Below are 66,824 nucleotides of genomic sequence, written 5' to 3' on the forward strand. Positions count from 1 at the left end.
ATTATCATTCCAACACTGAGATTCTTTGGAGATGTTCTCATTCTTGTCTTTGTTTTTAAAAATAGTCTCTGCTAGAATCTCAGCTCCTAAAAGAGGTGGATGATGATGAAGAAAGACGATGATGATAGGGGCACTTCGCTGGCTCAGTCAGAAGAAGATGCCACTCTTGATCTCAGTGTCCTGAGTTTGAACCCTGCACTGGGTGTAGAGATTACTTACATAAATAACACCTAGAAAGAAAAAGAGAAAGAAAGAAAGAAAGAAAGAAAGAAAGAAAGAAAGAAAGAAAGAAAGAAAGAAAGAGAAAGAAAGAAAGAAAGAAAGAAAGAAAGAAAGAAAGAAAGAAAGAAAGAAAGAAAGAAAAAGAAATTAAGAAAGAAAAAGAAAGAGAAAGGAGATAGATAAGGATGAGTTATCCAATAGAATTCATCAGGAAAAAGCTAACTGGAAGACCAGAATTTTGAACTGAATTCTTTGGTGGAGGAAGGAAAGAGAAACAGAACCAATTGAATCTGCACGTTTGGGGATGTAGTTAGTACTTAGCAAACCTAAGCCATTAATGACTGTGAAATATCCCAGTGAAGTGAGTTTTCCTGGTTCTTCCCTTAACCCTCCCCTCTACCCTCTACACCCACCCCATCAAGGAGCATTAGATCCTCTGTCTTCCTCATACAATCCAGTTAATGCCGTTTATGTAAAGAGCTAGGTTGGAAGGCCGAGAGAGGGAGAGAGAGAGAGAGAGAGAGAGAGGGCTGGAAGTCATGGTACTCCTGTCAGTGCCCTCAGAAAATTACATTTTTAAAGAACTCCAGGAAAGGCTACGCCCTATTTTCCCAGTAACCCAAACCGCGTGAGTTTCCAAGTAAGTTCTTTTTGTTGTCTACCCTATTTCTCTTCTCTTGAAATTTAAACTCTGAGCGCTGAAGATAAAGGGGAGAAGGAGGCAGAGGCCTGGCTCTCCCGATAGCGACTAAGCAACGGGTAGCTAAGGATCTCCACCTTGGCGTAAATGGGGAAACCCGCGCCCCCAAGAGGCCTTAACGCCCACAGCAAGTCGACCCCGCCGCCGGTATCACGTGATGGTGCGGCGCGGCGGGTAGACTACAACTCCCACTGTGCCGCGCGGCACGCCGGCGTTACAAAGCTCTCGCTCATTGGTCGCTGGAGATATTTGAAAGGGGGGGCTGGCGCGGAAAACGAAGGTTGAGTCTTGGGTTTTTGCAGAGCTCTTCTTCTGGCGAGTAAGTCCTGGACCTGGTGGGGAGGCGACCTCTGGGGCGATAAAGCCCAGAGGAACTCGTGAACGTGTGTACGTGCCAAGGTGAGGTGGGGTCCAGGCGCTGACTTGAGGGGAGGGGCGGCTCTGCGAAGGAAGGTTGGGAAACCTCCGGATGTCCTGGTGAGCTCCGAACTCAGTGGAGGCCTCCCGGTATGGAGCGTTGGGGTGGTGGAATGGGTAGTGAGGCTCCGGATCCCCCGAGAGGAAGGAGAAGCAGAAGCGTCCGTTTATAACGGGAGCCTGCTGTCCTGACATGGGCGTTTTTCCCGAATAGGGTTTCTTTCTTTCTGTCTTTCTTTCTGTCTTTCTTTCTCCTTCCCTTCCCTTCCCTTCCCTTTAGCTTCCCTTTACCTTCCCTTCCCTTCCCTTCCCTTTTCTTGTAATCTCGTAATCTCTACAAAGTGGAACTGGAAGTGACGACCCGGAGATCAAGAATCCCACAGCTCCACTGACTGAGCCAGCCAGGCGCCCCTCCCGATAGGATTTCTCATGGGATTCTTTGCAAACACCACCCCCCCCCCCCACCGCCCCTCACTTCTGCAGCCTTCAAGCCCTTCTCCTGCCCTCCATTATGAATCTTCTCCGCCTACTCTAATCCTTCTCCTTTTCCCTAGCCCTCCAACGCCATGAGGAGCTTCAAAGGAATCAACTTTGGGACCTTGCTAAGCAGCGTAAAGGAAGCTGAAGAGTTGCTGCCTGACTTGAAGGTAGGATTGTGTCTGGCTCTGGATACACCTGGCTTTCCAAGATGAGCTGGGGGTTTTTGTCTTATATGAAGAGATAGGCTAATAGGGGATCCTCTCCTGAGAAGCCCCCTTTCTAGTTATCTGTCCCTACTTTGGTGGTCCCAATCACATCTTCCTCTCCTCTTAGGAGTTCCTGTCCAAGCTTCCAGCTGGTTCATCCAGCTGCCGATCTGATGCCGAGAGGAGACAAGCTTGTGATGCCATCTTGAGGGCTTGCAACCAGCAGCTGACTGCCAAGCTGGCTTGCCCTAGGCACCTGGAGAGTCTGCTGGAACTGGCGGAGCTGGCTTACAATGGCTACTTGATGTCTACCCCCCAGCGCCCACCCCTGTACCTGGAACGAATTCTCTTCATCTTTTTGCGGAACATTGCCACACAGGGAATCCCGGAGGCCACGCTCCGATTCGCAAAACCCCTTCATGCCTGTTTGGTGCATTGCTCTCGCCAAGCTGCTCCCCAGGACTATGATGCTGTGGCACGAGGCAGCTTTTCTCTGCTTTGGAAGGCAGCAGAAACCCTGGAGGAGCGGCGAGCTGCATTATCAACTCGGCTGAAGGCCTTGAGCTTTCTTGTACTCTTGGAGGATGAAAGTACCCCTTGTGAGGTTCCCCACTTTGCTTCTCCAACAGCCTGTCGAGTGGTAGCTGCCCATCAGCTATTTGATGCCACTGGGCACAGTCTGAATGAAGCCGATGCTGATTTCCTAGATGACCTGCTCTCCAGGCATGTGATCAAAGTTTTGGTGGGTGAGGGAGGTGGTTCTCCTGGTCCTCTTTCTCCCCAGAGGGCCCTCTGTCTCTTGGAACTCACCCTGGAACGTTGCCGTCGCCTCTGCTGGAGTGGCCACCATGCCAAGGCCATGAGAGTAGTGGAGAAGACCCATGATTACCTAAGGAACACCAGTCTGGCCCCCAGCCTCCAGTTATGCCAACTTGGGGTTGAACTGCTACAGGCTGGGGAGGGAGGATCCCAGGCACTGGCCGAGCTTCTGATCAAGGCATCAGCTGTCCTGAACAACAGTGTGGAGGCACCATCACCCCCATTGCGGGCATTATGTGACAGCTGCCAGTTCTTCCTCTCAGGACTGGAGCGAGGCATCAAGAGACGCTATGGACTGGATGCTGTTCTGGGCCTCTTTGCTTTTCTTGGCGGGTACTGCTCTCTCATCCGGCAGCTGCAGGATGGTGTGAGTTAAGAACCTAGAGGTAGGGTGGGAATGTGGTTCTGCAGACTATCAGGCTAAGGTCTTTGGTAATATCTGGAAGCCCTGGCTCCCTCCTCAGTCAGCTGCTCTCTGGATTATGCCTAGTGCAGCCACCAGCAGCCTAGTCTACTCTGGGAGGGCCATGGCCCCTCCTAATGCCCTTCTTCCTACTCCCTGGGCTGAGTCAGCTCTCCAGGACTCTGGGCCAGTCTTCAGTTTGGAGCTCATCCTGTATCTCTGCCTCTCAACCCAACCTTCCCCTTCCTTCCTCAGGTCTGTGGGGATTCCTCCAAGCAGCGGCAGTCTCTGGTTCAGATGCACTTTCAGGGACTTCACCTCTACACTGTGGTGGTTTATGACTTTGCGCAAAGCTGTCAGGTACTGTCTGGGAATCAAAAGACCTGGACAGGTCCTGGGGTCTGGGGTTGCTGGACTGCCCTGGTAGAGCTTTGGAGTTGCTTTGGGTTTGGGGTGGGGTAGATGTCACCTTGGACCTATTCTGTCTCTTCTCACTCTCAAGACCTTCTTGTCCCTTTAGGTAGCTGATTTGGCTGACCTGGCCCAGCTGGTGGAAAGCTGCAAATCTACTGTGGTCTGGATGCTGGAGGCCTTACAGAGCCTGTCAGGCCAAGAGCTGAATAACTACCTGGGCATGACTGGTTAGTGCCCTGGGGCCCAGATGCAGGGGGGAAGGTCATCACTCACTAGGCAGACAAACAGCACTTGCTGGATGGTTCTGACCACCTTGGGGGCTCTTTATGGTTTAAGGAGGCAGTGAAAAAATGTTCTTAAGTGACCCTCATCACTTGTACTTATAAACATTTACAGGGGTGCCTGGGTTCTCAGTTGGTTAAGCATCCAGCTTTGGCTCAGGTCATGATCTCATGTTCATGGGTTCGAGCCCCATGTTGGGCTCTGTGCTGACAGCTCAGAACCTGGAGTCTGCTTCGTGGATTCTGTCTCCCTCTCTCTCTGCCTGCCGCCCCCCGCCCCCGTCGCTTGTACTCTGTCTCTCTGTCTCTCACAAAAATAAATAAAACATTAAAAAACATTTTTTTAAACATTTATAGTAGTAGAGAAATGATAAGGCTAACTTATGATAGCAGACACAAGTTTTTTGTCATTGACTTTGAAACATGATTTGGTGTTTTCTTTCATGAAAATGTTTGTACCTGATATGCAGCTTTATGACCTTTTTTTTTTTTTTTAATATTTTTTTATTATTTATTTTTGAGAGAGAGACAAGAGTGCAAGCAGGGGAGGGGCAGAGAGAGAGGGAGACACAGAATCCGAAGCAGGCTCCAGGCTCTGAGCTGTCAGCACAGAGACCAATGTGGGGCTTGAACTCAAAAACCACGAGATCATGACCTGAGCCAAAGTCGGATGCTTAACGAACTGAGCCACCCAGGCGCCCCTATGACCTTTCTAGAAGTTTTATTTTTTTTAATGTTTACTTTTAATGTTTATTTTTACTTTTGAGAGAGAGAGAGAGTCAGAGAAAGAGGGAGACACACAGAATCCGAAGCAGGCTCCAGGCTCTGAGCTGTCAGCACAGAGCCCGACATGGGGCTCGAACCCACGAACCATGAGATCATGACCTGAGCCGAAGTCAGACACTTAACCCACTGAGCCACCCAGGCACCCCAAGTTTTAAAGAATATTTATAACTTAAAATTTTTTTTTAGAAACCAGGTAAAAATGCTTCAACAATCAAATTGCGCAAAAAGGCATGTAGTCTAAAGTCTCTCTCTCCTAATCCTGGTCACAAAGTTCCCCTCTACTGAGACAACTAATACGATCAATTTTTTACGTATCATTCTGGAGATGTACTATGTATAAATAAATCTGCATATATACTTCTCCACACCCTTTCAGTTGAAACGTGCATACAGAAAAGTACAAAGTGAACATACTTTTTAAATTTTTTTTTTTTTTTAACGTTTATTTATTTTTGAGACAGAGAGAGACAGAGCATGAACGGGGTAGGGGCAGAGAGAGAGGGAGACACAGAATCGGAAGCAGGCTCCAGGCTCTGAGCCATCAGCCCAGAGCCCGACGCGGGGCTCGAACTCACAGACTGTGAGATCGTGACCTGAGCTGAAGTCGGACGCTCAACCGACTGAGCCACCCAGGCGCCCCTGAACATACTTTTTAACCAACGTCTAGGTCAAGTAAGAGCATGATTTAGACCTTGGGGAAACCCCTCCTTCTGCCCCCCTCCTAGTAACCCCCCTCCTCAAAGCAACCATTATCCTAACGGCATACTTTAGTTTTGTCTATTTTTGTATTTTATAATACGTTTTCCCTTCAGTTTATAAAAAGGATGGCCCCATTAAATTATACGAACCCAATGAGTTCAGTCACTGAAAAGTTTTGGAGAACTTTTTTTTTTTTTTTTTTTTTTCTTTTTTTTTTTTTATGTTTTTCTTTTATTTTTGAGACACACACACACAGTGAGAGCAGGGGATGGGGCAGAGAGAGAGAGAGAGAGACAGAATCTGAAGCAGGCTCCAGGCTCTGAGCTGTCAGCGCAGAGCCCGACATGGGGCTTGAACTCACAGACTGCAAGATCATGACTTGAGCCGAAGTCAGATGCCCAACCAACTGAGCCACCCAGGTGCCCCAGAACTTTTCATATTTATATATTCAGTAGTTGAACCTACCCATTGAGATGAAAATATCATCAGCAGTCACAAAAATTACTAGTTTGAAAATTCTTCCCGGAATATTGAAGCCTGACTTAATTTTTTCCAGCCATCTGTGTTGATAGCCAAAAAGCTGCATAAACTAGAGTTTAGGGCAAATTTTGTTCATTCAACAAATATCTATTGAGCACCTACCATGTGCCAAGCACTATTGTGAGGACTTGGGTGTATCAGTAAACGAAACAAAGATCCCTGCCCTCACGAAGCCACAGTCTGGTTAGGGGAGAATGATAATAAGCAACAGAATAATTGAATTATCAATATGTTAGAAAGTGATAAGAAATGTGGGGGCGGGGGGGAAGGAATATAGAGCAGGATAAGAAAGGGAATTAGGAGTTCAGGGTGGGTGAGGGGGCAAGTTACCACTTAAAATAGAGTCAGGATAGGCCTGCTTGGGAGGGTGACATGAGCAAAACTTGGAGGATGTGATGGAGTTGGCCATGTAGACACCTGCGAAAGGACATCCTTGGCAGAAGAAACAGTCAAGGCCAAAGCCCTAAGGCAGGAACTATCCTGGTGTGTTCAAGAAACAGCAAGGAGGCTCCTAGTGTGGCTTTCGTGGAATGAGAGAAGGAGGAGATAAGGGATAGGCCAGAGCGTTAACCCCAAAATGCTGCCCTTTGGAGGAAGATGAAGGCAAAAATTGGCATGTGAGGAAATGGGCCCTGTGTAGGAATGAAGACTCAGCTTGCACTTGTAAAACAAGTGCAAAGGAGCCGCTGGTGTGGGTGTGCCTTACAGGAATGGACGTCACGGGCTGAGTTGGAGCAGGTAGGGGAGAGCTGCCCCTATCTCATTCCCTAGCAGTAGGGCTTCCTGTCTGATCTGGAAGCTACTGAGCCGGCCACAGGTTGAGCTTCTCTCTACTGCCTCTCCAACAGGAGAGTGGCAGTGGGAACTATTTCCGCTGTCAACTATTCTCTCTCTCACTTGCAGCCTCTTACACCAGTAACTTGGCCTACAGCTTCTATAGTCACAAGCTGTATTCCGAGGCCTGTGCCATCTCTGAGCCCCTCTGTCAGCACCTGGGGTTGGTGAAGCCGGACACCTATCCTGAGGTGTCTCCTGAGAAGGTACGAGGGCAGGAAGGGAGGTTATGTTGGAGGCCTGAGTAGCATGAAAGGGCCTGGCCAGGACCCTGCCCTGCAGTAGCGTGTTAAGAGCCAAGTACCTGGGACGGTGTCTTCCACACCTCACTTGTACTATTACTATTTTTTTTTTTTTAATGGTCTCACTTTTTATATTTAGCCACGTTCAAGCTGGTGGTTCTCAACCTGGTTGCATGTTAGAATCCCCTGAATGTACTTAAAAAAACTCATTCTGATGCCTGGCCCAAGCCGATTGCATCAGAATCTCTGGTGCTAGAGCCCACGCATCTGGTTATTTTAAAAGTTCCCCGAGGAGGCCCTTTAAGTAACCAGAGTGAGAACCATCGCAAGGAGACCCATGAAATGAAGGGTTGGCTGGAGTGGCAGGTGAGATGGGTTGTAGAGGGCCTTGGTTTTCATCTTGAGTGAGGCAGATGAGCCTCTCAAAGGAAGGCATGACATCAGCTTGGCATTTTGAGTTTCTCTGGCATCACTATGGTGAATGAACAAGATACCAGGACAACAGTGGGCACCCCCACTGCTCTTGTAGCCTGGGCCGGAAAGGGTGGGTATCTGAACTGAAGTAGCGTCTTGCGGGATGGGAAGAAGGGAATGGGTGCAAGAAGCCCGGGATTAATTTGGCAAGTGACTGGCTGTGACAGGGTGGGGGGGGTGGGGTGCGGAAGGAAGGTCAAGGATGGCCTGGCATTTCGGACTGAGAAGACGCTGACTTGTGAGAGAGGGGTTACAGGAGGAGAAACGGGTTTCTAGGGCTGTGGACATAAATATGTGGGTGGGGTGGATTGAAGCCTCAGATTGAGAACCCCTGGGGTGTTTAGTGCTTTGGTGTCTTCCGCCTTGGGGCAGGCTTGGGGGCTGGCGGAACACCTGGTGGTGTATGTACCTGTGTGGCATGTACTCCCCCACTATTACGGACTCGGTGGTTCCTCTCTGCAGTTTGGTCTCTGCTTTCTATGGTCAGTTGCACAGGTGCTTCCGGCTGCATGGAGAGAGTTTGAAGAAACTGGGTAAACAGGCCCAGGGCTGCGAGATGGTGACTTTGTGGCTGACAGCCCTGCAGCCCTGTGGCCCCCAACACATGGCTGAGCCTGTCACCTTCTGGGTTCGGATCAAGATGGATGCAGCCAGAGCAGGAGACAAGGAGCTACAGCTGAGGTGAGTTGGCGGGGAGGGAGACAACCATGTTTGCTCCCTGGCTAGGGCTAGCTTTTGGTACTGGTGGTCTCGTGTATCCTTCTGTCTGAAAAAAGGCACTGATTCCTCTGTTTGTTGTTATTTATCAAATGCCTACTATATGACAGTCACTGTGCTAGGTATAGGGGAGCAGCGGGGACAGGCAATGCCCTTGCTTTAATGACTGGGAAGTCAGTGACCTCTCAGCAAGCCAAGGCTGGGACTCCTTGGCACGGGGCAGAAGCTCCATGCTTCACGGACTCCCTGACATGGCGTTGGGCCTGCCTTCTCTTAGGACTCTGCGAGACAGCCTGAGTGGCTGGGACCCAGAGACCCTGGTCTTCCTGCTGAGGGAGGAGCTGCAGGCCTATAAGGCTGTGCGAGCGGACACAGGGCAGGAACGGTTCAACGTCATCTGTGACCTGCTGGAGCTGAGCCCTGAGGAGACACCGGCTGGGGCCTGGGCTCGAGCCACCCACCTGGTGGAACTGGCTCAGGTGCTCTGCTACCATGACTTTGCCCAGCAGACCAACTGGTGAGGAAGAATAGCTGGGGAGGCCACTCTTGCTTCTCACCCTAGGTCATCTTACCCTTTTCAGAGGCCATTTCCCTCTCCCAAGTCCCTGAGCAGCCACTTCAGTTTGTGGCCATGGGCACTCATTCAAAGTGTGGGGCCGGCTATCCTGCAGAAGGTCCTTCCCAGGACACTATGGCAGGTACTCGTCATGGGCCCAGCTTAAGTCCATCCTCTCCCTTCAGCTCTGCCCTGGATGCTATCCAGGAAGCCCTACAGCTTCTGGAGTCTGTGAGGCCTGAGACCCAGGCCAAGGATCGGCTTCTGGATGATAAAGCACAGGCCCTCCTATGGTTCTACATTTGTACCCTGGAGACCAAAATGCAGGAAGTAAGTGTGGCTTCTGTGGGGCTTAGCAGAACTGGATTATTTCCCCCAGGCCCACAGTAAGCTGGTGCCAGCCCTGCTTTTTATCCTGATCCCCCCTCCCCCCCATCTAGGGTATTGAGCGGGATCGGAGAGCCCAGGCCCCTAATAACCTGGAGGAATTTGAAGTCAATGACCTGAACTATGAAGATAAACTCCAAGAAGATCGTTTCCTATACAGTAACATTGCCTTCAACCTGGCTGCAGATGCCGGTGAGGGTTGTGAATGTAGTGTGCTAGATGGGGTCTCCTCTGTGTCTTCCTAAGAGCAGAATGGGGACCCCAGGTAGGGGAAAGGAAGAAGGGCGGGAGGTGGGCACAGAGGGCAGAGGGCGTTACGAAGAAGGTTGCATTCTCCCCAGATGGCCCACACTGAGAGAATGGCCGGTCCCTTTCTTCTGACTTCTAGCTCAGTCCAAATGCCTGGACCAAGCACTGGCCCTTTGGAAGGAGGTGCTTACAAAGGCACAAGCCCCTGCTGTACGGTGTCTCCAGCAGACAGCAGCCTCACTGCAGACCCTAGCAGCCCTCTATCAGCTGGCGGCAAAGGTAATGGGGCAGGGCGTTAACACACGCCAGAAGCCCACTCTTTCCTCTTCTTTGGCTGGTGTATCTGCTAAGAAGCCATGTAGCCCGTTGTGGCCTCTATCACCAGGCTTCCTAAGTTGAAATACAAGCTTCGTCCTTTATTTTAACTCACCTTGGCAAGTGACGTAACTTCCTAAGCCCAGGTTTCCTTGTGTCTAAAATGAGGACAGTAATAGCACTACCTCATGGTGTCCTTAAGTGGCATATTCAAATGTCAGATATAGTTATTATTAATTCTTAGGTAATTTGAGCTGTGTATTTTCTGAAACATACATAGATGCCTATAGGTTTAATTTTACATTTTTACATGAAACATCAGGACATTTCACAGACTCCCTGAAGCTCTCCCCTGGACCCCACATTAGGAACCTCCGAAAAAGAACATGGTACATAAAAAAGATCTTTGTTACTGTGGCCATTAGGCCATATTTCTAGCATGAGAATCGAGGGAAGCTGCCTCAGCGCTAGATCTGAGTCTTGGCTCTCCCCCGTACCTGTGATGTGAATTTGGGCAAGCAACTTAACTTGCGTGAGTCTTAAGCCTCTTAGTCTATAGTCATCTGTAAAATTGGGGTTAGAGTCACTATGAAAGATTAAAAGAGCTGATGCACGTGAACTCCCTCTTTTTGACAATTTGATATTTTTATTATGACTTTTGAAGTTTCACTTCAAATTTTATTTTTCAGTAATCTCTACACCCAATGTGGGGCTCAAACTCACAACTTTGTATGCCCCCCTCACTGAACCAGCCAGGTGTCCCTTCAATTTTTTTTTTTTTTTTTAGATCTATGAATTCTTTTTTTTTTTTTTTTAAGTGTATTTTTATTTATTTTGAGAGAGAGAGAGAGAGAGAGCAAGCAGGGTAGGGGCAGAGAGAGAGGGAGACAGAATCCCAAGCGGGCTCCGTGCTATCAGCGCAGAGCCCCATGTGGGGCTTGAACCAACTGGGTGGTTCAGTCGGTTGAGCATCCCAACTTCCGCTCAGGTCACGATCTCACAGTTTAGGGCTTTGAGCCCCGCATCAGGCTCGTTGCTGTCAGCACAGGGCCCGCTTCAGATCCTCTGTCCCCTCTCTCTGTCCCTCTCCTGCTCAGGCTTTCTCTCTCTCAAAAGTAAGTAAACATTAAGAGGAATTGAAGTATGGTTGACACACAATATTATATTAGTTTTAGGCGTGCAACATAGTGATTTGGCAATAGCGTGCGTTACTCAGTGCTCACCATGGTGAGGGAAGTCACCATACATTATCATCACAATGTTATTGGCTGTACCCTCTGTGCTGTACTTTTTCAGCCCCGCGACTTACTTATTTTATAACTGGAAGTTTGTACCTCTTGATCCTCTTGCCTGTCTCGCCCATCCCCCTGCCCTGATGTAAACCTCTCAGCACAGTGCCTGGCCCATAGTAAGCTTTCGGTAACTCCCAGCTGTCGACGCTGACTGGTACCTAAGCTTTCACGCGGGAGGCTGGATGGTGGTAGGCTCCCTCGCTGCTCTTATCTCAGGCTTCTTGAGGATGGCAGGTGGTGGCCTTGTCTGTAGCCACACCTCATCCAGGCTCTGAAGTCAGACCAAGGTCTCAAAGGGCTGAGGAGCAGAGGGTAGAAAGGGAGGTTCAAGCAGGAGCTGGGTAAACTTCCTGCTCCTGGCTGACCAGCCCCTGCAGGCTCTGGAGGTCCTCCTGCTCGTACGGATTGTCTCCCAGAGACTGGAGGACCACGCGAAGGCAGCCGGCTCCTCCTGCCACGCCAGCCAGCTGCTCCTGATGCTCGGCTGTCCCAGCTATGCCCAGGTGAGTGCCCAGCCAGCCAAGCCCGGAGCTGCGGGGGGACCTGGCTTTAGTGACCCATCTTTTCTCTGAGAAGACAAGATACTGAAGGGGCATCTTCCCTGCCTTCTACTGCCACATCCTGCTGGAGGGTCGTAAAGTGTGGAGTGGTTGGGAGGCAGCTGTGGGAAGAGGAAGCGTCTTTCCTTCTCACTGCAAAACCATTGTTTCCTAAGTCTTATAGATCCTGCACCAGAAATACACCACTAATCCTGTATTTCCCCACCATTTGCCCTAGTCGCCCTTTCTCCACTCACTTAGGACTGCTCCAACACCACCTAGCTGGTCTCCCTGCCTCCAGCAGGGAGGCCCCTTTTGTCTTCTAACATGATCTTTTAAGGCACAGATCTGATCTCATCTTTTTTCCTGCTTAAAGGATTTCATTGGTTTCTTCATTACCTGTAGGACGATACTGTCTAGACACTTTACTTGGTATTGCACACCTTCTGTATCCTGGCTCACGTTTTTTCTTGCCACTCCCCACCATGGAACTTCTGTCCATCTACGCCAGTTACTTTAGAGCCTTGTATGTGCCTCCCTCCCTTTGGTTCTGTTAGCCCCTCCACCCTAAATATACCTCCTCCACCCACCTTTTTTCTACTTTCTTTTCAAGGCCTAGCTCAATTGTCCTCTCCCTCATGAAGTATTTTATACATCCTCTTCTTCAAGGGCAGAATCACCTACTTTCCCTGGGTCCCCATACTACTAATGGCATTGTGTCACGATTGCACAGGTGTGTCTGCACCCCCACTGCATTGCAAGCTATTGGATGGAAAGTCCTGCTTATTCCTTATTCAGCTATGTCTTTCTAACATAGCGGTTAACCGAAAGATATTAAATGAACATTTTAGCGAGTGATTAACTCTCATGTTGTAGATTATAATATATGAAATAATTGAATACTGAGTTGGAGGTGTTCTGCATTTTCCTTGCAAGTGTTTTAATCCACTTTAATTTGAAAAGTCTGGCTGCCTTTCCTCACCAGCATGTTCACGAATCCCATGATTGTTTTCTTAGCTATACCTGGAAGAGGCAGACTCAAGCCTGAAGCTTCTGGATCACAACACTGACACGTACCTGCTCCTTTCGCTAACCTGTAACCTACTTCGAAGTCAGCTCTACTGTGTTCACGAGAAGGTATTTCTCACTTTCTTAACCCCTGAAGTTCCCAGGTATTGGAAGGATTTTTAGGATTTTCGGGATATTTTTCAGGCTTCTGAGATTTCCCTGGAGCTAGGAAGAGTATTCCCAACCGTGAGAAGCAGTGCTGTTTCCCAGCCTTGTCCTTTCTATTCTTTCCCAGTTGCCTCAGTCACACTGTCCTGTGACTAGAGACAGAGATGACATTGATCCCAGGAAGGCAATGGAGCCCAAATTGGAAATCAAGTGAGATGCAGAAAACCTGAGTTTTCTCACAGCCTAACTGTGTGACTTGTCTGCGTCTTGCGCCCTCTCAGGCTGTCGTTTTCTCCACAGCTTTTATCATTCTCAAAAGCAGGGGCTGGGCCAGATGATCTTTAGGGGCATCCTAAGCTCTGAATCGCTGCTCTGACCTCACTCACCACTCTTCTCTGGCCTTCCCTGTCTCCCAGGTGACTGAGGGTGCCTCTCTGTTGCTGTCTGTGCTTCGGGACCCTGCCCTCCAGAGATCATCCAAGGCCTGGTACTTGCTGCGTGTCCAGGCCTTGCAGGTGGTGGCATCGTACCTCAGCCTCTCATCAGACAGCCTCTCAGCCTCCCTGCGGGAGCAGCTCTGTGCCCAAGGTGAAAGAATAGGGTGGATGATGGCCCTTTGTGGTCAAGTGGTGTGGATCGTCCACTCTCAGCTCTTCTCAAGCCCTTGTCCCCTCTGCTGTCCCAACTGTGTGGACTAGCCCACTGAGAGGCTGCACAGAGTAGGCCTGGGACAGCATACGAGTCTCTGTTTGTCTGCCGACTGATCGATTGCTTAGTACCTGGCTGGAATGCTATACTAACAAGGGTTCTGAGGCCCCACGTGGTCTAAGGGAAAGAGTTCTGTGATTGATTCGCTCTGTCTGCCTTAGGCACAGAAGAACAGCGGCAGTACGTTTTGCATTTGCTATCTTAGTAGGTGAAGGTGGTGGCAGTTCTGGCGGCATCATCTCCCTTCTTGTCCCCCCGCCACTCCCTGCACAGGCTGGCAGACGCCTGAGATTGCACTCGTCGACTCCCATAAGCTCCTCCGAAGCATTATCCTCCTGCTCCTGGGCAGTGACGTGCTCTCGATTCAGAAGGCGGCTGTGGAGACCCCATTTCTGGACTATGGTGAGTCTGAGGAGGAGAGCGAGGCCCAGTGGGAATGAACAGGCCAGATGGTGGGGCTGCCAGCTTTGCCTCCAGAGGATCCAGGCTGTGACTGAGTGACGGTGGTCTCGTCTCTCTCCTTTGTACCAGGTGAAAATCTGGTACAAAAATGGCAGGTTCTGACAGAGGTGCTGAGCTGCTCAGAGAAGCTGGTCTCCCGCCTGGGCCATCTGGGTTGTGTGAGCGAAGCCAAGGCCTTTTGCTTGGATGCCCTGAAACTTACGACGAAACTGCAGCTACCACACCAGTGAGTACAGGCCAGAGGAGGCCATTCCAGAACCTGAGTGCCCACATCCTGGACTCTGGGGTCCCAAACTCTTCCACAGATTTACGTGTTATGTTTGGAGGGGTTGGGAGAACGTATCCCATGGCTCAGTAAGTAGGAAATGCCGACTTAACCAAGCTTAGACATTTTTATTTTCTGTAGGACTTCTCACATCCTTCAGTACGCCAATCACATTGTAACTCTCCAAAAGGGAGAGCTGGTGTACCATGTTTCCCTAAGTCCCTTTGCCCACAGGATCCTTTTTTTTGGGTGGGAATGTGGTTTGGGAAATCCTGTCCTCGTGCACAAAGATGACTGGGGATGAGGGAGAAGTGTAGAGAGTTTTCCCAGGGTAGACTTGAAGTCAGCTCGAGAGAGTAGAGGTCCTCCAGAGGCTAGGAGCCTGCCCCAGTGCTGCCAGTGAAAGGGACAGGAAGATGGACTCAGCAACACAAAGACTTGCACGAGTTGCTTGTCACCTCCTCTCCCAACAAGGTGTGCCCTGTTCCTGGTGCTGAAGGCGGAGCTGGAGCTGGCACGCACTGACATTGACCTCTGTGAGTCGGACCTGCAGCAGGTTCTGTTCTTACTGGAGTCTTGCACAGGTGAGCAGCCATGCCCCCACACCCACAGGCAGTGGCGGGAGTGGCACACAAACACTACGACACATCTTTGTATGTGAAAGTGTGAGTTCCTTCTAAATCAGGGACCTTTTTTTTTTTTAATTTTTTAAATGTTTTAGAGAGAGAGAGAGACAGAGACAGAGTGTGAGCAGGGGAGGGGCAGAGAGAGAGGGAGACACAGAATCCAAAGCAGGTTCCAGGCTCTGAGCTGTCAGCACAGAGCCCAATGCAGGGCTCGAACTCACAGACCGTGAGATCATGACCTGAGCCGAAGTCGAATGCTTAACTGACTGAGCCACCCAGGCGCCCCTAAATCAGGGACTTCTAACTCTTCTGCTTCAATCAGACCACTGGTGTCCCTCCTTCAGATGGCTCGCCCATCTGACTAACCCAATGTGGCTCTACTTTTCAGCACTGCCTAATACATTTTGGCTATTTAAATCTAAATAAAATTTACAATTCATTCCTCAGTCACTTGCCACATTTCATGTGCTCAGTAGCTACATTGTGGCTTAGTGGCCACTCTATTGGACAGCACAAATGTCGTGTCCTCAGGAGGGCTTAAATTAATAATAAAATAGTGTATTTATGGTACATTTTTTCTTATCAACCACTTTTCCCTCGTATTTCATTTGACCCACACAAAACCCTGGAAAGTCAGGTGGACACATGGATTTTTTTTCTCACTTGTAAAATGAGGAAGTTGAGAAATTCAGTGTTTTGGACCAGGATCAAGGGCCTAGTTGGGGCCCAGAGCCAGGATAAAGACGTGGGCCTCCTGGTGCCCACCTGCTTTCCTGAGCTATGTAGCCGTCTCAGGTGCAGGTATGGGGGTTTTGCGGGTTGGGTTTATCTATTATGGGATGGGAAGAAACATTAGGGATTTTACTGAAAACAAAAATAAGCCATATTAATATTTAGTCCGATCAGACAGTAATCCATACAAGCAGTAAGTAAATAACACCTATATTAAGGAGTTGGGCCCTGGGGTAGCTCAGGTAGCACTTGGTATCACTTCTCCCAGTTTTGTAATTCTGGCTCCATTCTCCCCAGAGTTTGGCGGGCTAGCCCAGCACCTGGACTCAGTGAAGAAAGTCCACCTGCAGAAGGGCAAGCAGCAGACCCGGATCCGTCGTCCTCCAGAGCTCCCTGAAGAGGAGCCCTTCCTAAGAGGCCCTGCCCTGGAGCTGATAGCCACTGTGGCCAAGGAGCCAGGTCCTGTGGCACCTTCTACTAACTCCTCCCCTGTCCTGAAAGCGAAGCCCCAGCCCAGCCCCGGCTTCCTGACCCACCTGCCCACGTGTGACTGCTTGCTCTGTGCCAGCCCCGTGCTCTCGGCAGTCTGTCTGCGCTGGGCATTGGTCACAGCGGGGGTGAGGCTGGCTTTGGGCCATCAGGCCCAGGGTCTGGATCTGCTGCAGGTCGTGCTAAAGGGTTGCCCTGCAGCCACTGAGCGCCTCACCCAAGCTCTACAAACTACCCTGAATCACAAAGCACCTCCCTCCCCTGTCCCGAGCCTCTTGGATGAGATCTTGGCTCAGGCCTACACACAGCTGGCACTGGAGGGGCTGAACCGGCCATCACACAAGAGTCTGGGGAAGGTCCTGGAGTCGGGGCTGAAGTTTGTGGCAGCACGAGTACCCCACCTGGAGCCCTGGCGAGCCAGCCTGCTCTTGATTCGGGCCCTTGCAAAGCTGGCCGGCCTCAACTGCTGCACTACCCAACTTTTTGCAAGCTCCTGGGGCTGGCAGCCACCATCAGTAAAACCCTCCCCAGGCTCAGAGCCCTCTAAGCCGCGAAGCCAAAAACTTTCTGGAAGGGGGCGTCAGCGGGCAGCCTCATCTACCCAGCCCCTCCATAATACCTCTCTGAAAAGTCTGGAAGGTGGAGGACTGCCCTGTACACCGAAGCCCCCAGGCCAGGTCAGGCCAGCAGGCACTCGAGTCCCTTTTACTGTGTTTGAGGAAGTCCTCCCTACAAAGAGCAAGCCTGAGGTTCCCAAGGCCCCTAGAGTACAACAGAGGGTCCAGACGCGCCTCAAGGTGAGGTGGGACTGCGGCTGGGTGGTGTTGGTATCAGGTGGGGTGGTTCTGGAGAATTCAGAATAGGTGCCTTTCCCAGGGCCTGGTGGGGCCTTCAGCTCTACTGTTAACCTGCACAGAAAGACAATTCTATCTTTGTTTCAAACAGAAGGTGCTTTCCTTAACTCTGTGGTTCCTCTTCCTTTTCATCCTTTGTCCTTTTGTTCCTCCCTCCTCTCCCTCCTTCCGCACCCAAGAGTCCTGGCCCTTGATTGAGCTGCCTCAATTGGAGAGGTTAATTTTTAAATCTTCCACCAAAGGCCTCTGAGAGTGTGCCTCTGCAGCACCACCTGCTGGCAGATGTCTTATCACTGAAGGCCTCTTGGCCCTTCTCCCTTTCCCACCCATCCCAGGTGAACTTCAGTGATGACAGTGATTTGGAAGACCCTGTCTCAATTGAGGCACGGCCTGCAGAGGGGCCCAAGAGACGGGGCACTGCTTCCCGGGGCCGGGGCCGGGGCCGGGGCCAGGCCAGGAAGAACCCGAGCCTGAAGACAGTTGCAGTGGCAGCCTCAAGTAGTGCCCCTGGGCTCCCAGGCCTGGGTGGTAGGAGCCGGAGGGCCAAGAAGGTGACATCAGGACACTGTGAGGAGCTGGGCTCTGAGATCATGAGGACCATCCCTGAGGAGGAAATGACTGACAACCAGATGGAAATGAGCTTTGAGATCCTCAGGGGCTCTGACGGGGAAGACTCAGCCTCAGGTAAGATGGTAACGGTGGGAGGTAGAAGGTGCATACATCTTTGGGGGTCGGGGTTGCCCTGGGACCAAAGCACAAGAAATAACTGATGCCAAAGACAGTACAGAAATACAACTTTGTTCCTGGCTCCGGGACTGGATCCTAGAAAGAACAAAGGAGACGACAGGAGGAAGAAACTACAGAAAGTCACGTTCTCTCCCTAGGTGGGAAGGCACCAGCTCCAGGATCTGATACAGCCATAGGAGAATGTGAAGTGTTGAGACGTGATTCCAGTAAAGAGGAGCTGCCGGTCCCATGCCCAGACAAGGAGAGAGACAAGGGTCTTGGTCCTCGGCTCCGACTCTCCTCTGCCCCTGTAGCCATTGGTGAGGCTAACCACTGAGGTCTGGTTACTAGGAGAGGGCGAGCCTCTAGGTTGCTTGATCTGATGCCCTTGTGGCCTGCCCATGGTTCTGTCTTCGGATCCTCATCTAGATCCGGTCGCCTTTGAACCTGGGTTTGAATCCCATCACTCTCTTCACTAGATGTGTGCAAGTTACTCAGCCTCTCTGAGCCTTTATTTACTTACCTATAAAATGGGGTTTGGGGGGATGGGGTGAGTTGAGGTAAGTTGCATAGCATCCCACCTGGCACATTGCCCTGCATTAATGGTAGCTTTTTTTACCCAAGTGGGAGATGAGATAGAACCTTGGAAACTTGAAACTTTCCATAAAAGTTTTATGAAAAGTTGGGACTTTTATGGAAAGTTCCATCAGCTAAACAGTATGGGACTCATCTACAACAAGTATCTTCACCTTCCTCTAGGTCTCTCTACCCTGGATTCCATCTGTGACTTATTGACCATTGCTTTCCGTGGGGTTAGTCATTGCCCTCCTAGTGGACTTTATGCTTACCTCTGCCGCCTCCTGGCTTTGTGCTTGGGCCACCGGGATCCCTATGCCACAGCCTGCCTTGTCACTGAGTCTGTGTCCATCACCTGTCGCCACCAGCTGCTCACCCACCTCCACAGGCAGCTCAGGTGAGTTTCCCCAAGGCCCATGCAGGGGACAGACTGGAAGGAAGGTCTAGATTTTGAAGGAGGGAGAACTCACCCCTATTTATGTTATCTGCAGCAAGGCCCAGAAGCACCGGGGATCACTCGAAATGGCAGACCAGGTGCAGAGGCTGAGCCTGCAGGACACGCCTGGAGATGTCCCCCTGGCCCGCATCCAGCACCTCTTTTCCTTCAGGGCTTCAGGATCTGGTCAATTCCCTGAGCCTGAGAAGGAGAGTTTCCAGGAGCGCCTGGCTCTGATCCCCAGCGGTATGGCAGCAGGCTTCAGCCGGCTCTCCTGTCTTTTTTTGCATCTTCTTACTAAGGAGTTAGGGGAAGGAGTTTAAGGCATTAGTTAACGTAGATTTATGACCCTATGGAAGAACATATCCTCCCTTTTCACTGATTGTCATTTTGTTACTCTCACCAAAGAGAAATACCCTAAATTTGGAAGTCTTGTGCTTTTTTTTTTTAACCTCCACTCTGCGTTACTAGCAGATTCAGTGTCTTTTTTCAGGGGTAGGTTCAGATGTCCAGAGTCTCCCTGCACTAACACAAAACACATTAACAGATGATTTGAGTGCCTCCCTCTGTTCAGGAACTTTTGTTAGTTTCTGTGAGGGACACATCGAAGTACAAGATGTGGTCTCTCTCCACAGGGGGTTGTTCGGGGAGAGCAGCTTGAACTCCAGTGAGCAGAGATTTTTTTAGAATTGTCTTGAGTGATGGGTAGGATTGAGTGCAGAAGATGGGGAAGGGAGTTCCTTGTAAGAGCTGAAATGATTCTGGGTATGTTCTGTGTGTCAGGGGTGACTGTGTGTGTGTTAGCTCTGGCCACACTTCAGCCTGGAACCGTGGGCAACACCCTCTTGCTGACCCGGCTGGAAAAAGACAATCCCCCAGTTACTGTGCAGATCCCCACCGCCCAGAGCAAGGTAGGTTTCCTGGGCCAGCAAGCAAAGTTGGGCTGGGGTAGGCTTCTGGTCAAGCTGCTCATATCCCGCGGCTGGGGGGATGGAGAGGTGGTGATCACGTGGACAAGCAGAAAGCTCACAGTCCCATCTCCCAAAGCTTCCTCTGAGTTCGGCTCTGAAAGAGTTTGACACCATCCAGAAGGAACAGAAAGAGAACAGCAGCTGTACTGACAAGCGAGAATGGTGGACAGGACGGCTAGAACTGGACCATAGGATGGAGGTGTGTGCTCCCAAGGTGGGGTGGGGTCAGGCCTGCCCTGGGAGTGACCCTGCGTGTCACTGTCCTCTCTCTCAGGAGTCCGGGCTAGTGCCGAGTTACCTCAAGTCCTTTCTGGAAGCATAGCCTAAATAAAAAATGATCTTACTTGAGAACGACTTCAAAAAAGAGCTAAAAACTTAAAGGGGTGATGCCAACAGAATGTTTGAGGATACATACAAGAAAAAAGATTTAAGCCCAAGTATCAGCTTCCCAGGTTTAGCTTTCATTGCCCACCTGTTTGTATTTGTCAAGACATAGTGATATGCGATAAATCATCTTATCTGTACTCCCCCAGAGTCTCAGCAAATGAAAAACGTTTCTAGCTTCTTGCCTTTTTAACTGGCGGGAAGATGTGTAAAACAAATATATACGTTGGAAAACCCATTTCCTCAGCTCCTCTCTGACCGAACGTTCTATTCTTCCTCATTCAGGCTCTCATCATTTCCCTAGAGAAGCATGTATTGGGCTGCTGGAGGGGACTGTTGCTGCCATCCAGTGAGGACCCTGGCCCTGCCCAGGAGGCCTCCCGCCTACAAAAGTTGCTGCAGGAATGTGGCTGGGAATATCCTGATGCAGCTCTGCTGAAAGTGAGTTGAGAAATCTGGGAGGGGGAAGAAGCTGGACTTAATTCTTCCCCCACTGCCATTGTGAGTGGAGATGGGAGCGATGGCCCTCACTGACCACTGTTCCCCTGCAGACCATGCTCAGTGGTGCCAGTACCCTCACCCCTCAGGACATTGAGACCTTGGCCTATGGGCTGTGCCCAGCCTGGCCAGAACGAGCCCAAGAGCTTCTGAGTGAGGCAGTACGACGTCTTCAGGGTCAGACAGTACCAAGCAATAGGCATCTTGTCTTAGTGCTAGACAAGGTAAGGAGCTGGGGGCTGGAGGGACCGTATCTGGTGGGCAGCGGGCACCAGGTCACCCCTCTGCCCCCTTCTGATGCTTGTGGATGCCTGGCTGGGGATGGTAATCCCTGCATGCTTTTTGTCCAGGACCTGCAAAAGCTGCCATGGGAGAGCATCCCCAGTCTCCGGGCACTGCCTGTCACTCGGCTGCCCTCCTTCCACTTCTTGCTCAGCTATTCCATCATCAGAGAGGTGGGTTTCAGGGAGTAGGGGAATGATTAGTAATTGAGGGAGATCTGGGAAGACAGGAGAGGGTCTTAGGGATGGGATGGTTCAGTCGTGGAAAGGGGTTTGGAGTTTGTTGAAGCTTGGGCTCTCTGGCCAGACCAGGATCCTGATCACCAGTGTCTTCTCCTCAGTCGGGGGCCTCGGCAGTGCTAAGCCAAGGGGTGGATCCACGCAATACCTTCTACGTCCTGAACCCTCACAATAATCTGTCAAGCACAGAGGAGCAATTTCGAGCCAATTTTAGCAGGTCAGGGGGAGAAGAGTAAGAAAGGGGGCGGGGGAGGGTAGAGAGGGGCAACATGTCCTTTTCCCCTGAATCAAAGCTTGCAGCCCACCTTCTGCCTAGTATTCCCTCTGCCCTCTTTGCCAGCTGACCCCAGTTCTTACTCCTACCTTTTCCCTGCAGTGAAGCTGGCTGGAAAGGGGTGGTTGGGGAGGTGCCGAGCCCAGAACAAGTGCAAGCAGCCTTGACAGAGCATGACTTATATATGTGAGTGCTCAGGGCAGGGAAGTGGGGAGGGGGGGTGGGTATCACCATAGTTTGTTTTGTGGCTTTCAAGCCACTGGCTGACTCAGGACGCCCCCGGAGACATGCCAGAGGCCGGCTACTGCTGGGTCAGATTCATCTCACATCCTTTTGCCTTAGCTATGCAGGGCACGGGGCGGGTGCCCGCTTCCTGGATGGACAGGCCGTCCTGCGGCTTGGCTGCCGGGCAGTGGCCCTGCTGTTTGGCTGCAGCAGCGCAGCCCTGGCTGTGCATGGAAACCTGGAGGGGGCTGGCATCGTGCTCAAGTATATCATGGCTGGCTGGTGAGTCTCGAGGGCCTAACCTAGGTCCCCACCCCAGGTTCTTTCCCAGGTCTGAACACTAAATCCTTCCTCATGTATTTTGTTTTAGAGCCCTCACTTTGTAGTTCTTTTTTTTTCCCCAGTCCCCTGTTTCTGGGTAACCTCTGGGATGTGACTGACCGTGACATTGACCGCTACACGGAGGCTCTGCTGCAGGGTTGGCTTGGAGCAGGCCCAGGAGCCCCTCTTCTCTACTATGTCAACCAGGCGCGCCAGGCTCCCCGACTCAAGTATCTTATTGGGGCTGCACCTGTGGCATATGGCTTGCCTGTCTCCCTGCGGTGATCCCTTGGAGCTGTCCTATCACAGATAGAAGCCATGTGACTGTTCTACCTCCTGTTCTTAGATTTAACCCTTAGGATAAATATTTTAAATGACTTTTCCAGTGTTTTATATGAAATATTTCCTTTTGATTTAACCTTAATGTAATAAAGATGTAACATTTAAACCCTGTGTTTTGTGTAGTTCATCTGAGAACATTTGAAGACAAATTATTGCTCCCTCCCACTATGTGGTACTGTAAAGAGGTGAGAATAGCTTGCAGGAGTCCAAGTCTGAGAGTGTTAGGAAGAGAGGCAAAACCACAGGACAAAGGTGGGCCTGGCTTGGCCTCAGCAGACAAAGCTGAAGGGTATCAAAATGCTCTTAAGTTGGGGGTGCCTGAGTGGCTCAGTTGGTCGAACATCTGACCTTTGATTTTGGCTCAAGTCATGATCCCAGGGTCATGGGTGGAGCCCCAAGTCAGGCTCCACACTGAGCGTGGAATCTGCTTGCGAGTCAGTCTCTCTGTCTCTCTCTCTCTCCCCCCCCCTCCCCTCCCCTCCCTCTTTCTCTCTCCTCCCACCTCCCACCTCCCCCCAAAATGCTCTAAGTGGATACAAAGGCTTCAGGAAGCATAGAGATAGACCCATTGAGAGTGTCTTGGCCAGGTCCCATCATGTCTGTCCTGTCTTCCTGTGCTCAGGTATCCTAGGAGTAACACTAGCTTTAATGCCTCAGCTGCCCTGCTCTGCTCCAACGTGGGTGATAGAGGCTCTTGTTCTCTCCCCCACATACCCGTTACACTTGTCAGGACCGCACACGTCAGCAGTAGATTCTCTGGAATTCTATTTACATATGTTTTTTCTCTCACCAACTAGATTGTTAAATTCCTCAGAAGCACATTATCTTACACTCTTGTGTATCCCTCACATCTAACACATTACGGTAAAACATCGTTTTGATTAATAAACCTTGTACTGTACTTATTGGTTGATAACGTGTCTCCTTAGTCTCTCCATCACCAGACTCTTGGTGATCCCAAAGCACCGCGTTTGCGATGCTATTGACCCGCGAACTTCCCAGGCTTCTTGCTTGCCTGTCATTCACTATGTTTATACGACCCACGTGGAGTAGCATACATTGCTTTGCAATATTGCTATGAACTGGATATTTTTAAGATTTTTATAAGTTCCTTGAGCGTAGGAAGCCTGTTTGCTACAACTTTGCTATGCCAGGCGGGCGAGGTTTTGTGAAAATCACGAGCCGCTCTACCAGTTAAAGACTCCAGCCCTTCTTTCTCTTCCGGGATGGAGGATCATAGAGATGTTCGGCGCAGCGAGGCCTCCAGGCGCATCCATCGAGATGCGCAGAGGGCGGCTAGAGCGTTGCTCGCCGAGGCGGCTTCCGCTTCGTTAGTCCTCCTTCCCGACATGGCGCAGTCAGTTAACATCACCGAGCTGAACCTGCCACAGCTAGAGATGCTCAAGAACCAGCTGGACCAGGTGAGGACGGGCGGCTGACACCCCTTTCCCGCCTCACATCCCTTTTGCCCACGCGTACTCCCTCGCCCCCATTCCTCCCCCCTTTGGAATGCTTGCCTTCCCCTGCGAAACCCCCACACCATCCCAGGACGAGCCCCCTCTCCGGCAGTGCTTTCCCTCTTTCTCCAGCTCCCAGACTGAACCTGTCTCCCCTCCTCCCTAGGAAGTGGAGTTCTTGTCCACGTCCATTGCCCAGCTCAAGGTGGTACAGACCAAGTATGTGGAAGCCAAGGACTGTCTGAACGTGCTGAACAAGAACAACGAGGGTATGGGGTAGGCGCGTGAAGGCGACATGGGGGATGTGGTGAGCCGGCTACTCTCGCCCCGCCTTCTAATCCAGTTGTCCTTACCTGAGAAGAGAAAGCAATCCACTACGTATTGTATGCCGCTACGTGAGCCCTTTGCATGTTGCCTGCCTAGAATTGAAATGTACAGGACATTCCTCTGCTCCTGTTGTCCCTGTTTCCGCCTTTTTCTTACTATCTCCGTGCTGTGCCGTATTGGAACTCCCTTTAACGTCTTAACCTTCCCTGCTTGTTTGTCTTAATTGCTTTCACAGGGAAAGAATTACTCGTCCCACTGACGAGTTCTGTATCCTTTCTACAGAAACTGCTACCCTGCTGTCTCTTTTTCTCTCTCACCTGTCTCTCTCGAGGGGGAAAAAAAAAAAAAGTGGGATTAGTTTTTGATTACTGCAGAATGTCCCCATGATTCTGAGAACACTCTTATTATACACACTTTATACCTCTCCTAGCCTGGGGCCAATATCCAGCTAATGCTTTGTGAGCACAAAGGCATATGTAGAATTGAGGTGTGATTATTTCCCTTTGCTGTTTGAGAATATCCTCTAATATGAAGACAAAACAGGTGTGTTTACACTTTGACTAATAACTTAGAAGACATAAACGATAGAAGGATAGGATATAGAAACAAGGGGGTCGGCTCTGTGTGTGAATCCTCAATTTTGGTTTAACAGTGGCTATTTCCAAACTGTTGTTACTAAGAAATCTGGATTGTTTTACTTGAATGAGTGAGTTGTGACAGTAGGGCACCTGGAAGCTGAGAACTGACAGGCTGAAAAGAAAACAACAGAAGTAGTGTCATAGGGATTGGCCACTTAGCATTAAGTCCATCGGGAATTAGCTAGTGATTTTGTGATTGGGGCTGTTGAGGGAAAGTGGTCTGGCTATTTTTTTTTTTTAATGTTTTATTTTTTTTTTATTTTTGAGAGAGAGAGAGAGTCTGAGCAGGGGAGGGGCAGAGAGAGAGAAGGAAACAGAATCCAAAGCAGGCTCCAGGTTTGAGCTGCCAGCACAGAGTCTGACGCAGGGGCTCGAACCCATGAACCGTGAGATCAAAACCTGAGTGGAAGTTGGACCTTTAACTGACTGAACCACCCAGGTGCCCTGAGTCTGGCTTTTCACTTTTACTACTCCACAGCAGTAGGAAAATACTGTATGTAGTCCTTCTGGAGGGGCTAGTGGGAAGAATTATAAGAACTGCTTGGAGAATGGGAGGGCCAGAGGGTGTTTCCAGCATATGTCCTTTCTCCATAAGGCACCGAGTTCTCTGTCCCTCCCCATCTGGAGTGTATAGGTATAGTTCTAAGGCCTCCAGATCCTTCAGTCCTTGTGCCTTGTAGCTTTTTAGAAAAGGCCAAGCAGGTTAGCTGACAGGGAATCATGACTCCTGCTGGGCTAGTTTTCCCTTAATCCTTACTTCTCAGATGTATGTCCCGGGGAAGCTACATGATGTGGAACATGTCCTCATCGATGTGGGAACAGGCTACTATGTAGAAAAGGTGAGTGGAAGTTACCACGTGGATGCCTCTCTGAGCAGGGAAAGGAAGTTAAGGGGACGAGCTAGAGTGCAGCATGGGGTCTCCTCTTAGCCCTTCATTCACCTCTGGCCTTGCAGACAGCTGAGGATGCCAAGGACTTTTTCAAGAGGAAGATAGACTTCCTCACCAAGCAAATGGAGAAAATCCAGCCAGCTCTGCAGGAGAAGCATGCCATGAAACAGGGTAAGTGTCATGGCACTTACTGTCTGGGGGTCAGTGTTTGTTTAAAAGCTCCCCAGGTAATTCCGTTACACAGAATTGAGAAGCACTGTTCTAAAGGCAAAACTCTCGTCCACAGTATAATTTTCTGGTTATGTTTGAATCATTTAGGACTGTATTTTGTTCATTTTTATGTCCCAGTGGTTATCATATTTAGACACATTGTAGACTCTAAATTTGTGTGTGTCCCCCAGTGAATCACTGTGTTAAAAGTTTTATTAACTGTACTTGGTTGTCCACCTGTCCTTAATTTTTTTCTCACTTCCTGAACTCTGGGTTCTCCCCTCTAGCTCCAGACCAGGGTCTGAACGCTTCTTTTTTTCCACAGCTGTCATGGAGATGATGAGCCAGAAGATTCAGCAGCTCACAGCCCTGGGGGCAACTCAGGCTACTGCCAAGGCCTGAGAGCTTGTGTCAGAAATGGGACAGAGGGACCCTGCTTCAAGGAGCCTGGGACTTTGTGGGCGTGGCTTCCTGGGGTCAAGGAAGGGAAGGGTCTTATTCATGCTAATAAATGTGCCAGCTGGGCAGAATGTTGGTCTTTTCTTGCATTAAGCAAAGGACTGGTGGTGAGACCGGAGGGGCGGTGGTCGAGACGCTGTGCCCCTCCCTAGAGCCTGCTCTGTAGGGATGGGGCGGTGCTTATCTCGGAGGCTCCACCCTGAGCCTCTCGGGGAGTTAGGGAGAAGTGCCGAGCGGACCTGGTCTTTGCGGACGGTTGCCGTGGGAACCGTCCAGCGGAAATGGAACTGAGCGGGCTCTTCCTCTTCCGGGTCGGCGACCCACCTCCCTACGGGGGGGTAGGCTGCATGGGCCACCGCTCCCTGCGTGGTCTTCTGCCTCTGCTGCTGCTGCGGCCGCCACCCTCCCGGGCCGGGCCCCGGACGCTCAGCCTGGAGTCCGTCCCGCCGTCCAAGCGACCCCGCGGCAGCCGCATGGCACCGCCCCGGATCGGGACGCACAACGGCACTTTCCACTGCGATGAGGCCCTGGCGTGCGCCTTGCTGCGCCTCCTGCCCGAGTACCGGGTACGGTCGGCCGAACGTGCCTCCGGGGCGGGCCGCGCCCGTGCGCCCCTCCTCCCTCGCGACCCCGGCCGCCCCCTCACCTCCTGTGTTCCCTGCAGGACGCAGAGATCGTGCGGACCCGGGACCCCGAAAAACTGGCCGCCTGTGACATCGTGGTAGACGTGGGTGGCGAGTACGACCCGCAGAGACACCGATATGACCATCACCAGAGGTGAGCTCCCAGATACCATTTCTTGAACTCCTTTGACTTCGGCTCTCCTCCGCTCCGAGGCAGCCGTCCGCCGCGGTGGTCTGGCCCGCGTCAGCGAAGGGGACCGCCTCATCCTTGAAAGCCAACCCCCGAGTCCCGCGGGACGGCAGCCCGCCAGCCCTCCGCCCGCTCTGCACCCGTCCATCCTGCTTCGGGCCTCCTTGGCTCCCGGGCCGGCCTCTGGCCCCTCGCGACCGGCCGCCTTCCTCCGCTCAGCCAGGCTTTCCTCCCACTGGCGCCGTCCTCGCCCCCGTCAGCACCCCAGCCCAGGGTCGTCCTTTCACGTGTCCGTGCCGCTTCAGACAGCTGGGCCCACGCGGTGGCGGTGGTTGGTGGCCGCTCAGACGTGTGTGGTCTTCCGCTTCGTTTATACTCTTCCACTGGGAAGCCTTTCTTTTCCGAGGCCAGCCCATCGTCCGCAGGACCGTTCCAGCCCTTTTCCCCTCTCCTCAAGGCCCTGCCTCCTCCAGCTCCCCCGGGAAAAGCTCTCCCACTTTTCCAAGGAAATTGAGCCTCTGCGGGCACACCCTCAGATTCCCACTCCCAGGCATCCTCAACTCCCTCCGTCCTGTTCAGGAAACTCATTCCCTTCTCTTTGCCCCTTTCCAGATGTTATTACTTTTAACTCTGGGGGCTCACACCGCCATTCTCCAGAACCCCAGCCCTTCTGCTGCTTCTTGCCCACCCCTCCCCTCTCCCGCCTGGAAATCAAAGGAGTAACCGAAAAACAAAACCCTCCTTCATATACACCACACTGTTGAAAGTGGTGATCTCCGAGAGATTATGAGGATGTTTTATTTTAATTCTCTTTAAGTATTTCTCTCCCTCGCTTCCTTCCCAAGTGTACATATTACGTTCATAAATGATGTGGTGTGGGAACCCTCTATTTATAGCCTCATCTCCTCCCCTCCCTTCAAAGCCTGTCTTCAAAAGAAGAGTGGACCCTGGCTCCACCTCCCTTCCAGTTCATTCCATTCATTCATTTAGCTGGTCCTCTCCCAATCTCTCCACTGGCAGTGCTCATGGAAAGGGCACCGGTGACCTCATCACCAAACTCAGGTTGCTGGCTGAAGGTCTCACTTCAGTTGACCTCTTTGGGACATTTGACAGTATTGACTCATTTCCTTTTTTCTCATGATTTTATATACTTTTTTTAAAAGTATGCAGCATTTGATACATGAAAGAATGTACGTTTTCGGAATATAAAACCTGTAATGAACACCTAAGAACCGATCTCCCAACCTAAGAACTAGAACATTACCATTACCTTTGCATCTGTGCCAAGTACTTCTTCCCTGTCCCATCCCCCTGTGTCCCCAGAAGTAAGCAGTATCCTTAATTTTGTGTCCATCTTGCCCTTGATCTCCCGTGTAGTTCAGCACATGTCTGTTTTCCATCAACAATTTAGTTTTGCTTCTTTTTGAACTTTTATCTGAGAGAGTTACTATGTTAGTCTTTATACTTTATGGACATTTTATAAATATTTTTGTACTTACTAATAATAACACTAAAACAAAAAATGAGCTCCCTAGGGGATTATGATGGACTGGTAGTTAGAAATTACAGCTGTGGTTGGTTTCTGTTTCCCTGAGAACTGCCCTACCTTTTCCCTATTCTCTGTGCCACTGAGAATTCAAATTTCTGCCTTCCTCACTCACCTACACCGCTGCAGGTAATCTTGCTTTTTTTTTTTTTTTTTTTTTTTTTTTTTGTATGCCAGCCAGCACAGTGCTCTAACAGGCACTTATCCACTAAAGTCTCTCAGTGGCTCCCCACTACGTATACATCAAGTCCAAGCTCCAAAATACAGCGGACAGGGCCTGCCATGATTTGGCCCCTGCTGACCCTTCCAGCTTTATTTTTTGCCACTCCTCGCACCCAAGCTTGCCTTTCTTGCAGTTCCATGAAAAGATCTCTCAGCCATCGTACATGTTGTTCCATCTGCCTGGAACGCCTTTTCTCCTTCACTCTTTGTCTGGCTGGCGACACCTACTGATTCATCTTTTGGCCTGAACACACTCCCTCCCCCTTCCCTCCTTATCGTTGTTTATAACCTAGCTAGAGCATTCACTTGGTCGTTTGTGTGCTTGTCTACTTTTTTTTTTTTTTTTTTTTAATTTTTTTTAACGTTTATTTTTGAGACAGAGAGAGACAGAGCATGAACGAGGGAGGGTCAGAAAGAGGGAGACACAGAATCTGAAACAGGCTCCAGGCTCTGAGCTGTCAGCACAGAGCCCAACGCGGGGCTCGAACTCACGGTCTGCGAGATCATGACCTGAGCCGAAGTCGGCCACTTAACTGACTGAGCCACCCAGGCGCCCCGCTTGTCTTCCTTTAATAGATGAACTTGAAGGCAGGGACGTTGTCTTAGGTTTGTTTTTTTTTTTTTTTTTTGTAATCCCTAACGTCTAAAACACAAAGCCTGGCATGTAGTAAGCATTCAATAATCCATTGTTGAATGCGTGTATGAATGAGGACTCCAAGCGGACGTCCATGTTGAACCCCAAGGAAAAGCTGAAGCCTTCACAGCTGGGCTTCCTCCTCCCAACTCCTGACTATTCTCCAGCGTCCTCACCCACTCGTGTGTGCACATGCACACACACACTGTGGGTTTCCTGGGGCAGCTCTGCCTCAGCCCCACCTCCCTGTGCTCCTCAGATCTTTCACAGAGACCATGAGCTCCCTGTCTCCTGGGAAGCCGTGGCAGACCAAGCTGAGCAGTGCGGGACTCATCTATCTGCACTTCGGGCACAAGCTGCTGGCCCAGTTGCTGGGCACTAACGAAGAGGACAGCATGGTGGGCACCATCTATGACAAGGTGGGGACCCGAGGACAGAGATGACCCATATATGCATCTCCACCGGCTGGGAGTGGGCCTCACGCAGGACTGGGCCTCAGGTCAGGATTCCTGGCCCAGAGCTAGCCCAGCACCCTCTCCCTCAAGCTCATCCTCTCACAAGGAGATGGTCAGTCTCTCTCATCTCTGTCGTGGGGCGGTTGTGAGAAGTGGATGAGGTGGTGTTTGGAGAAGGGCTTTGAAAACCGTAAAACAGCATTTCCTGGTCCTTTTCTTGACCTGACATGCATTAACAACTTGGTAATAGAGGTGGCTGCTTAGGTTTGGAAGCATTAAGGCTTAGAGGTTCTGGCTGCCCTGAAGGGGGGTCGGGGGCAGATCTCGGACGCACGGATTGGGAAGCTCAGCTGGGAAGGGTTTTGATTACGAAAACTTCTGCAGGTTCCATCAGCACCCCCTGCAAGCAGCTCAACAAGTTCCTGCTGCGGGGAGGGGATGGGGCCACTCACCCTGGCAAACGTGTCACATCAAACAGGGATTCTGAGGACACCTACTTGACCCCACTCCTATGAAGTTCACAAGTCAAACTTCAGGAGTGCCTGGGTGGCTTAGTCGGGTGGGCGGCATACTCTTGATTTTGGCTCAGGTCATGATCTTACGGTTCATGAGATTGAACGCCGAGTCGAGTTCTGTGCTGAGCTTGGAGCCTGCCTGGGATTCTCTTCCTCTCTGCCCGTCCCCTACTCGTGCATGTGCACTCCCTCTCTCGAAATAAATACATTTAAAAACATAAGTCAAACTTCAGATTTAGTCAGCTCTGGTCGTTGCAGAGGCCATTGAGTTCATTTCTGTCTCCGCTTGCCTGTCATCTGCCCCTGTGACACAGGAGGAGTATGATCCAAAGAAGTGAAGAAATATAAATGGTTGAACTGGAGCTTTTGGAATACTAAGGTTTTTAGACTGCTGGAGTCTGTTTTCCCTTTTGCTGAGGAGTTTCTAAGCAATTAAAGGAGGTTGTACCAAGTTTTAACTGAGCATCATGTTGGGGTCCAGACTGAGAGGTGCTGGGCACAGAGGAGTTTATCGGCTCTCCCCAAGAACAGCACTTTTCTGCAAACCGCAGACATATTGATATTGTAGGCCTGTGTGTCGGGCAGTTTTGCTTTAAGCATTGATATCGCATATCATTTCTGCCCCCCAGGCTCTTGAGGCCCTGCCCTGCCATTTCTTCAGGCTCAAGAGGTACAGCACATGGCACATTCTGGGCTTCCCTGGGACCACATCCCAGCTTGTGTCTCCTCCAGCTGTCTCTCTACCTGACTCGTGTTTGGCCAGGGCCCTTTGTACCTCATTCACCAGGTCACTGAAGAGCCCATTCGGCCTCCCTGGAGACTCACCCACTCTCAGCCAGAGATCCATCCACTTCCACAGAGCCCCTCATGGAACTTGTTCTGAAGTCAGCAGCCCCCACCCCACATACACTGGCCTTGACTCAGGCTCCGCACAGTAGCGGAGGGAGTGCTGGATTAGAAGTCAGGTGATCAGAATTCCAGCCCCAGCACTGTTAGCTTGACCTTAAGCCGCTGAACCCCCCAGTTCCCCCTTTCCTCGTCCAATGAATGCCAAGAGGCTTCACGGGACTGTCGTGAAGATTCAGTGAAAGAGTGTGTGTGCGCATACTTTGAAACCTAGACAACTGTATGCAAGTGGTAGGTACCCTCAAGAGCATTTCTCCCGCTGCTGCCTTAGATGTACGAGAACTTCGTGGAGGAGGTGGATGCAGTGGACAATGGGATCTCCCAGTGGGAGGAGGGAGAGCCTAGATATGTGCTGACCACCACACTGAGCGCCCGGGTTGCTCGGCTTAATCCTACCTGGAACCAGCCCAACCAAGACACCGAGGTAAGGAGAGCCCCAGGGGAAGGGACCGTGAGGCACGTAAGTGCTTCGGGGGAGGAAATGAGAGTGGTTGCCTCTTCCAGTCTTAGCAAAGTCAAAAGTTGGGGCCGGCACCATGGTTCTGATTCCCACGATTCCCAGGCCGGTTTCAAGCGTGCAATGGATCTAGTTCGAGAGGAGTTCCTGCAGAGAGTGGGCTTCTACCAGCACAGCTGGCTGCCAGCCCGGGCCTTGGTGGAAGAGGCCCTGGCCCAGCGATTCCAGGTACAGGCCTGGGAGGAGGCACTGTGGTTCACAAATTGGTGACTGCTGGTAGGCTGCCAGTCGGCAGGGGCTCCCACTTTCATCCTGAACCTTCCAACCATGCCTCCCTTTCAGGTGGACCCAAGTGGGGAGATAGTAGAACTGGCCAAAGGTGGATGCCCCTGGAAGGAGCACCTCTACCACCTGGAATCTGGGCTGTCCCCTCCGGTGACCATCGCCTTTGTTATCTACACTGACCAGGCTGGACAGTGGCGGGTACAGTGTGTGCCCAAGGAGCCCCACTCATTCCAGAGCCGGTAAGGCCCTTAGAGGACCGCCCTGCAGACCTTCAGGTCTGTTTCAGCCCTTTATCAGAGGGAGCCACTAACCTTGGCCTCTTCTGTGCTCCCTCTCTCTCTTCCTCAAGGCCTCCATTTGCTCCCACCAACTTCCTCTTTCTGCTCACTTGTAGGCTGCCCCTGCCAGAGCCATGGCGGGGACTTCGGGATGAGGCCCTGGACCAGGTCAGTGGGATTCCTGGCTGCATCTTTGTCCACACCAGCGGCTTCATTGGTGGGCACCACACCCGAGAGGGTGCCTTGAGCATGGCCCGTGCCACCCTGGCCCAGCGCCCAGTGCCGATGCGTCCCACAAATCCCCTACCCTAATAAAATGCCATCTGTCTCAGATTGATCAAGTCCTTGCCCCATTATTGTCCTGCACCCTTTAGGGAACCTGCTGAAATTTGGGAAAAGTGAAATGTTTATTATATGCCAAAGTCCATGGTAGGTACTTTCTCAGCTTTGCTTTCCAAAGCATTTGAAAACCACCCAGTTCCTAAAGTTGAATAATCTGACCCAACTCATGAAAAGTGACACAGCCATCTTAACCCAAAGTCCACACCTTTTCTTCACTAAGCCCCATCGCAACTCTCTGGAAAAAAGTCTCATAACTGAGTGGAAAACAAAGAAGGGAATTTATTATTATTATTATTATTATTAGAAGTGGGAGTGAGGGGAGTGGGGCTGGGCAGGCAGTGGCCCAGGGAGAGGGTCCCATGGAGCAGAGATTGGGGATGTCTCAGTAAAGAGGGGCAGATCGTGAATAGAGCCTCCGCCCCCAGCTGGGGGCTCCTGGGTTCGGCCAAACACTGGGCTGAAACGTGGAAACTGGGCATTGACAAAGTACAGAGGGATGTGGGCAATTCGGCCTGTGGACCAGCACTACAGAGAGGGACAAAAAAAGTCTATCAGAGCCTAGGCCCAAAGAAGGCCACACAGCAGCCAAAGCCCTGGTTCTTCCACCCCGCTCCCGAAGAGCCCGGTAGCCTGGCCTACTCACCACACTGAGTAGAGCCCCTTTGTTGAAGGAAGGATGGAAAGCGATGAGCTGTGCCTGGGCCCCTGGCTCCCCCTGGATAACGCCACTAGGGGGAGAAGGTGAGCAGGCATCTGGAGCCGGGCACTGGAGTAGGATGTGGGTTCGGTGTGGGAAAGCTGGTGGGGAGTCCAGACCTGATGGGCCTACCTGGCACTTACCAAGGAAGCAGCTCAAACACGGGGCTGTTTCGAGTGCGAAAAAGGAAGATGACTGGTTTACCATCCTGGACGCGTGGATTTCCTGTAAGAAATGGATGTGACAGGAAGGCCCCCTATAGGCAGAATCCCTGGGCAGGTCGGAGACCTGCAGCCAGGACATGGACACCCTCCATTAATGGAAGATGGCTGTAGCCCAACAAAGTCCTTCCTCCCCAACTCTTACCTTTCATGAGCACAGCCAGACGTTCCCCACTGGGGTCCCAGACCATGGAGTGAGCCTCTCCCCCAAGTCTATGGGTCAGAACAGTAGGTTGGGAGGGCTCAGCATGGCCCCTCCACCTTTTGACTGCCCCTCCCTCACCAATCAGCTCACCTTTCCTCTCCATCTGGTGTCTGTACTGTTGTCTCAGACAGATCCGCCACAATGGTGGCTGACTTTGCACCTCCAACGCGCCCCTTTCCCTCCCCTGCAAGAAGGGCAGAGGCTCTGAAGTACAGGAAAGGGCCTCTCACTGGTCCCCTGCCTCCCACCTATTGTAAGCATCAACACCTCTCAAGTCTCCCAAGTTTTACTTCCCTTTATCCTTCAGAGTAGCATATTCCAGGGGGTTCTTGCCTTCCTCTGCCCCAGATATTCTGCATCCGGAGCCATTTCCCCTGACTCACCGCAACGTTCTGGGAATGACAAGGAGTAAATGAGTGGTTCCCCCAATACAGTGAACAGCAGTCGGTTTCCATCTGGGCTCCAGCAGCCAGTCTGGGGTCAAGGAACAAAAGGTAGAGGAACATTGGTCTGTAGGGGGACACAGACAAGCTGGGACAATCTGGGGCACACCTGCTCCCTGGCTCTCTGAATCAGTTGCCTCTTACCTGACACCGCCCTGACAGAGTAGGCCACCTCTCACACGTCCACATCTGGGCCTCCCAGACTCTGCACCGGAAAGAGTCAGGTCACAGCTTAGGACCTCTAGGTTCCAAAACTTGTACTTCCCTCCCTCTGCCAGCCTCAGGGCCAGGTCAGAGAATGGTCACAGAACTTCCTGCTGGAAGTTCCAGGAGCCAAGTGCCTTTCTCTGGGTCGTTCCTGTCCTTACCCCTTCCCCTGCTCTCCTCCCACTCACCGAAAGACAGCTGAAGGAGTGGTAGCCAGAACTTTGCTGCCATCCGGAGACCAGAGCAGATTGGTAACCCCACCACCGCGAAACCAGGGAAGGGGAACACAGGTCTCCGTTGAGACATCCCATACCTAGGCAGAAGGGGCAGGAGTGAGAGGGAACTCCAGCATCCCCAACCTGTCACGGGGGCTGCCCTTCTTCTAGGTAGAAAGACACAGGGGAGGAAGCAAGAGAGGGGCTGTTAAAACAGGAGAATAGGTTTATATGTACAGGGATAGCAAGCAGAACTTTATTTATTTTGAGACAGAGAGCAAGCAGGGGAGGGTGCAGAGAGAAAAGGAGAGAGAATCCCAAGCAGGCTCCACGCTGTCAGTGGAGCCCCCCAGGATATTTTCCACCACCAGAGAAGAATGCTCTTGCCTCACGTCTGAGGGGGTTCAAATGGCCAAAGGAGGGGTGGGGACCACTCACCAGGATAGCAGCATCCACAGGTGAAGCTGAGAGAAGTCGTCCCCCACTGGGTGCCCAGGCCAAGCTGGTGACAGGTGTGTGCCCAGGGTGAGAGAGCACTTGTGCACAGCCAGAAGAGGGTCTGCCGAGGGGAAACGGTATCAAGTCAGAAGGCGACAAAAGGAACGCCCCCGACTCTACTTCCTTGCCTTCCACTAAAACTTCCAAACCCAATGGCCCCTCAAATCCAAGTTAAAAGACATGAATAAGGGTCAGGGAAGTGAAGGAAGGAAGGAAGGAAGGAAGGAAGGAAGGAAGGAAGGAAAGAAGGAAGGAAGGAAGGAAGGAAGGAAGGAAGGAAGGAAGGAAGGAAAGAAGGAAGGAAGGAAGGAAGGAAGGAAGGAAGGAAGGAAGGAAGGAAGGAAGGAAGGAGGGAGGGAAAGAAGGAAAGAAGGAAGGAAGGAAGGGCAGAGTCGCCACCATGAGGTCCATGGATGAAAGTGCATGAAAGGGAGGAAGCTTGTATCGTGGGCCTCCAGGAGACAAGAACTGACCAGCAAAGCTGGATGGTGCTGAGCAGGGGAGAGGCCGCGCTCTGCCCCAGACCAGAGCCCTCTCCCCGCCGCATCGCCCGGCCTGGGGCCTGGGATCATCTATGACTCTACCTCAGGGTTCCAAGTTCTCTTCCAGAAATATCTGCTGCTGCTCCCCAGAACTCATCCCGTGCTGCAAACCCTGTCTTTCTGTCTTTCCTTGTCGGAATTAGTCTTCCTGTCTGTGCTCCCGCATTATTTTCTGCTTGTCACAAAGGTGCTGCATGTGAGGTCATCCTCCACCATGAGGCTGTGACTTCGTCAGCTCTGTACATCCAGAACTACATACTTGGCCTGGCAGGTGCAGGCTGTGACCTGAATCAATGCCATCCTCTTCCTTTTCCACCAAACTGTAACTACCTCTAGTGCCAGTGAGATCCTAGATCATAGAACACAACTTATTCTTGAACTTTACAATAAGTCAGTTATCTTTTCAGGTCCGTTCACAGAGATCCATCTCATTCTTTTCAGTGGCTCCACTGTCTCCGTTCCCCTGAACAGATAAACTGTAATTCATTCACTCATGCCTCCACCAATGGAGATTTCACAATTGTTTACGATGTAGGTTTTTTTTAAGTTTCTTTATTTATTTTGAGAGAAAGAGCACACACGTGACCAGGGGAGGGGCAGAGAGAGGGAGAGAGAGAATCCCAAGCTCCATGCCGTCAGCACAGAGCCTGACACAGGGCTCAATCTCACGAACCGTGAGATCATGACCAGAGCCGAAGTCGGACGTTTAATCAACTGAGCCACCCAGACACCCCCGTGATGTTTTATTACAAACAATGCGGCAAAAAAATTCTCTGTATCGATATCCTTATATACTCACGTTACTATGAGTTCAGAATTTGGGGGTAAAAAAGGCTGGCACTTTTTAAAAAATAGGGGTGCCTGGGTGGCTTAGTCAGTTAAGTGTCCAACTCTTGGTTTCAGCTCAGGTCATGATCTCACAGTTTGTGAAATCAGGCTCCTTGCTGAGAGTGTGGAGCCTGCCTGGGATTCTCTCTCCCCTCCCCTGCTCACTCTGTCTCTCTCTCAAAAATTAACTAACTAACTAAATATAAATACACCAACAAATTATTTCGTGAAAAGTTTGTACAATATAGTCTTCTCACGAGAAAAAAAAAGTATCCACTTTCCTGGTCTTGCTAGTACTGGATATTATCAAACATTTTAATTTTAATAATATCATTCTGAATAAGAAATATTCTGTATTTTCTTCTAGTCCCTTATTTCTATGTTTAGTTTTTTAGTCTGCTTGGAATTTACTTGTAGATAAAGTATAAAGCAAAGACTACCTTTATGATTTCCCAAAAGGATATAGCCAGTTATCCCAACACTACTAAACTACTAAAACACACACACACACACACACACACACACACACACACACTAAACTTCTTTATTGTAATAATAAGCCAAATTTATCATATATTCAATTTTCATATATTCTTAGATCTGTTCCATTATTCAGTTATACTGATCTGGTTTGTTTATCCAGACAGTGGTAACTTTCCATTACTGTAACTTCATAAAATATTTTAAATTTTTTTTTTTTTTCAACGTTTATTTATTTTTGGGACAGAGAGAGACAGAGCATGAACGGGGGAGGGGCAGAGAGAGAGGGAGACACAGAATCGGAAACAGGCTCCAGGCTCTGAGCCATCAGCCCAGAGCCCGACGCGGGGCTCGAACTCACGGACCGCGAGATCGTGACCTGGCTGAAGTCGGACGCTTAACCGACTGCGCCACCCAGGCGCCCCCATAAAATATTTTAATAGTGGGTAGGGCAAGTCTCCCCTCAATATTCTTTCTTTGCAAACTTTTCTTGGCGATTCTTCCAGATTTATTCTTTAATAAAAATTCTGAATATCATTTTGCCCAGTTCAGAAAAACAAAAGCCAGAAGAATTCTGGTTGCAAGTCCACTTAATTTGGTATTTTTGTGATTACACTTTCCTGTCTGGGCATATAGTATGTCTCCCCATTTAGTCAGCTCTAGTTCAAGTTTCTTCCACAACTTTCTTCAGATGTCTGGTAGATTAAATACATTTAATAATTTATTCTTAGTGATTCAGTAAGTGTATGTACTGTAAATAGAATATTTTTTTCTCCTTCGATTTCTCAATAATTTTTATAGGTATAAAAGAAAACTATTAAGTTTTTGGTTTCTTGGATCCAGTCACCTTACTACATTTAGGTGTATTAGATCAAACAGTTTTTTTAGTTGAGTCTCTTGTTTTATCTAGGTATGAAATCTTACCTTCAAAGAATAATAATTTTCCCTTCGTTTTCAAGACATCACATTTTTTTTTGTTTTAATGCACGCACTAGAATCTCCAAAAATAATGTTGATTAACAACGGTGACAATGAGGGGCACCTGGCTGGCTCAGTTGGTAGAATGTGCGATTCTTGACCTTCAGGTTGTGAGTTTGAGTCCCAGTTTGGGTACAGAGATTACTTCAAAGAATTAAATCTTTTTTAATGTTTGTTGTTTTTTTTTTTTTTTAATGTTTCTTTATTTTGAGAGAGAGGGAGAGAGAGAATCCCAAGCAGGTTCAGTGCTGTCAGTGAAGAGCCCAACACAGGGCTTGAATCCACGAACTGCAAGATCATGACCTGAGCTGAAATCAAGCGTCACACACTTAACCAACTGAGCCACCCAGGCACCTCCAAAAAATAAAATCTTTAAAAAAATAAAAAAGAAAAGAAAAATAACAGTGATAATGGTAACTGTCTTTATCTTGACATTACTGGAGAAAATACCTTTAATATTTCCTATTTCACTGTCTAACACGAGAGCTACTGATTCTGAGTAAATACTTTTTTTTTTCCCTCCTAAGTAAATTTTTATGTTAGTTCATCTCTTTGTATTCCTATTTTACTTTCTGTTTTCACCTGGAATGTCTGCTTTTTAAGAAGAGCATTTATGGACATAAATATTTTTCTCCTTTAACTTGCTAGTGCAATAAATCATATTAATAGATTTCCTAACGATGAATAGTCTTTAATTTCTGAAAAATTCTACATGGTTAAGATTTTTTTTAATATGCTTTTGGGGGCACCTGAGTGGCTCAGTTGGTTAAGCACTTGACTCTTGGTCTTGGCTCAGGTCATCATCTTGCGGTTGGTGAGTTCGAGCCCCACATCAGGCTCTGCTCTGGCAGGGTGGAGTCTGCTGGGGCCTCTCCGCCCCCCCCCCCCGCCCCTCTCCCACTCATGTGCACACACTCTCTCAAAATAAATTAATAAACTTAAAAAATACATAAATAAATATGCTTTTGGACTCTATTTGCTAATATTTCCTTTAGGATTTTTAATATTTTTCTTAAATGTTTATTCATTTTTGAGAAAAAGAGAGTGTGAGCAGGGGAGGGGCAGAGAGAGAGAGGGAGACACAGAATCTGAAGCAGACGCCAGACTCTGAGCTTTCAGCAAAGTGGGGCTCGACCTCACGAACTGTGAGATTATGACCTGAGCCAAAGTCAGACACTTAGCTGACTGAGCCACCCAGGCAGCCCTATTTAGGATTTTTGAAACTATGCTCAAATATCTTTCTTATACTACTTATTGTCAGGTTTAAGTTTTAGGATTTAGCTTCATAAAAATAAATCAGGACGAATTCTGGGACAGAAAGAGGACATCAATGGAAAAACTGGTAAAATCTGAAGAAAGTCAGAGCTTAGCTAGTCATGTACAAACATCAGTTTCTTAGTTTTGACAAAGGTAACATGGTAACGTAAGATGTTAACAATGGGGGAAACTGGGTGACAGGTGTACCATGACTCTGTACTATCGGCAACTTTTCTAAACATCTAAAATTATACCAAAATAAAGTTTATTAAAAGGGAAAAAAATCAGGAGGCTTTCCAAATTTCTCGATGATCTGATCTAATTCAAAAAATATGGAAAGGTGCCTGGCTGGCTCGGTCAGTAGAGCATGAGACTCAATCTCACGGTCATGCCCCAATCTCAAAGTTCAAGCCCTATGTTGGGCATGGAGCCTACTTTAAAAATAAACAAACAACATCCAAATTATCATAGAACTCTCATAATGCCATCTCATTGGCAAAATTGCCTGGCATTTTTTTTTTAACGTTGATTTATTTTTGAGAGAGAGAGAGAGAGAGAGACAGACAGACAGAGCATGAGCGAGAGAAAGGGCAGAGAGAGGAAGACACAGATCTGAAGCAGGCTCCAGGCTGTCAGCACAGAGCCCAACGCGCTGCTCAAACCCACTAACCATGAGATCATGACCTAAGCCAAAGTCAGACACTCAACGGACTGAGCCACCCAGGAGCTCCGTAGCCTGGCATTTTTTTTTTTAGTGGTAGAACTCATCTGTTTTAATTTCTTACACAATCCACTTTGGTTAAATTTTGCTAGAGAATCAAATATTTCCTTTAGATTTTCATTGGTTGGTCTAAACTTGTATATGATATTCTCTAATAGTTCTTTTATTTTCTTCCATGTCTGCTGTTATCTCTTCTTTTTTTAAATTTTTTTTTTTTCAACGTTTATTTATTTTTGGGACAGAGAGAGACAGAGCATGAACGGGGGAGGGGCAGAGAGAGAGGGAGACACAGAATCGGAAACAGGCTCCAGGCTCTGAGCCATCAGCCCAGAGCCTGACGCGGGGCTCGAACTCCCGGACCGCGAGATCGTGACCTGGCTGAAGTCGGACGCTTAACCGACTGCGCCACCCAGGCGCCCCTGCTGTTATCTCTTCTTTCCCACTTTGAAAATACTATACTTTGATGTTTTCTTTTACCCTGATAAGGCTGGCCAAAAGGTTTTCTTTCTTTATTCATAATTCAAAGAATCAGTTTCTGGTTTTATATTTACTTAGTTCTCGTGGGTATACTTTTTCCAATTTCCTTGATTTCAACTTCTGTCTACATTAATTCCCTCCCCCACTTCCTTTAAACCCTACATCAGACAGTCCTCTGAAAAAGAAGTCTTTCCACTCCACGATCCATGGATACACATTCCCCACAATTCCTGAAGTTCCTAGTTCCGTCCCTTTCTCTAGATTATGGCATTCTCAGCACCTTGACGCTGACCTTAGGTCGGCTTCTCCCACAGCCCTGCGAAGCACTGTGAAGACAAAGAACTTCTTCCAGACCTCAACACCCACCACCACTGGCCTGGCCGCAACCCTCAGGCCAAGGTAAGACAGAGGCTGCTGGGACTCACCGGGTAGACAAAGAGGTGGGGTCCAGGGTCCAGATGAGAATGCAGGTCTGGCAGGCCACAGCCAAGACAGAGGCACTGAGGGGCTTCCAGGCCAGAGCCGCCACATTTCGCTGCAGCCGGTGCTTCAGGGAGGGGACTATAGTGCTGTGGGGAAGATTAAGGGGCTGAGTCAGAGCAGGGACACTATAGCTCAGGGGACCGGAGTTCAGTTGAGGAGGGAAAGCCAAGAGAAGAAAGCTGATCACACGGAGCCCAGGGGTTTTGTGAGACAGAAGGCTAGGATAAAGATTAGACCCGGAAATAGGACGTGTCTAGCTGTAGAGCCTCCCTGACACGATTCTGGAAGGGGTCCTGTGGACCAGGCCCAGGAACTACAGGACCCCTGGAACCAAGGCTAGCGGGGATAGGGAGATGACTCATGGAGACTGCAGAGTCAGGGCCCGCCACATACCTGCTGGCATTATACACACGGACTGAGTCATCGAGCAGGGCCACCGCAAACTTGTTGGTGTGGGGGTGCCACGCAAAGACCCGCAGGCAGCAGCTGGACCTGGCGCAGGAGTGAGCATGAGGAAGGGGAACCTGCACCTTCCCGTCCCCCAGCCCAGAGGCTCAGATTCCCTTTCCTGGGAGGGCAGTATTGTTTTTCCCTTTTCATTTCTTTTGTCGGGAAGTAGGAGGAAGGAGAATGTGGGTAACAGTCAGGAAAGCAGTGGAAGGGGTCTCTGCTTTGACTACCCTCGCCCTCAGAGAAGTTCCAAGGTTCAGGACTTCCTTCCCGCAAAAGCCCTGGAGCTCGTACACTCACCAGTTTGTGACTTGGGCAAATTCGGCAATCAGATCTTCACTCTTGAGCTGTAAGAACAAAGCGGATAGAGGGGGTGCTGGGACACAGGGAGTTTATGCCCTCAATGGGAGCTGCACTGCTCCCACCCTCTGCAGACTCCCACCCCACCCTGACCTTAAGGGATGGGAAATGGAAGGGGGCAGGAGTGAGGGAGCGGTGGCTGGAGTGGTTGGGGTTGGGGGGAGCCAAACTTACGGACAGGTGGGGGAACAGGGACCCGTGGAGGGAGGAGGCCCATCGACAGAGTGCCAGGGCCCAGCTGGACGCCGTCTTCACCCACTCAAACACTGTGAGGTTGAGGAAGCAGCTCTGGTTAAACCATTCACAGGGCTCTCAATGCGTACCCTAAGATGAAGGATGAGCAAGGACGAGCATCCCCCAGGCCCTTCCACCCAGCAAATGCTTGGGGTACCCACTCTGGGGGATGTAAGGTAGGCAGAGGGGAGAAAAGATGGCACAGGCACAGCAATGCGGCAGGAAAAACAGGTCTAAAGGGAAATGGGCTGGAAGAAGTTAAGAAAAATATGGAGGGGAGATGCCAACCATAAAACTAGAGAAGGCTGGAGGGGAAAACACTTACCCTCTTCCTCCGAGTTCGCAATTTCATTCAGCACCCCAAAAAGGCCCATATCACGCCTGGTGAGAGAAAGCTGTGAGTCAGATTATTCTGATGCCTTCAGTCTCCCTCCACAAGTTATATTCATTCAATAAACATGCATTAAAAATAAGAGCATTCAGGGGCACCTGGCTGGCTCAGTGAGTGGAGTGTGTGACTCTTGATCTCTCGGCTGTGAGTTCGGGACCTGCATCATGTGTAGAAATTACTTAAAAATGAAATCTTAAGAGGGCCTGGGTGGCTCAGTTGGTTAAGCATCTGACTTCGGCTCAGGTCATGACCTGGTGGTTCATGGCTTCAAGCCTCACATCAGGCTCTCTGCTGTCCGTGTGGGGGCAGCTTTGGAACCTGTCTCCCTCTCTCTCTGCCCCTCCCCCGCTTGTGCATTTGCGCTCTCTCCCTTTCTCTCTGTCAAAAATAAATAAACATTTAAAAAATTTTTTTTTAATTTTTTAATGTTTTATTTATTCTTCTTGAGAGAGAGAGAGAGAGAGAGAGAGAGAGAGAGCGAGCATAAGCAAGGGAGGGGGACAGCGAGAGAGGGACACAGAATCCAAAGCACACTCCAGGCTCTGAGCTGTCAGCACAGAGCCCGACGTGGGGCTTGAACTCACGAGACATGAGATCATGACCTGAGCCGAAGTTGGACACTCAACCAGATGAGCCACCCAGGCGCCCCTAAAAAAAATTTTTTTAATAAAATCTTTAAAAAAAAAAAACAAAACATGCACTCACATTTTAATGAGTGCCAAGTATGTGCCAGGCACTTTATATATAATCCTTTCATTTAATTATCACATTCATCTAAATGGCATTCTGCTCATTTTACCAACAAGACAACTAAGGCTCAGAGGTCTTTCAGGGCCTTGTAAGCAGATCGAGGGATCAAGACTTGCCCTAAGCCAGTGAATGGAAAACCAAGAAAAGATTTTTTTTTTTAAAGTAATCTCCACACACAACATAGGCTCGAACTCACAACCCTGAGATCAAGAGTCATGCTCTACCAACCGAGCCAGCCAGGCTCCCCACGATGGAAGGATTTTAAACAGAGGAATCAACTGATCACATTGGCATTTTAGAAAGATCAATCTGGGGCACCTGAGTGGTTCAGTCGGTTGAGCATCCGACGCTGGCTCAGGTCATGATCTCACAGCTTATGGGTTGGAGCCCCGTGTCGGGCTCTGTGCTGACAGCTTGGAGCCGAAGCCTGCTTCAGATTCTGTGTCTCCCTCTCTCCCTCTGCCCCTCCCCCACTCATTCTCTGTCTTTCTCTCTCTCAAAAATAAACATAAAAAAAAGAAAGAAAGAAAGAAAGAAAGAAAGAAAGAAAGAAAGAAAGAGAAAGAAAGAAAGATAGATCAGTCTGGCTACAAATTAGAAGGGGACAAAAATGGAGAGAAGGAGATGGGGTAAGAGGCTATTTCACAAATCTGGAAAAAAGGCCAAAGTGCTCTGAACCAATAAGGTTGGAGAAAAGCAGACAGATTTGAGAGGCTGAAGAAGTAAAATGAACAGAATGTAAAGGCTTATAGACATTAGTAAGAGTAATAGCAAAGGAAACACCTATGTAATACTTATAGCAGCTAATACTGCTTACAGTATGCCAGGGGCTGGGCTAGATGCTTCACACGCATTATCTAATTCAGCCACCATCACAACCCTACAAAATCGGTACTGTTAACATCTGCATTTTTAGATGAGAGAACAGAAGCCTGAAAAATTAATATGGTCACAGTGACCTAGGTAGGAAGCAGTAGCATCAGGATTCAACCTGTCTGCCCCAGAGCCTACGTTCAACCCACTTGCTCCTGAATGAGCAGTAAGGTCATTCCCTGAGACAAGAAACACAAGGTAGAAGCAGGTTTGGAAAAGGAAATGAAGAGATCGGCTTTGAACATGCCGAGTGTTTGAAGCCTGTGTTAGAGCCAACTGAGGGGGTTTGGCAGACAAGGCAACACCCGGTATGAAGTATCAATTTTAGGTCCAGCCCAGGACACCAATATTTAAGGGACATCAGGAAGAGGGGGCACAGAAAAAGGCGGGGAGAAGCAGCAGCTGCTCGTGAGAGTACAAAGGAACACTCCCTTTGAACCCACCTATTGGATTTGTAGGAATTTATCCTACACATGACAGTGATAATAACTAACCCTTGAAGGGATTAATGTGTGTGGGCCAGGCACTGTTCTCTAAGTGCTTTACATCCATTAATTCATTTCATTGTCACTACAACCTTGTAAGATAGGTTCCACTTTACAGATGAGGAAAGAGAGGGACCAAGTGATTAAGTAACTTGCCCAACATCACACACCTAAAAAGTGATACAGCCAGGAACTGAATCCAGACAGGGAGATGCACCAAATGAATAACCTAAATATGAGATTATTTATTCACTGTAACATAATACCTATACCTAAGCTTCAGACAAAAGCTCAGAAAGTGGTAATGATGTGAAGAGGGGGCAGGGAGCAGACTCACTTAATCAAATCAGAAAGCAAGGCAAGGGGCGCCTGGGTGGCGCAGTCGGTTAAGCGTCCGACTTCAGCCAGGTCACGATCTCCCGGTCCGGGAGTTCGAGCCCCGCGTCAGGCTCTGGGCTGATGGCTCAGAGCCTGGAGCCTGTTTCCGATTCTGTGTCTCCCTCTCTCTCTGCCCCTCCCCCGTTCATGCTCTGTCTCTCTCTGTCCCAAAAATAAATAAACGTTGAAAAAAAAAAAAAAAAAAAAGAAAGCAAGGCAAGTCACTGGAGATGAAATGAACTACTGTTGACAGGTTTCTCAGTAAGGGCAGCTAATTTGTTATGATGGATGACATCCAGCCCTAACCTAGAGAGAGCTTGGCAGCCCAAGGCAGAGGGACGGTGACCCCATCTTCTTCAGGATCTGCAGACCACCGCCCAGGAGACCCTTTGCCACCTCTCACCATATGTTGATGCATCTCTTCCACACCTGCTCCCGGTGGTGGATGAAGGCAGTTCTTGTGCCATGGTCCAGCCTCCCAGGGGTCTTCAGAGGATCCTTAGTCAGGTTCAGAACAGGAAGATTGATCCACTATAGGCCAGAAATAAGTGGTGTAATAATGAGTCAGTCTCTCCCCCGGATCTTTGCTGAACTCCCGGTCAATCTCCAAACCATGGCTGGGCTAAGAGTAAGAGGCTCCAAACACCTGTTTCCCATTCCCATACATGTAACCCTGATGGGAAAAGGAAACTGAGCTTAGCTCCCTTATCTGGAAAACTAGAGTATTTCATAGGATTGCTGTGATTATTAAATCTTATAATATCTGTGAAGCACATCTGACTCAGAGCCTCTTTCGTACGTAGCAAATGCTCAGTAAGTGTCAGTTTCTCTCCCTTTTCCTCCCTAGGAACGCTGTGGGTAAAAAAACGCTCCAGGTTGTGCCTCTGCAGCGTAGAGAACTACCGAACTTTTCGGTAGTTCTCCTGCACCCTCACATCCCCTAAGTTCTCCCTCATTCTCTCCATCCTCTCTAGGCCTGCCCCCACAGCTCCTGGACATCCCTCACTCTCCAATCCCAGCCCTAAAATACATTCCAGCCCTTCTATTCTCAAACCTGGGCCAGGCGGTTTCCAGTTAGCCGGACTGAGGACAGCTACCCAGTCCCCGCTCCGCTGCCTCCGGTTCCCCGTGCCCCGTGCCCCGCCCCCATGTCTGTAGCTCCCCTCCCTCCTCGCCCCGGCCACCTGGCCCCGGAAGTCAGGAGGCGGACTCTCATAGCTATTGCCTGTCACCAACTCGTTATTGTGCTCGTAGAGGGTGACTTGACCCCTAGGCGGCGGCGGAGGGAACAATCCCAGGGAGCACATCTTGCCGGTCGCGAGGCCGGCCGGAATCGGTGAACTCGCGGATCCCGCTCCTCTAACTCTTAGTTCCCGGGCTAGATTCGGATCCGTACGGGTCGCCGTCTGGGACAAACAGCGATGCAAAATTCAGCGGAAGTGAGGGGAAGAGTAACGCAGAACACGAACGCGTGCGCAGTCCGGGGCCGACTTCCAGAGCTTCCTCGCGCGCCGCCTGGCGGCGGGAGGGAGAGCGGCGCGGGTGTGTCGCGGGGCCAACCCCTAGTTAACGGTCGGAGCGGGTTTTGTGTGTGCGTGTTTGTTAGTTTGTTTTATGCGAGACTGCTGTTTTTTCCAGTTCCAGACTCCACGACACAGTTTCCCACTCCCCCTCTCAGCGCTCGGAAAGCCCAAAATAAGCCACGTTCAGGGAAGTATCTAATTAAACTCTCCCAGGACTGTGGATCATCCAGAGGAAAATGCGGACTGTCTGGGGCAGCTGGCTAGAAAGCTGAGGGAAAAGCCTCTGAGAGGAGTAAAGTCAGGGGAGACCTTGGGAGGGAGAAGGAAGCGCCAGCCGAAACCTCAGGTCCCCGGGGTTAGGCGTGGAGGGCGAAGTGAGAACAATTAGAAAACCGTGACCTTTCCTGAGCACGTATTACATAGTAAGGTGCTTGTATAATCTTTACAACAACCCCATGAGGTGGGTACTGTTCTGTCACCAAGAGGAAAGTGAGGCACAGAGAGATTGGACCTAAAAATATCGAAACCAGGCATCCAAAAAATTGAGATAGGGGCGCCTGGCTGGCTCAGTTGGTGGAGCATGCGACTGGACCTTGGGGTAGCGAGCTCGGGCCCCAAGTCGGGTGTAGAGTTTACTTAAAAAATAAAATCTTGGGACGCCTGGGTGGCCCAGTGGGTTAAATGTCCCACTTCAGCTCAGGTCATGATCTAACGGTTGGTGAGTGGGAGACCCACCTACGGCTCTGTGCTGACAACTCAGAGCCTGGAGCCTGCTTTGGATTCTGTGTCTCCCTCTGCCTCTGCCCTTCCCTCGCTCGTACTCTGCCTCTCTCTCTCTCTCTCAAATAAATAAACATTTTTTTAATTTAATAAGTAAATAAATAAAATCTTTTTTTTTCTTCTTTTTTTTTATAATTTTTTTTCCCAACGTTTATTTATTTTGGGGACAGAGAGAGACAGAGCATGAACGGGGGAGGGGCAGAGAGAGAGGGAGACACAGAATCGGAAACAGGCTCCAGGCTCTGAGCCATCAGCCCAGAGCCCGACGCGGGGCTCGAACTCACGGACCGCGAGATCGTGACCTGGCTGAAGTCGGACGCTTAACCGACTGCGCCACCCAGGCGCCCCAAGATTGATTTTATTCTAATTCCAAAGGATGGAGCTAGAATGCAGAATTGGAGCTCTTCTTGCAGCTGTGTGACTTTGGAAAAGTCTTTGAATTCTTTGAGCCTCAGCTTCCTCACTTTTGCACTGTCCTCATTATTTCACATGGTTGTTTCCCATACAAAATAATGGAAATGAAGCCATTTAATAATTCATAAAGTACTAAACACTTGATTAGCTATAACTCTGCCATGAACTTGGTGACCTTGGCTTTGGTTTATTGATTTTTTTTTCAATGTTTATCTCTTTTGAGAGAGAGAGAGAGCGACCAGAGGAAGGGCAGAGAGAGGAGAGAGAATTCCGAGCAGGCTCGGCGCTGTCTCAGCACAGAGCCCAATCTAACAGCAAGATCATGAGCTGAGCGAAATCAAGAGGCGTGTGCCTGACCCACTGAGCCACCCAGGTGCCCCTGGTTTATTCATTTAACAAAGGTTAATGAGCAATTCCAAGGACCGTGTTCTGAGGACACAGAAATGTATAAGGCATAGTCACTGCTCCCAAGAGTTGCCAGTCAAGTTGGAGAAACTAGGGGGCGTTCTAAGTTTAGCATTCGTGGACTCTGTCTGCCCCTTCCTTCTACATGAAAAGTTGCCCCCAAGAGAGTTATTCCAGGGTCAGAAAACAAGAAGTCTCCTCTGAAAATGCCCTTAACAAGGAGAAAGCCACCGGTCTCCTCCACTCTAGTACTTTCCAAATGTTAGTGAACATAGACCCACCAGAGAATCCTGCTAAAAATGCAGATTCTGCGGTGGAGCTTTTAAGCTGTGTTTCCAAAACGCCTCCCACGTAATACTGCACAGACCAAATTTTAAATAGCCTCAGTTTAATTTGCTAGGTTAGTTCACCGTCACCTGGAATGTTACAGAAAGCTTAAAGGATGTAGAGAAAAGCCGAGGGTAGTTGGGGAAACTGGCTGGAAAAGCTCTCCTTGAGAAGGGGAAGCAGGACAGGCTTTGGAGGAAAAGAGGGAGTCAATGACTCTGACAGTGGGGAGCACTGAGAACCCGCCGACAAAGTTTTTGCTTGAACCTCAATCATGGCACCTTCTAACCCCAAGAAATCACTGCGGACTAGGCCTGCAACTTCCAACTCCTTTTGGTGAAGTCTGAGTTTCACCAACAGGTTGTGTTGTAATTACGGGTTAGGGGCCTTCCTCTCACCCTGTAATGTGAACTGGGGAGGAGGAACAGTACGCCGTGTATTCACATCGGACCCCCGCCTGCCGCGTGTTTAAGGTTTGTCCAGTGTTTTTCACGAGTTGCGGATTCTTGGGAGGCCGACCTCCAGGCCTAGAGCACTTCCCACTAACTTCACCAGGGGGCGCGGCGGCCCCGGCAACACAGAGACTGTGACCCACGGCCCCCATGAACTCCGAGCGCTCAGCGGGCGGTCTCCAAATGGGGGGGGGGGGGCCCTTCCCTACGACCTGGGCGGGAAACCGAGGCAGCGGCCCTGCCCGAGGCTTTTAAAGGGGCCCTCGACTTTGGGAGGCGGGAGGCGCCGCTGGAGCCTGCGTGCCCGGAGATCGGCCCGCCGAGGCCCGGCGCCCCGGCTCAGGGCCGGTAACCAGGCGCACATGGTCCGCCGGGCCCTGTTTGTCCTGGCAGCGCGCCGCCGCTATTTGAGGCGGTTTTTATCTCCCAGAAACCAGCAAAACCCCAAGCGGAGTCTAGGGAAGATGAAAGGGGCTGAGGGGCCGGGAGGGAAGGACCGCGAGGCCGCGGCGGGTGGGGGCTGGCACCGGACAGGCGGGGACAGGGAGGCGAGAGGGCCAGGCCCTGGGGGGTCCCGGGGAGCCTGCCCGGCGGGATGGGGGCGGGAGCCCGGGACCCCTTCCCCCACCCCGCGTCTCTTCCGCCGCGGCCCCCAACCCCAGTCCGCGGGAGGAGCCCTGGAACGCGGCCCTCTTCAAAGCCCCTTTGAAGCGGCCCGCCCCGCCTGAGGGCAGGAGGGTTCGCACCTGGACGGGGCGGCCGCGGCGGCCGGCTGAGGAGGGGGCTGGCGGTCCGAGCCCGCCCGCAGCGCCTCCCGAGCCGGCGGGAGTGGGGGGGGGGGGGGTGACGGTCGCCGGGGGCGCCGCCCGTGCGCCCCCTCAGCCCAGCGGGGGAGCCCGGGGGCGGGGGCCGCACAAAGCCCTATTGTGGCTCCGGGCTGGCCGCCACAGAGTGGCTTTTGTTCGTCCGCTAACTCGGCGGCGGGCACGGCTGATTGCAGGCCCGGGGCAGGGGGCGGTTACGTGCCAGGCCGGGGCCGCCCGCCGGGACCGGTTCGGGGCGGCGCAGTAGTCAGCACGGCGATCGCGGGGCCGGCGCGCCGGCCGGCTCCCTGCCCTGGCCGGAGTCCGGAGGTAGAAGCAGGAAAGAGCCGGGGAGGAAACCTCCCCACCTTCCCGACTCGACACGGAGAGCTCTGGGCGCTCGAATACTGACCTCCGCCCGAGGGCCTGGCAGACGCGGGCGTTCTGCCGCGGGCACATTGTGCCAACGGGCACGATAGGATGCCCGTGGGGAGTGCCCAGTTTGCCAAGGAAAAATCCTGTGGTTCACTCTTCTTCCTTCCTCTTTTTCTTTTCTCACCAGGACAAAAGTTAAAATCGAATTTTTTATTAAATAATAATAATAATTAAAAAAAAAAAAAGACTCCATGAGGGCATGATCCTTTCCCTTCCCCAATATTACCCTCTCCCCAAGCTCCAGAGGCTTTAACCCTTTAACTTGGGGCCTTGAGGAAGCAGGAGACAGAAAAGGAGGATCCAAAGTCACAGGAAAGGCATTCAAAGGCACGAAGCGGCTTTAAAAGTCACCAGAAGTGGAGTTGGGAGCATTGGAAGTCCCAGGTTGAGGGCCCTGTGGACGCAACCCCAAATCTGCTTGGGGACCTCTGTCCTCCTAGCTCTATAAGTTCTTTCTCATGGCTTTTAGGCACCAGCCTAGTAGTGCCTTGTACAGAATAGGCACTCAATAAATACTTGATTTACTTGAATCTGATCCCAGAGAAAGTCTTCCCCACCTATTCTTTAGGAGAGGCACATCCAAACCATTGTGCTCCTCCTGTTAGGTGGGCTTCCACAAAAAAGCGTGTCCAGGATGGCAGCTGCAAGCTCTCCATAACCATGGCAACAAGGGATTAGCCTGCCGGGGTCATGGTGTCAGGGGAGGGGCAGTGGAAGAACCTGCTCTGGGGTCAAGGAAGCTGGGGTACATTCCAGTCCTCCCCTCCATAGGGCTTGAGGTTTCACAGCTTCTGGCTGGGGCTGGGAATACTAGGGATCCCTAATTGAGAGACACCCCCCCCCCATCAACTCTTTAACAGAGATCTAGCTAACCAACCCTATTAGCAGAGATTCCATTAAAAGAGAAACCCCATTAACTGAGACCCTGATGATAGAAATTCTATTAACAAGATCTCCACTAACACTTTTTCTAAACAGAGATACATTTAGCTAAAATTTCCATAGCAGAAATGGACCTCCTTCCCTCCCCAGCTCACTCTACCTGACCTGTCATCATAACTTAGATAAATAGAATTATTATTATTAGTATTCATTTCTCTTGGAACATAGGGGTTAAATATACAGGCCTGGGGGCAGCCTCCCTGACCCTGGGGTCACCCCATCTCTGGGATCAGATCCCCACTGGTCTGCCCCACTTTTGGCACCCTGCTCCCTGCCAGGTCACTAACCCCAATCCCCCTAACTCTGGTCCCTAATAAAGAGGCCACCAGGGGGCAATAAATTATCATCATCATCATCATCATCATCATGTGTTTGTAAAAAAAAAAAAAAAAAAAAAAAAAACCCAAAAAACAAAAAACAAACAAACAAAAAAGAACGCTCTGGAGCATGGAAAGCTAGTGGAATAAGAAATTGGGAAGACTGGAGCCTGGAAGCTAAGTGATAGTGGGAAATCAGCCTGGGAAGCTGATCTTGACAAAGGATGTTTGTTAAGGAGTTAGTGAGATGGAGAAATAAAGCGTTGAGAGCCCAGATGGAAGGAAAATGAGATGATGCTGTGAGAGCAGAGGAGAGGGAAGCCGTGAGCAGGAGCGAGGGAAGAACTTAGGAAGCCAGAGTGCAGAAATCAGGCACGAGGTGAGGGCCTGAGATGAGAGTTTGCACTACAGGCTCGAGGCATAGGGAGGGGTGAGCTGAGGAGGCATGCTGGGAGACCCCCAGGCCCAGAATGGCCAGGGGGGAGCCGGCAAGAGCCCCAAGGGCAGCATGCAAGGGGCAAAAGGGGGTGAGGGGCAAGCAGTGGTCCACGAAGCCAGAAGAGGCTGGCGAGGCAGCCCTGGGGCTGGAGACCCTCCACCCAGCTCAGATCTCCAGCAGGTTGCTCTGCTCTGGGCTGCCTTCAGGGGCTTTCTCTGGGGGGGCCGGCGAAGCCGAAGGTCGGGGCGTCTGACTGGCCTCCTCTTCCCCCGCACTGCGGCCCTCCCCCAGTTCCTTGGGGCCGCTGGGAGGGGGCCCTGGGCCGGGCTCGCCGTGGGTACGCTGGTGCTTGCTCAGGTGGTCGCTTCGGGTAAAGCGCTTGGAGCAGAGCAGGCAGGTGAACTTCTTCTCCCGGGTGTGGGTGCGCACGTGGCGCTCCAGCTCGTCCGAACGGGTGAACCTCTTGCCGCAGAAGAGCCAGTTGCAGACGAAGGGCCTCTCGCCCGTGTGCCAGCGCAAGTGGGCCTTCAGGTGTGAGGCCTTGCCGTACACCTTGCCACAACCGGGGATGTGGCAGCTGTGGATGGGCTTCTTTCGCAGCCCAGCTGCCGCTGCCCCCAGGCGCTCTAGCTCCTGGCAGTTGGGGCAGTCGCAGGAGGAGCGCCCCGTTCCGCTGCCTCCGTATCCGCCACTGCCCCCTGTGCCTGCGCCCCGAGGGGGTTTGGCCCCACTGCTCCCCTCCAGCTGCCCGCTGTTGCTCACTGCTTTGGGTTTATAGACATCTTGGGGCAAGACGTGCTGGGGCCCTGGTTGCAGGAGGTGGGGAGCTGGGTAGGGAGCTGGATTAAGGGGGGCAAAGTCGGATGGGTAGGTGGGCAGCTGGGGGTTCAGTGGAGGCTGAGCAGGGCCTGTGGGCAGTGTCCCTTGCAGCCCATCACCCTGACCCTGCCCACCACCTAGCCAATTGCCCCCAGGATGCATGTCCCACCAAGGAGTAGGAGCGTTGCCTGGGCCCGGTGAGATGCCTGCGTGGATGCCTGCCTTGTACCAGGAGCCGTAGGGGTGTGCCATGTCCAGAGAGGTGTAGACACTGGGCAGGCAGTCAGAAGAGCTGTGGCCCTTGGGAACTAGCAGCCCAGGGTCCTGGGTGCCCGTGGGCCCAGGGAATGAGTGGGAAAAGGGAGGGTAGTCATTGGCATAGCCCGAGGTGGGTGCCGGAGGACTGCCTGCAGGTGAGAGGAGCCCATTGGTGCTTGAAAAGGGGGCTGGGTAGGCATCCCCCATGGTTTTGGGGGCTGAAAGGTCACTGCCCACAGAGTATGGCTTCTTTGCGCCTGCTTTGCCCAGTGTCGTTGAGTCCCGCAGAGGGCTGGTGCCACCAAATTTGCTGCACGCCGCCGTCAGCATGGCCAGGGGACTGGAGCCATAGTGAGCTTCCTCCTGTGGACAGAGGGAAGCGCTGCTTAGGGAGAGACGAGAAAGTGTAGAAGGAAGAGCAAAACCCTGGGGTGAGGCCCGGAGGCCTGGAGAGCAGAACCAAGGGGGTTCCAGGAAGAGTTCAAGAGGATGGGAGGTGGAGGGGCCAGCCAAGAGCCCTGGGCCCCAGGGCAGAGCTCAGATGGTTTCACAGAAGGAGAGAGAGGTCCAGACTGCAGCCTAACAACCCTACCCAGGAGGCAGGACGCCGAGCTCACTGTGGAGTTCCTGCGGGGGTTCCAGGGACTCAGAGGAACAGGAGACACTTCTTAAATAGCAACGAGAAGAGCCTGGGATGGACGCCGCACCTGGGTGAGGTGAGAATTAGGGGTCCTGCCCCTGGAAGTGGGTTCAGAGTAGAGGTCATGGTCCGAGACTTGGAGAGGAAAGATAAGTCTCAAAGAGACACATGGGGAGAAAGAGAAGTATTAGGGGACTGCAGTCACCTCCCCCCACTCCAGGTTTTCTCAGCTTTACCCCCATATTCCACTTCCTGTCTCTGCTTCAGCTCTTGACGAAGGCAGCGAGTGCCCCGGTCTCCCTGAGGCCACAGCCTCATGTAAGGAATAAGGAATCTCTTGGCAGGGACTCTGGAGCTGGGGAGCAAGAGGAAGCGACGCGGAGACACTGGGACATTGAGAGGGAACAGGGCTGCCGCCAAGCCAGGACTGTGGCTGAGGCAAGAATGTCTTTCAAGCAGGCAGTGGGCACCCTCCTGCTTTGTGGAGCCAGCTGGTACCCCTTTGGGAAGGCTGGAGGGGCCCGAAGTCCTCACACTCCTCTGGGGCTGGGAATTGGGATGGCTAAGATATTGGCTCATGGCCATGCCCCTCCATGTCCAGTGTCCCCTAACATGTAGCCCTCATGTAGCTGATCTCTCGACACCCTTCCAGCCCCGTGAGTGAAGGAAGATATATAGATGTGAGGCACGGGGCTCTTTTCCAAGCACAAGACGCCCTTAATATCCATCATGCTACTGCTACCTGGCCAAACCACCCTGAGATTCCCATCCCTCGGGAACTCGTGGCACCCCTCCCTGGGTCAACCTCAGGACACCCCAGGAGGAGAAGATCCCCTCCAGAATCTCTGACTGGTACAGACATCCATACTGAGAACCCCACCCAAAAAGATGCCCTCAAAAGCTGGCCCTGTACAGTTCCCCGACTGGGGTCCTCAAAAGCTGATGTACCCGGTGCTTTCCCAGGAAAGCTAAAAAAGAACCCAAGCATCTAAGACCTGCCCGGTCCCTCCGAGCATGCGGTTTGTGTGTGTGACACCAATCCTACAGGTAGGTCTGGGGTTTTAAGGTTGCAGTGAGGGGTGTGTGCAGTCATCACCCCTGTGCTGCTCCCCAAGTGCAAACCTGAGGCCCCCGCCCTGCCCAGTTACCTCTCTCTGAAGTCCTGTTGACCCCACGGACTCCTCCCAAATTTGAGCCACCAAAACCTTCCTCAAATCTGGCTACGGGAAAAGCCCTGGGTCCTCCCCAGCCAAAGTTTCCCTGGAGTCTTCCAAGCAGAGGGTAGGCTGAGGCAGGGAAGCCGGCGCAGGAGTCAAATCCTAGCAGGACGAAGAGGGAAAAACATGCAGTGCCAAGGGGAGAGGCAGAGACCCAGAGCTGAGAGGAGCAAAGGACCCTGCACAGGGTGAGGCACAGACATAAAAGCCACCGGGGGTGGGGGAAGGGGAGGCAGAGGGGAAAACTGGCATCAAGGGGCAGAAATGGGCAGAAACCCAAAAGAGCAGGAAGGTGAAAAGACAAAGGGCAGGGAGAGAGAGGAAAAGGAGAATAAACAAAGAGGTGATGGAGAGAGACTGGGCTCGGAAGGCAGGAAGGCGGAGGAAAACAGAGGGAAAGAAAGGAGGAAGAAAAAATAAAGTGGAAGGGGGAGGAGGAGGAGGAGGAGGAGGAGGACAGATCTCCTACCTAAGAGAAAACCACCATGATGCTGGGCCCCAGAAAACCCCCAGACCAGGCCACTCCTCCCTCCTTCTCCCCCTGACCGCTTCTCCCCCTCGGCCCAGCCCGGCTCCGTTGGTTTCCCTGCGGTCGGTTTATTTTTAAAAACGCCGACGCCGTCCCCCCCGCCCGGCCCTCACACTGTGGCCACAGGGGCCTCAGCCAAGCCCAGGGACCCCACCCAGCTGGGGAGAAGGAAGGAGGGGTGAAAGAAGGCTAGCAGCCCCAGGCCAACAGGAGACCCCAGCCCTGGAGTGGTGGCTCCCAGGGCCCCTGAGGGCAGAGAAGGGGGAGCAAGGCACCAGACCCACTCGGAAGGTTCTGGAGGCCAAGAGCTGGGCACCTGGCTAGGTTCATCAGAGCCTCAGTTTCCCTTCTGCGGCCGCTTGCGTGCTCCTGAGGGGGTCCTACATATGCACCCCCATACCTGATCAAATGTATCACCTTCCTGGGCGCCCAGGGGTCCCACCTTCCGGTTGTTTTTCTTCTGACCTCTGCCCCCCCACCTTCCGCTAAAACAATAAAAGCAGGCTTCAAGTACTGAAAAGGAGTCTCCAGAGAAAGAACAAGGAGCTGTCCCAGCTCTCTCACTCCTACATGCAGCCAGGGAAGGGGGCCCCCTTTTTCCGGGGAGCTCACAGTGCCGGGCTGACCTCTTGCTGAAGCTCACGCTACATCTGAGGACCAGCTGGCCATCCACTCTGGGCACACACGGTCCTGGGTTCCAGTTCTCCATTTCAGCCACCGCCATGTTGTCTGGTTCTCCCCACTTGCAATTCTCCCTGCCCACCTAGCCCGCACCCCCATTCCTCCCTCTGGCCTCTTCCCCTGCAGTTCATTCAGCCCAGGTGATCCTCTCATCAGACAGCAGCCGTTTCCCTCTCTGAACCTCCAAGTTCTTCCCACCACCAGAGAGCCCACCTATACCAGGCAGAGGGCTTCCTGGGTGGGGGAAGGGGACAATTGAGGGCCCCAGTGCCCCAAGAGTAGGAGAAACAGACAGAAGGACTGGAGTGCCTTTGTGTTGGGGGCATCTCCAGCTCACGAGGAGTGAGGGACATGAAAAGCCCAGAAGTGCTACCCCGATCCTGTGTCTTTCCAACAGGCCTCTGGGCCAACCCCTCCCCCCAGGCACCAGTGCCACGCTGGCAACCTGGCGTGGTGCCCACGCCCACTGACACTGCCCCTGCCCTGGATGGACCCAGGATCCCCACACACCTTGGTCCCGGAACTTCCTCAAGACCAACCGCAGTGTTTCAATGACGGCTCAATATAGAGTCCAGTGGGAAAATGGCAGGGTCAGCGATCTGCCCTCGTTGCAACAGGAAGTAGAGCACAACACCTGGGGACCCCGACTGGATACGGAGCAGTGACAAGAGACATCGTGTCCACACCACTGGCTTGCATGCCATTCCCTCAAACTCAGTCACAAACTCACCATTCCCGGTCTTACACACACACACACACACACACACACACACACATGATTCTTCACTTGGATGACCAGATGCTCAGATGGCCCAGCTGATACACATACACACACACCTGTGCTCGCACGGAGCCAGCCATGCATATGCAGGCACGCTGGTTTCCATCCTAGCACTTCCGCCCAGGCCAGCGAACACAGGTGTTAAAAAAGACTTTCGCTCGGGTCTCACACACATCTCTCCTGGAGGCTGAATGAATCCGCTTCCTGGTCAGCCCATCACCCCTGGGACCTAAGCTAGGGCACTGAGAGCAGAAATGGGGGCTTCTGAGGGGCCTGAGAATATGGAAAGTTCAAGGCTACTGAAGGTGGCTGACCTGAAGGGTGGGCTGTCCGCCCCAAACTCCTGTGGAGGGACCCAGAAAACAGGACAGAGATGATGACAGAGGAACAGAGTCAGAGACCCAGAAGCCAGGAGAACTCAGGACATTCTCAGTGGCTTTGAGTGGCTATGAGTCCTTCCTTTCCAACTATGCACCTGGAGTCTCCCCCTGCCCCCGCTGGTAGAGTCCGTGATTTCTCAAGACCCCCAAACCTGACCTCCATGGTACCCTAGCGCCTTCCAACCCCAGTGCCGAAGGCAAGGGATGCCGGGGTCCCAGCCTGTAGGGGAAGTGGCCCAGTCCGCCCTGGAGCCTCCCACTCCCAAAATAGAGCTGAGTTTGTCTTTGGCTGAAAGCTAAATATTTGTGAGCCGGGCAGGCGGCCTCAGACCCTGGCCCTCCTCCTTGCTTCCCTCTCAGGCCCGGGCCCAGTTCCTCTGGTCAGCCCCCCCACATGCACAGGGCTGCCCTTCTCCCTTCTCTCATAACTCACCTCTTCCCCTACACATCCCGGCCCCGAGGCCCAGCCCCTGCCCACCTACAAACCAGACAAGCTGCGGCCCAGGCTCAGGCCAGGAGCTCCCGGATATGGGACCCCCAAGGCACTAATACCAAGTGTAGTGCCTGGTGCCCACCGCACCAGCCCTCTCACTCTCTCCCCCTGTCTGTGAGGGCTGACTCATCTCCTACCCCTCCTCTTCCTCCTTTCTCCATCCCTGTCCACTCCTCGGGGTTGGCGTGTGCTGTGGACCTCAGAGGTCCATGCCTTCTTCTGACCTGGCCCCTCTCATCTTCCTTTGACAGCTCTCTGACCCCTGGCCCCTCTCTCTCCAGCCCTTCCTCCTGCCCTCTGCTCCCCCCTCTGAGCCCTGTCCTCTCTCCTCATCAGAGGGACCCTGGAAGTGACAAGCACCACAGCCACTGTCTGTGTGAGTTGGGAGGCAGGGGGCGGGGAGGGATTAGGACCATTAGGACCGTTGCTGGTGTCCTGGGGGGAGGAGGGGGCAGTTACCTCAAGCAGGGAGGACGCCATCCTGAGGCTGGGGAACGGGTCCCAAGGAGCTAGGCAGATGGAGAGAGCCAGCCGAGCCGGAGAGAGAGGGAGAGGGAGAGGGAGGGAGAATGGGAGAATGGGAGAGAAGAGATCTAAAGTTAGAAGGGACTGGGGGGTGGGGGGTGGGGGGGGCTGCTCTCTGTCTGTAGGGATCCACCCTCTAATTACAGCTTTCCCAGCGGAGAAGGCTCCAGATCCAATGAGCAGGGCGAGAGAGGGAGGCAGAGGGTCCAAATTTCCTGCTCCATTTGCTGAGCTCCCCAAAGAAGGGATCTGGGCGGGAGAGGACAAACAGGGCTCCAGGGAAGGGGTGGAAGCAGGAGGAGGGTAGGACCCTGGGCAAGTTGTCAAGTGTCTGTCCTGGGTTGGGGGGGGGGGGGAGGTTGCTGAAGGGGAAGGGTGAAAGGGACGGTGGGTCCAGGTGTCCCACACCCTGCCCCCAGCAATCCCATAGACCTCCGCGGGAACCCCTCCCAGGGCTGCCCAGTGTCATGTACCTGGGGGCTCTGGGGCTGGGTGTCCTGGGTGTCTCCTCCTTGGAGGTCTGGCAGTGGGAGTGCAGGCAAGGGGTGGCCTGAGGGCCCCAGGAGGGCTCCGCTCCTCTCCCAGGCCAGCTCCACTCCTGCTCCCACTCGGGCTGCGATCCTACAATCCTACTCTGACTCCAGAGTCCTGGCTGCTGCTGCTGCCGCCGCTTCTGCTGCCGCCGCTCCTACTGCTGCTGAGGCCGCCGCGCCGCTGAGGGAAGGAACAGGAGGGAAAAGGAACAAACCCCAAACCACTAATTAGAGATCCAGGGGGGGGATGGGGGATTGGGGACGACACTCACACAGAGAGACTGGAACACATTGACATACGCACTCACGGACAAACACAGGATGATACATGCACACGTCCGCACACACAGCACTGCCCACACGGCCACAGCCGCTGTCATGAATGAACACAGGCACACTCACACTCAAATGAGCCCAGAGACATGGCTGGAGGTGCACACACCACACATACACCCGAGCTGACCACAGAGATGCTTGCGTCCCCCGTCACCCACCTCTAGATCAGGAGAACAGTGTGTGTGCGAGCGTGTTGTGAGAGACAGGAGGGGGGCCGTGCTCTGGGTGGAGGCTTCAGCTGCCCAAACTTTTAGGGTCACTGAGGCAGGTTCCAGAGCAAGGCCTGGAGGAAGGGGTGGAGAGTGGGAGGAAGGCTTGGCACAGGCTCAGGGGTTCCCCAATCTTCTTCCCAATGCCTCAGTTTCACTCCTAAGAAAGTACCACCTAGGCCTACCTCATTTTGTGGGGCAGAACCTGGATCTTCCGATTCTAAGAAAATTTCAGGTGGGAAGGAGTGAGGGTGGAGGTAGAAGTTCATCGGATCAACTCATCCATGCTCGAACCTTGCCCCTTTGGATTAACTCCCAAAAAGATAAGCCCTAGCCTTCATCATTCCTTGCCAGTTACCATCCCTAAGCTCCTCTTGGCCACACGTCAAATCTCTATGCTTTGCTGGATAGTTCTTCTGAGTGATCATGCTCTCCTGGGAGGGAGCTCCCAGTTCTCTGTCTCACTGCCATGCATCAGTTCCCTCTGCAGCAGGCAGACTTGAAGTTAGAGCTTCGGCAGGACTTCCCAACTATGACTTCTCATCACAAAGGGAAGAAAAGAAGGAAGGTGGACTAGGTTGGGTGAGGGAAACCCAAAAAGTCTTAATAATTGAAACCTGGGTCCTAAGGTAAGTTTATGAGAGAGAAGGGACTGGGCAGCCAATCGGTAGCATCTCTCCCACAGCGGGGTCCATGTCCATCAGTGAAAAGGACCACCCCCCAACTCCCCAACCCAGTTCTCTCACTTTCTCCCCTGAGTGCCCACTGCCTAGCTTCTTTTGTGCCCACTGAGGAAAAGGTGGGGAAGAGGGAGAAGCAGACTGGAGGGTTAAGTGTAGTTTAATTAGCAGGCAGAATCAAAATTCAGGACCAGTACCAGGCATTTGGATTCCAGCCCCTTGATGTGAATTACCCCAAGCAACCCTGGGGGCTCAGCATTTGGAGAAAGGGTTTAGGGAAACAGAGTGTCTGGCAGACAAAAGAGAAAGAAACAAGAAAACAAAGAAGAAAGAAAGGGAGGAAGGAAGGAAGGAAAGAAGGAAGGAAGGAAGGAAGGAAGGAAGGAAGGAAGGAAGGAAGGAAGGAAGAGCGAGTGAGCAGAAAGACCTAGAGATACACAAAACAAATAAAACAATCCAAGAGAATCAGAAGAGACGCTGTGGGACATAAAAGAGAAAGAGACAAGAGGGAAACAGAAGGCCAGGTGCTTGGCTTTAAAAAAAACAGAGAACAGAAAAAAAGAAAAAGGAAAAGAAACAGGCCCAGAGGAACAAAGATAGAGACAATGGCTTGGAAGGACAGGACAGAAAAAATAGCTGGAGGCATGGCCAGGTCTGGAGGAGGCAGAGGGTTAAGCGGCCAGGCAGGTGGGGGGCGGGGAGGGAGTATAAATAGCGCATAATTGTGTCCGATGATTACACATGGGCCACCCCACCCGTCTGCCCAAGAGGAAGTGCCCGTGGTGGGGTGTCCCCTTGACCTCCCAGTCTCCCCCTGGTGGGGGCATCCGAGGCTGAGGTGCCAGATGGACTTCTGGGGCCCCCCACTCAGAAACTGGGAGTAAGAAGGGGAAGCTTTGGAGAAATTACTGCACAGCCAGTAGAAAAGCCTGAGACTAGTTAGATCAGGCAGGCAACTGAGGCAGAGGAGAAAAGTGTAGACTCCAGAACCGAGAAGAGCCGTGGCAGGTGAGAGAAGAGGTTGGGTCTCAGCCTACATTGAGGAAGAAAGGAAAGGACTGAACAAGGAAGGATGAATAGAGATGTAGGGTTGGGGAGAGGAGATGGGGGCAGAGGTCAACCTTCTCCACTTCCCTTGGGGGCTTTATCCCTAATTGTACCTGGGGAGGGACTGGAGTGCTAGGGAAGGAAAAGGAAGGAGCAAGTTTCCCAGAAATATGTCAGCCAGGGTCCCTGATGCATCACCCCCAATAGGATAGCGCCTGGACACAGAGCCCCCTCCCAAAGGCCGGTGCGAAAGCCAGGTAGAGGGGTTGCCTGAAGCCCCAGCTGCCTCCCTTGGGACCCTGGGTTCTGACTTTTTCCACACTCATTTAAAAGATAGTCCTACTGCCCAGCCGAGGCCCTGGTATTCCTGGGTCCAGACCCCTAACCTCCTTCCCAGTGCCCCTAGGGGGTAGGGGCAGCGACTGGGAGCCCTGACCAAGGACCTGCCTCCACCCTTGCAGGCCTCCCTCAGCCCAGCCTCCCAGGGGGTGGGGCAGCCCAGGCAGAGGCGCCATGTGGCAGGGGCGGGTAGAGGCTGCGGCTCTGGTCCTTCCAGTATAAACCCCCTAGGCATCTGGTTTCTATCCACCACCCCCCACCACCCTGGGGGCCCCTCAGCCTCCGCCCATGGCCACCCAGATGCTGAGCTCTGAGATGGACGCCCCTGAAGGAAGGGGTGGGATGGTGCCTTTCTGATCTCTCAACCCCAGGACTGGGCTGAACCACAGGACCGCTCCCTTCCCTCCCTCCCCTGGAAGAATCAGGGTGGGATTTCTAGGTTAGAGGGGTTGAATCCGGAACCTGCCTCAGTTCTCTCTAATGGTTTGAGATCTTTTGGAAAGACTGGGGGGTGGGATGGGGTGAGGTGGAGAGAGAGTGAAAACTAGGCAGAGTGGAAGACTGCTTATCCCCCTACTCCTTAAGGAAGCTGCCTCCTTCCACACCCACTGCCCGCTGCTCACCCTCCTAGACCAGGCTCCCTCTGACAGCCGTAAGCCAAAGGGACTCCTAACCCTTTCCTGTTGTTGTTATAGAAGGTTTGGCTACCCTAGAATCACCCATGAACAGCTAACAGAGCCCCTGGAATACATCCACATACCCTAATACATACCTAACGAGTGACACACTTTTAGATACACGCTCACACACATGCTGAGTTATGAACATATGCTGACCCTTGAACAATGCAAGGGTTGGAGGTGCCAACCCCCTCACAGTCGAAAACCAGCATATAACTTTTGACTCCCCCCAAACTTAACTACCGATAGCCTACTGTGGAACCGGAAGACTTCCCCATAACATAAAGTCAGTCAACACAGATTTTGTATGTTATATGTATTATAGACTTGTACGTATTCTTACAATAAAGTAAGCTAGAATAAAGAAAATGTTATTAAGAAAGTCATAAGGAGGGGCGCCTGGGTGGCTCAGTCGGTTGAGCGTCCGACATCAGCTCAGGTCATGATCTCGCGGTCCATGAGTTCGAGCCCCGCGTCGGGCTCTGTGCTGACCGCTCAGAGCCTGGAGCCCGTTTCAGATTCTGTGTCTCCCTCTCTCTCTGCCCCTCCCCTACTCATGCTCTGCCTCTCTTTCTGTCAAAAATAAATATTAGAAAAAAAAAAAAAAAAGAAAGTCATAAGGAAGAGAAAACATACTTTTGTACTGGGCTGTAAGAAAAATGGGTGTATAAATGGACCCACACACAGTGCAAACCCATGTTGTTCAAGGGTCCACTGACTACTCCATAGGCACCCACACTGATACACACCTATATATCTAGCTCTATATAGATGATGTTTGTACCAAGACACCTACCCTAACCCCCAATCACGAGAATGCGCACACCAGCATACATACATAGGGACAGACTCACAGTCACCTAGAACACCTTCCCAACTGGGGACTCCCACCCACTCCCATCAGCACACACATTTACATATATGGCAGGCGTCATACACATACACACAGACCCATCACCACAGCTGTACAGCTCTAAAGGTCCCTAAAGTCTCCTTGGGGGGATTTAGGAACCCCTCTTCCCGGAGGAATCTGAGAATAAGGGTGATGAGGAGGGCGCTGCCAGTCCTATAAACTGCTGCCTGCAGCTCCTACTAGTGTAGCCACCTCTAGTGAACCTTTTGGGGAACCAGAGCTCCTTGACTCCCCATATCCTCCAGAGATGAGAGACAGAGATGCCCCAGCGAACTCCCTTGCCCTGGGGAACCCCGGCATCCCCACCCCCACCTAGACCCCTCCCCCTGCTCTGTGGGCCCGCTGACTCATCTCTCCCTCTGTGGAGCTCCCCAACCACAGGGGCCTGGAAGAGAAGCTTGGAAAGTTGCGCTCATGTCCCGGGCCCCTGGTCTGGCCGCTACCCCCACCCCCATGCACCCAGGCCCAGCCCTTGTCTCCAGGAGAGACACCAGAGACAGAGAACACAGAGGGGATGGGAAAGAAAAAGGCACCTAGAGACAGGAAAACAGGAAGATGAACGGAGAGAAACAGGGGAAAACAGAGATGGTGGGGCTAGAGATAAAAGGCCCTGAGGGACAGCTGCTAATCTGGTAGGGTCCTCCAAAAACAATGGAGCTGGTGACCAGGAAAACTTGCTCCTTGGGTTGAGGGACAATCCACTCAGGACTTCTGGATGTGAGCACGTACCTGTGCTTTGATGGAGCATTCTGAGCCTAGGCTCAGGGCCCTTGGGTAAAAGGATCCAATTCTGGGAGGCAAAGCTGAGAACACAGGGCAAAAGGGAAGCTTTTAAGAAGCCAGAAACCTCTGTATAGGAAAGCTTGGAAATGGGGCTCCCCTCACCAGCCCATAGGTATCCACACTTACATGTTATCTGTATAGCCCAACTCCCTCACTCTCTTCTGGGTCTCCCCATTCCTTCTTCCGGCATCAGGGCTGCAAGGCAGGACTCCTGGTGCTGGCCCTTGCTCCCCTCTGCTCTGAGCCTTGGCTTCCTTAGTGGACATTGGAGTCCTGAGATAATATAGTAATTCCAGGAGAGGCTGATCAGAATCAGAAAGAGAAGTCCTGGGGCACCTGTCTGGCTCAGTTGGAAGAGCATGCAACTCTTGATCTCAGGGTTATGAGTTCAAGCCCCATGTTGGGTGTAGAGATTAAATAAATAAAACAAAAAAATTTTTTTAAATAAAGAGAAGTGCTATGAAAAGGGAAGGAGCAAGGATGGCAGGGGACAAAAGGAAAATGGAGGAAAACACTGAGGCCTGATCCTGGAATAAGGGAACCTGCCGTGGGTGTCTCGCATGGGTCAGCACTGGATTAAGACTCTATTCATACCCAGGAAGTGCCTCTTTGTAAAAATATATGCCCCGGAGTCGGATATATGAAATATATTAGTGTTTTTATTATTTTAAAAAAAAATTTTAACATTTATTCATTTTTGAGAGACAGGGTGTGAGTCAGGGAGGGGCAGAGAGAGAGGGAGACACAGAATCCCAAGCAGGCTCCAGGCTCTGAGCTGTCAGCACAGAGCCCAACGCGGGGCTCGAACTCATGAACCACGAGATCATGACCTGAGCTGAAGTTGGATGCTCAACCGACTGAGCCACCCAGGCTCCCCTGTATTAGTGTCTTTAAACAAGATAACTTGGAATGATGGGGCCCTGATCCCATCTTCTATCCTTAGGAGTGAACAACCCAAGGGAATGTTTCTTCAAAACCCTGGACACACATTTCCCTCACTATCTCTGACCTGCTCCACTTCTTCTTGGAAGCACAGTTTTTGTTTTTGAGATGTAGACTGGACCGGGGGAATATTCTTTCATGCAGTAAATGCTCAATGAGCACCTAGCACAGCGACCTAGACTCAGGCGTGCAACCTGAACAACAGTCCTAGCCCTTTGCCTCACAAACCAGCAACTAACATAAAGAGTAGGAAGTATCTGGAGAGAGAAATTACTAGATGTTACTGAAGACAAGAGTGAAGCTAATCCTATGTTTGGGGAATCAAGGAAGGCTTCCTGAAAGAAGCAATGACTAGGTAAAGAAAATGAAGAGTAAATAGTCAGCCAGGTGAAGAGAGGAAAAGCATTTACAGGCAAGGGGGAGAGTGTATGCAAAGGTCCAGAGGTGTGAGAGATTAACAACAGGTTTTTTTTTTTTTTTTTTAATGTTTATTTATTTTTGAGAGAGAGAGACAGAGTGCAAGTGGAGGAGGGGCAGAGAGAGAGGGAGACACCATCTGAAGCAGGCTCCAGGCTCTGAGCCCTCAGCACAGAGCCCAATGCCACCCGAACCCACAAACCATGAGATCATGACCTGATCTAAAGTCGCAGGTTAACCCACTGAGCCACCCAGGCGCCCCAACACTTTCAAAATGCTCAACGTTGAGTGTGACTGAGCACAGAGTACAGGCTGATGTAGAAGTTCTAACCAACTGCACAAGGGCTCTGAACCTGGTCCTAAGGGCAACACACGGGAATATTCATATATGAGAAAGATAGTCCCCGCAGCAGAGAGTAGATTGGAATAGGGGCTTAGAGCCAGGAAGTTCTGGGTAAGTCAGCCATTTACTATGGTGTAAGCTTGGCCAGGCGATATAACCTTTGATGCCTTAGATTCTTCTACTTCAGAATGGGGAAACATAATACAGCAACCTCCCAGGGTTGTTATAAGGATTAGGAATAATACATGTGGAACTCTTACCACAGTGTCTGGCACTTAGTAGTTGTTGCATAAATGGTGCTTACGAGTATTGTCAGAGTTTGAAGGAGGGCAAAATTAAGAGACACGGGGACCAGAGTGTGGCAGCAGTCCAGGTAAGAGGTGAGATGTGGCCTGTAGCAGCAGAGGGGATGCCTAGAAGTGAAGGGAAGGGTGGTGTGGAGGAGGCAGTGCAGGCAGGACTTAGTGCCTGACCGGATGTGAGAAGGGAGGTGGGGGGAGCAGTCAAGAGGGACTTCCCTTGATGTGTGTGTGTGTGTGTGTGTGTGTGTGTGTGTGTGCATACGCACACAGGACACGCAGGCATTTTACCTATTCAGTTCTGAGAACGGCCCTTGACAGCCACTGGATCTGGTCAACAGAAGGAAGGCACCATGCTGTGTCAGAGGACCTGGCTTCCAGTCTCGCAGGAGGACTCCCCTCCCCGCCCCTCCCCCCCCCCCCCCCCCCCCGCCCCTCCCGCCCCGTCCCCAACACAATGCCCTAATCCCTCCTTAACTATTTCCTTTCCCGTTTGGCACCCATTCCTGCCTCTCCCCACCGATCCTCCCCTCCCCCTACGAAGGAACTCTCTAAATTCACAGTCAGCCTAGGCCACCCTTCTCCATCCTTCCTTTTTCCAGGGCCCGGGTTAACGCGATTCCTTGGGACTCAGCCATCACCACTACCACCTCCTTTCTACACACCCTCAATCGGGCGCCCCCTTTGGATCTCAAAGCACTGCTCGACCCTTTGGGCGTGGAGGTTTGAGGCCCGGCGAGCGGTCCCCCGAAGGCGAGACTGGGGGCGGGGGGTCTCAGCCCCAGTTCCAGCTGCTTCGGGGATAGGTGTCCCCCCCTCCCCCACCAGACGGACGGATCGTGAGGTCTGGGAACGTGGGGAGAGGGCTCTCAAGTCTAAACCCGGCCGTCACCGGCCAGGCGTGCCTCAGTGTCCCCGCGCGGCCGGAGGCAGAGGGGCGGGCCGGTCGGGGGGCGGGGCGCGGGCGGGGTCGGCCGGGCCGGGCGCCCGGGCAGGAGGCAGCTGCATATCTGCGGTCCCAACCACAATTGCTGGGAGTCGCGTCCCGGAGACTGGCGGCGCTGACTCTGCCCGCTGCGGCCGCCGCGCCGATTAGAGCCCGAGAGGGAGCGCCAACCGGGGGGAGGGGGGTAGGCGGCGGCGCTCCGAGTGCCCCTGTCCCCTCCGCCCCAGCCAGCGCCCCCAGGGGCCCCGCCCAATGCTTTCTCTGCGGCCTGAACCCAGCATGGGAGTCCTGCCTCCCCAGCCCAGGCTGTCTCGAGCCCTGGATCCCAGGCGTCCTCCTCTGGACCCTAAGTGCCTGAGGTTCCGACGGTACTAACGCGCCGTCGACCCTAGGCTGCCAGCCTCTGGTGCCGGTCTCCTCACCCCCATATCC

General features: G+C 51.7%; 5 protein-coding genes across 11 annotated transcripts; 3 read left to right on the forward strand and 2 right to left on the reverse strand.

Annotated features, from left to right (window-relative positions):
- The first annotated feature begins 1,141 nt into the window (after positions 1–1,141).
- On the forward strand, positions 1,142–22,264 carry ESPL1 (extra spindle pole bodies like 1, separase). Of its 3 annotated transcripts, none has more exons than XM_045466692.1 (31): positions 1,142–1,241; positions 1,894–1,986; positions 2,153–3,211; positions 3,503–3,607; positions 3,768–3,888; positions 6,871–7,007; positions 8,005–8,198; positions 8,512–8,751; positions 8,976–9,120; positions 9,231–9,369; positions 9,566–9,705; positions 11,402–11,536; positions 12,590–12,709; positions 13,165–13,336; positions 13,730–13,858; positions 13,988–14,144; positions 14,658–14,767; positions 15,839–16,827; positions 17,220–17,568; positions 17,769–17,930; positions 18,370–18,583; positions 18,678–18,868; positions 19,406–19,533; positions 19,670–19,792; positions 20,263–20,418; positions 20,529–20,699; positions 20,826–20,930; positions 21,098–21,213; positions 21,373–21,456; positions 21,613–21,777; positions 21,900–22,264. In XM_045466692.1, the coding sequence occupies exons 2-31, from the start codon at positions 1,906–1,908 to the stop codon at positions 22,099–22,101; spliced, it is 6,339 nt and encodes a 2,112-aa protein (XP_045322648.1). In that variant the 5' UTR covers positions 1,142–1,241; positions 1,894–1,905; the 3' UTR covers positions 22,102–22,264. The 3 variants fall into 3 exon arrangements, with proteins under 3 accessions (XP_045322648.1, XP_045322649.1, XP_045322646.1); XM_045466690.1 differs by having other exon boundaries at positions 1,168–1,321; XM_045466693.1 differs by lacking the exons at positions 21,613–21,777; positions 21,900–22,264 and having other exon boundaries at positions 1,166–1,321; positions 21,064–21,213.
- Positions 22,265–23,444: 1,180 nt separating this feature from the next.
- PFDN5 (prefoldin subunit 5) lies at positions 23,445–26,210 on the forward strand. The gene is made up of 6 exons (XM_045466700.1): positions 23,445–23,579; positions 23,782–23,884; positions 24,178–24,209; positions 25,345–25,419; positions 25,536–25,641; positions 26,006–26,210. Exons 1-6 carry the CDS (start codon positions 23,508–23,510, stop codon positions 26,080–26,082), a joined length of 465 nt encoding a protein of 154 aa, XP_045322656.1. The 5' UTR covers positions 23,445–23,507; the 3' UTR covers positions 26,083–26,210.
- A 235-nt stretch (positions 26,211–26,445) lies between these two features.
- On the forward strand, positions 26,446–45,642 carry MYG1 (MYG1 exonuclease). Of its 4 annotated transcripts, XM_045466699.1 has the most exons (8): positions 26,446–26,705; positions 26,804–26,916; positions 29,614–29,773; positions 31,502–31,654; positions 31,793–31,915; positions 32,030–32,211; positions 40,676–40,760; positions 45,613–45,642. In XM_045466699.1, the coding sequence occupies exons 1-8, from the start codon at positions 26,487–26,489 to the stop codon at positions 45,625–45,627; spliced, it is 1,050 nt and encodes a 349-aa protein (XP_045322655.1). In that variant the 5' UTR covers positions 26,446–26,486; the 3' UTR covers positions 45,628–45,642. The 4 variants fall into 4 exon arrangements, with proteins under 4 accessions (XP_045322655.1, XP_045322654.1, XP_045322652.1 ...); XM_045466698.1 differs by lacking the exon at positions 45,613–45,642 and having other exon boundaries at positions 40,676–40,808; XM_045466696.1 differs by lacking the exons at positions 40,676–40,760; positions 45,613–45,642 and adding an exon at positions 32,322–32,581.
- AAAS (aladin WD repeat nucleoporin) lies at positions 32,848–46,190 on the reverse strand. Of its 2 annotated transcripts, none has more exons than XM_045466694.1 (16): positions 45,950–46,190; positions 45,169–45,296; positions 42,214–42,269; positions 41,829–41,920; positions 41,595–41,641; positions 41,238–41,336; positions 40,787–40,930; positions 35,019–35,139; positions 34,554–34,678; positions 34,303–34,363; positions 34,099–34,189; positions 33,806–33,899; positions 33,656–33,723; positions 33,433–33,514; positions 33,236–33,320; positions 32,848–33,117 (listed from the first exon to the last, which is right to left on the reverse strand). In XM_045466694.1, the coding sequence occupies exons 1-16, from the start codon at positions 46,070–46,072 to the stop codon at positions 32,893–32,895; spliced, it is 1,641 nt and encodes a 546-aa protein (XP_045322650.1). In that variant the 5' UTR covers positions 46,073–46,190; the 3' UTR covers positions 32,848–32,892. The 2 variants fall into 2 exon arrangements, with proteins under 2 accessions (XP_045322650.1, XP_045322651.1); XM_045466695.1 differs by lacking the exon at positions 45,950–46,190 and adding an exon at positions 45,820–45,933.
- A 5,034-nt stretch (positions 46,191–51,224) lies between these two features.
- On the reverse strand, positions 51,225–57,958 carry SP7 (Sp7 transcription factor). Its single transcript, XM_045466701.1, has 2 exons — positions 57,860–57,958; positions 51,225–53,042 (listed from the first exon to the last, which is right to left on the reverse strand). The coding sequence occupies exons 1-2, from the start codon at positions 57,878–57,880 to the stop codon at positions 51,768–51,770; spliced, it is 1,296 nt and encodes a 431-aa protein (XP_045322657.1). The 5' UTR covers positions 57,881–57,958; the 3' UTR covers positions 51,225–51,767.
- Between the last annotated feature and the right edge of the window lie 8,866 nt (positions 57,959–66,824).

The sequence above is a fragment of the Leopardus geoffroyi genome, chromosome B4, assembly GCF_018350155.1.
Source record: "Leopardus geoffroyi isolate Oge1 chromosome B4, O.geoffroyi_Oge1_pat1.0, whole genome shotgun sequence".
In the NCBI taxonomy this organism is placed as follows: domain Eukaryota; kingdom Metazoa; phylum Chordata; class Mammalia; order Carnivora; family Felidae; genus Leopardus; species Leopardus geoffroyi.

Excerpts from the sequence above, each read along its gene's own strand:
- ESPL1 (XM_045466692.1), top strand. The coding sequence starts at position 1,906 with ATGAGGAGCTTCAAAGGAATCAACTTTGGGACCTTGCTAAGCAGCGTA. Across the intron at positions 9,370-9,565 it reads CAACCTGGCTGCAGATGCCG|CTCAGTCCAAATGCCTGGAC; the intron begins GTGAGGGTTGTG and ends TCTGACTTCTAG. Across the intron at positions 18,584-18,677 it reads CACCTCCACAGGCAGCTCAG|CAAGGCCCAGAAGCACCGGG; the intron begins GTGAGTTTCCCC and ends TGTTATCTGCAG.
- MYG1 (XM_045466696.1), top strand. The coding sequence starts at position 26,487 with ATGGGCCACCGCTCCCTGCGTGGTCTTCTGCCTCTGCTGCTGCTGCGG. Across the intron at positions 26,706-26,803 it reads GCCTCCTGCCCGAGTACCGG|GACGCAGAGATCGTGCGGAC; the intron begins GTACGGTCGGCC and ends TGTTCCCTGCAG. Across the intron at positions 26,917-29,613 it reads CGATATGACCATCACCAGAG|ATCTTTCACAGAGACCATGA; the intron begins GTGAGCTCCCAG and ends TGTGCTCCTCAG.
- AAAS (XM_045466694.1), bottom strand. The coding sequence starts at position 46,072 with ATGTGCTCCCTGGGATTGTTCCCTCCGCCGCCGCCTAGGGGTCAAGTC. Across the intron at positions 45,297-45,949 it reads CTCCTGACTTCCGGGGCCAG|TGGATCAATCTTCCTGTTCT; the intron begins GTGGCCGGGGCG and ends TCTGGCCTATAG. Across the intron at positions 41,921-42,213 it reads TGCGAACTCGGAGGAAGAGG|TGTTTGAGTGGGTGAAGACG; the intron begins GTAAGTGTTTTC and ends TCAACCTCACAG.
- SP7 (XM_045466701.1), bottom strand. The coding sequence starts at position 57,880 with ATGGCGTCCTCCCTGCTTGAG. Across the intron at positions 53,043-57,859 it reads TGGCGTCCTCCCTGCTTGAG|GAGGAAGCTCACTATGGCTC; the intron begins GTAACTGCCCCC and ends CTCTGTCCACAG.
- PFDN5 (XM_045466700.1), top strand. The coding sequence starts at position 23,508 with ATGGCGCAGTCAGTTAACATCACCGAGCTGAACCTGCCACAGCTAGAG. Across the intron at positions 23,580-23,781 it reads TCAAGAACCAGCTGGACCAG|GAAGTGGAGTTCTTGTCCAC; the intron begins GTGAGGACGGGC and ends CCTCCTCCCTAG. Across the intron at positions 25,420-25,535 it reads CAGGCTACTATGTAGAAAAG|ACAGCTGAGGATGCCAAGGA; the intron begins GTGAGTGGAAGT and ends CTGGCCTTGCAG.